The 72,089-nt window shown below is 50.3% G+C and overlaps 1 protein-coding gene across 1 annotated transcript; it reads left to right on the top strand.

Annotated features, from left to right (window-relative positions):
* The first annotated feature begins 13,455 nt into the window (after positions 1-13,455).
* Positions 13,456-54,041, top strand: LOC138489362 (zinc finger protein 850-like). The gene is made up of 2 exons (XM_069617080.1): positions 13,456-13,883; positions 51,370-54,041. The coding sequence occupies exons 1-2, from the start codon at positions 13,860-13,862 to the stop codon at positions 53,290-53,292; spliced, it is 1,947 nt and encodes a 648-aa protein (XP_069473181.1). The 5' UTR covers positions 13,456-13,859; the 3' UTR covers positions 53,293-54,041.
* Positions 54,042-72,089: the final 18,048 nt, after the last annotated feature.

The raw sequence follows: 72,089 nt of genomic DNA, 5'->3' as shown, positions 1-72,089 counted from the left end.
TTCATTTCTTATTTAAACCACTCTAGGATTTGTCCAACGATCTAATTGGTGAGTTCTCATGTATAACCTAACTCTGGAAATTTAACACGCAGCGTGTTCACCACACATTAAGAGCTACTTCATCACTATTTTATAGTCATTATAGTTTTTACATCCCGTTAACGGCCATCAGGATTCACCACGATACACACTCAGTCCTAACTGGCATGTTGGTATATGGGTCTCACCATTGCATGCCTTACTCAATAGTCCAAAACTTTCAGTAACCCAGATGACTACTTTATGTTCCCAATGGTTATGACCTCAGGGGGAAAAAAGGTTGACTAGCTTTAAGAGATATCATTGTAATCTCCATAGTTATTGTTTTGATGCTCTAATTATTTCTTGTCCCTCCATATCTGCTCCTGCCCTCCCTGACTGTCTCTGATTCGATATTACTATGGGTATGTACACCCTTTTGATGTTATATGTTTCATTTTGTTTTGTTGTAATGATTTGGGGAATCTTTTGATTTTACATTTGGAACAAATGTTTTGTGTGGTTTTATTTTTATTTTTATTTTGTATTTCTTCCACTCTTTGTGGGTTTGCACAAGTCTTAATATTTCATTTACACATATTATTTTCAATGATCAATATGTTGTGATCTAAAATACTTATGACAGCCTTGAGGACGACCGAATGGTCGAAACACGTGTCGGGTGTGAGAGGAATAAATCACCATTCACAATTTGGATGGCTGTTTGTTTATTGAATAATTTTGGACTCTGTATTGATTCTAAAGAAAGGAATATTAGAACACTGAGTCATCTGCGCTGTTCAACCACACAACCCACCTTATTTTGCTAGTTATTGTTTGAGGAGCCTGGGGGATCCTCGTGTGTGTGGTTTCTGCCGCAAGTGACCAACATTGACTATAGCTAGTAGAGCGCACCACAATTTGTTACTCCCCAAACTTTTGGTTATTTCTATAGAAGTAACTACCTTGGTATATATTCCATTTGGGAATACTTGAAAATTAAGTTTAATTTGGTTGCCACTTCTAGGTGGGAGAGGTTTTGCCGCTTATTTGGCGATAATTTCATTGAAACTGTTGGGTTGTGCTTCCTTAGTAAACTTGAGAAATGCCCGTTTAGTTGTATTGGGACTAGGCATGGCCCTTGATCTTAATTATTTGTGGCATTCTTTTATGAATGGAAATAATGAAGTGCATATCTATTTCTTGACAACATTCTGGAATATAATTAACAACATTTTAATGGGCTTTTCTTAAGTTCTTCCCTTTCTTGTTCCAAATTGTGCATGTGAGTCTAGATTTCAAATGTTGTATTTATTTGTGCATATGCGATTTTGATTATGTATGGTGATCTTTTACCTCATGATTTTAATATTTTATGGTTTGATGTATTTTATTGATCTTAAATGAAATATGTTTGTATTAAAGGTTGGCCTATGTTAACTGTATACTACTACTAATACAAAATAAATGCCTCCACCAATTGCTGCCTCATGATCAGTCTTTCCCGCACAGCCCTTTGGGCATGTTCCGTGGGTGGTTCCCCTACTTCATCCTACTTTTCACTGTCAGGTGTAATGTTTACACTGTGGGGCGTGGTACATTTGCGTTTTGCACTGATTATGGAGCATGCAACATGCAATGACGATGCTGGCAATCTTTTGTGGTGCAGTCATCAGCGCTCCACAAGTTCTCTGGAGGCAACAAAACCTTGCTTTGAAGAGTACAAAGGCCAGCTCGGTGATGCTGCGTGCTTGAATGTGGGTTGCATTGTACCACCTCACATATGGCCTTAGGGGGTTTTTGTATGATGTCAAGAGCCTTGGCAGGAGGGAATATCTGGCATCTCCTGTATGGTTTTTGGTAAGTTGGGATTGATTTTTTAATCCTATTCTATAGCCAAGACACATGCATGGTCTTGTGTGGGAGGATTGCATGGTTGCTGGAGCTCTGGGTGGTCTTGTGTCTCCAGCACAGTGTGTAGCACATGTGCTCCCTCTTCACCAGGGGCTCCCTGTCCTTAACCACCCCCCACCACAATCCACTCTCTGTGTTTAGGCCACTCTTCACCAGCCACTCCCTGTGCTTGGCATCCCTCTCCTGGGACTCTTTGTTCTTAACCCCACCCCTCACCTGTCACTTCCTGTCCTTGCCCCCCTCACCAGGCACTCCCTCTCCTTACTCCCTGACCAGTCATTCTTTTATTTCATCTTGCCTATAAGTCACGTCCTTTGTCCCCTGTGTGTGGCAATGTACACTGGCAAGGGACTGTTGTGCAGTACCATGGAATGATTTGTGGAATCCGGGAACCTTTCAGAGCAGTGTGTGATGGTCATGTCTACGTCAAATGTCAAATGCCATCTGGACATTCATTGGATGCTATGGTTTCTGATTTGTGTAAAACTGCTCTGTCACCTATGGGGCCAAAAAGCAGATGTTTGCAATCCATGTACCCTATAATATTAAGGAACTGTGTGAGGTCATAGAAGTGTTCTTTGATTGCATGTATTTATTCTGGGGTTTTGGGTAGTGCTGCTGCATGGTATAGTAGGGCACTCAAAACCTGAGTGATGATTTTCAAGAAGGTTGGCTGTGCAATGCCATGCAACATGCCAAATGTGTTATGAAATACGCCCGTTGCTAGAAAATAGAAGACAGCCACTAGCTTCAATAGAAGGAGTATGGCTGTGCATGCATTTATTTGGCTTTTAAGGTCCCGTCAGTGAGCTGCAGTACATAAATGATGGTTGGCCTGTGCCAACGATATGGTCACAGGATGTGTGAGTCAGCTGGGACATATGTGGACAATCTGACGGGCATGGTTGGCACCCCCACACACCACACACAAACACACCACACACACACCTCCCACACACACCTGCCACACACATCCCACACTCTTAACACACCCTCCTTCCTTGAATGGGCCTCTGTCACCTGATTGCTTCATTCCTCTTACTCTCAATAGGTACAGCTCCTCAAGGTACAGCGGCAGTGCTCCAGCTTCATGCATGGTGGTGTGTGTATGTTGTGCAAGGGAGGCATGGTATCACAAGTATGACACTGACACAAAAGGTACAACCACAAAGGTACGTTGCTCTGTTGCACACCCTGTCACCCTCACTCTTGTATGCGTACCGCCTCCCAGTGTACCATTTAATGCAGAGCTCTCTCCGCAGCTCATTCCGCCATTGCGATATTTAGTTTCCCTCGCTACCCTCAGTAGTGCGAGAAATTTTTGGAATTCTCTCCCCGTTCACTTGCGAATGGACCAGACGTTCCAAATCTTTAGGAAAAACACCAAAAAGTGGTTAATCTCGATTGACATCTGACCTCTACTTGTTTTTTTACTTCCTGCTTCGCCTGACGGGCACTGATCTTGCCCTGCACTGTCTCCTTTGTCGGCCTACTATGTAAATCAACTACTGTACTATACCTGGATTTTATTTACCTCTATCCAGAACTGTAACACATGTATTGCTATGCAATACTGTTTTTGGATTGTATTTTTGTTATGTGGAACTGTAACACATGTATTTCTGTACAATGCGCCCAGATACTTACGGCTTGGGTGCGCAATACAAATAAATAAATAAACAAACAAAAAAATGTGTTAATCCTTTATTGAAGTTTCAATAGGGTTGGAGAAACTCTTACTATGCCCTATAGCTAAGATGGGAGTAGTCTCGACCATCAAATAATAAATAAAAGAGTCCTAGTAGAGTCCGTCAAATCAAAATGGCCTTTACTAACAAAACCCAATGCCTGCCCTATATCTTGTACAAAAAGTGTGAAAAGGAGAATATGTATGCAAAGGAAAGTCAGTGTTCAAATATAAAGAATAAATGTGGCTGAGTCAGCTCTCCTCCCCACGTTGGACAGCACGGAGTACGGTGGTCCCTGTAGACAAGATGACACTCTGGCTCAGGCTCTTAACACAAAGGCAGTTTAAGACATGGATCGAGGCCCACCTGGCCTTCCAGGTTAAAGTCTTAGTTTCCAAATTCCAAAACACAGTTCACCAAAAGTTCACCAAAGACTCACGTCGGTCCTCCTCTGTCGGGCTCAGACCTCTTAAAGAAAATGTTCACATCAGTCTCCCTCATTTGGGCTCGAACCTCTCAAAGCAGCACAACAAAAAGTTAATGTAGGTCTCCCTCAGTTGTGCTCGGTCCTCTCAAAGCAAAACAAAACACTTCCTTTAGGGGTTCCCTTCCCCTCACTTATTACAGCTTCGGTCTGCCTCAGTCAGGCTTGGACCATTTCCTGATGTCGAAGACTTTCGAATGTGCGTGGCTTTTTCTACAGACCTCCGCAGGACCACTTCGACTTTCCAGGTTTCAATTCACACTCCTATGTTATTTGCCCCAGTGAATCCTGGTCTGGGAAGTTCACTGTATTTTGCACCAAAGTTCAATGTTCACCTTTTTACTCTCCCCTTTTCTCTGGGCAAATTTCAATCAGCTCGCTTTTGCAGTTAATTCACTTTATCGCTACAAACCTTTCACCTTTCACAGAGTTTTTCAAGTGTGCAACTTCCTTTCACCGGACCATTTAGTCACTTAGCATTGCTGACTTTACAGTTATCGTTACTTCTAGGTTCATTCACAGTTCTCATCCACATGCATGCAGCCTTCAATTGTGCGATATTCTGTTGCCACTTCAATCTTTCTTTAGCAAACCCACATCTCTCATGTCGCTTGCTAACACTCCATCTGTTTGCGTTTGTTTCTTTGCTTTATTGTCTTTCAGCTTACGAGCCAAGGTTAGTACCACAGGCTTGGCTCTCGCCTCCCCAACTCTGTCGTTCACCTGGGAGGGTTGCTGGCATCATTGAAACACAATGCAGCCTTCTTGTTTGGGATTCAGCCTTCTGCATGTGTTTTTCGCTGCCTTTTGGAGGCAACAACCTCCTGCAGGGAACTCCTGGGGTTCTCCACCCATGGCTCTTGTCCCTCGGTACGTTGCTCTGATCCAGTAGGTTCGCCTTCGCCCCGGAAGTTCTGCTTTTAATCGTGTTCCACCTTGCTCAGAGTGTGTATCTATGTTCTAGCTTTTATCCATGTGAGGAGAGCTAACTGGTATTACCTCCACGTCCACTCTTCCTCGTCCCAGTACTTACTTCATGAGGCACCCGCCTCCGACACAGGACCTTCTTCTATTTCTTTAAATCCCTATAACTCCTCCCCCACATCCATGTCACTCAGTTTAAATTTTTCCTGCCTCCGGCAGGTTGAACTTTTTCTTCCCGGTGCGGGGCACCAGGGAGCACCGATTGCTGGCCCCCTGGGGGGGGCTGTGTGGCGGGGCCCTCGGCTCCCTCAGGTGCGGCACTGCTCCTGGGCCCCCTGCGGGGCTTGGGGTCACAGTTGAGCTGGATTGCCTCGCTCGGTTCTTTGCTGGGCTCCGGACCGCAGCGTGAGCATTGTGTCCCGGGTCCTGCACGGCCCGGGGGAAGGTAAGGAGAGGGGAGGACTGGGCTTGATGTTTTTCCCCTCTCCTCTAGTTTTGGCCATCTTGATTCGACTTGGCAGTATGGGCTAGCCTTCCCTTTTGTTGTGAGGCCTCTCTGCTTCTTGTCGTGGGGTGACAGTGGCAGAGAGTCTTTGGGAGTGCGGGGGCTCTGTTCTGTCGCAGGCATGTCACATACCACCCGCTCCTCAGACACACACAGCACAGGATGCACCAGATGTTAGCTGCATTATCTGGGGGAAGGTAAGGAGAGGGGAGGACTGTGCTTGATGTTTTCCCCTCTCTTGCTGGTATGGCCATTTTGACTCCTTCAACATGCCGTTTTCCTCGTGCTTTGTGTGCACATCTTTATTGGAAATGATGGCAAGCACTTGGCAGTATGGGCTAAGCCTTCCCTTTTGTTGTGAGGCCTCTCTGCTTCTTGTCGTGGGGTGACTGTGACAGAGTATTTGAAAGTGCGGGGGCTCTGTTCTGTCGCAGGCATGCCACATACCACCCGCTCCTCAGAGACACACGGCCCAGGATGCACCGGATGTCAGCTGCATTCTCTGGGGGAAGGTAAGGAGAGGGGAGGACTGTGCTTGATGTTTTCCCCTCTCTTGCTGGTATGGCCATCTTGACTCCTTTGAAAGGCCGTTACCTCGTGCTCTGTGTACACATCTTTATTGGAAATGATGGCAAGCACTTGGCAGTATGGGCTAGCCTTCCTTTTTTGTTGTGAGGACTCTCTGCTTCTTGTCGTGGGGTGACTGTGACAGAGTATTTGAAAGTGCGGGGCTCTGTTCTGTCACAGACATGTCACATACCACCAGCTCCTCAGACACACACAGCCCAGTATGCACCGGATGTTGGCTGCATTCCTTGCGTGCTGCCTGTGAATACGGCGCAGATTTTGGACACATCTGCAAGCGGCCGGAAGGGTACCGGCCTGGCATAGTCTACACTTCGGGTTCGAGTCTCAGCGGTGCTGACTCGGTCCTTCATCCTTCCTAGACCGATGCATTGGAACGATTTAGAGCATGGGGCTACCAGCTACTGGATACAGGGCTCAAGCCACCTCTCAGTCATGTGGTGTGTTAGTGGTGTGTTTGGGTCTGTGCTAGCTATGGACGCAGACTCCTTGTCCTGTCCTCTTCCTCTAAACTGCGCAAGGGAAAGTCAAAGGAGTTGATTTGCTTTTCCCTTGTCCGGCATGGGATTATGGAAAATGATCATGGAAGTAACGGCCATGCAGGGGGTTCCCAGTGTCTCTTCTTTTAGGCCCTAGGTCCTCCGGTGCTGACGTGTTGCTTTCACGCCTCCTCTCAGACTTGTGGGAAGTGATAGGGCACATGGTGGCACATGTCTGTGCTTAGAGGGGTTCTCAGAGCCCCTGGTGCCGGTGGAGGGGGATGTCACTTCAGTGGGTTTTCCAGTATAGGCATACCTCAGGTAGGGGGTTGCCTTTGATGTCGGCTATCCGGGATGGATTGCTTTGCCCCGCTTTGTGACAATACTCTGCCCTTTTGACGCCAGCCTGGTGGCTCCTCTGTCGGCTGAGGGGGCCATAGTCTGCTGGACTTCTGGGCTGTCCAGTATCTTCCTTTTGATAGGTCAAATCTTTTTGTGGGCTGACAAGCATGCTGTTATATTGTGGCGCAGGCCTGTTTCAACGTCCTGTGATTTCCCTCTGGTGCAAGTGCAGTGACTGGCGGTTTTCCCTGGCTCCTCGTCTCTATCTTCTCGGAGGTGTATGGGACCGGTGGGGTTCGGCTTCCTGGGTAATGGGCTCCTTCTGGAGGGGGTATCAGTTGCCGTTCCTGTCTCCTCCTGTCCAGGTTTGCATGGTTAGGACTTTGGTACCCAGCTCACGGTCCAAGTAGTTGGCCATGGGATCCGTTCTCTCCGAACGGTTGTTGTGGGTTACCGTCTTGCCCGTTCCTCTCCCTGTTCAGGGTCAAGTTTTCTACTTGCGGGTGTTCCTGGTCCCTATGCCTTCTAGGATGTGTCACCTGCTTATGGGTCTCAAGACCCTGCACTGCTTGTCCGGACGTCTGGGGAGAGCGTACTCTGGATGTTGTGCAGGGGGGGCGCTTGCTGGCTGTTCTGGGCTGGGTTCTCAGAAGGCAGTATGTCTCGACTCACCTGTTGCTGAAGTTACGGGGCACGTGGCGTCTTGCATGTTTTCCAGTTCCTTGAGCCCGTCTTCGGTTACGTCTCCTGGTGTCTTATACTCTCTCCCACTGGCTCCCGACATCTCGGCTTTCGTAGTTTTGTTTTCAGTGTCCCCAGCGCTGCGAGTGTCCCTAATATGGTGGCGGGGGGTTTCAGGTCTACAGGCTGAGGTGTGCATGGTCCTTCCTCCTGTGACCTCTCCTACTACCAACACCAGCAGAAAGGGTATACATTGGGGGTCCTCTCAGCTCAAGGGTTGTGAGATCTGGGGAGAGCCGGTGATCATCCAATTGGCAAGAGTTGTGCCATTGTCCAAGCTCTGGTGTACTTCGAGGAGTTGCTGGACAGTCGGCGGTTTTTGGTCCGATCGGACAATACGACGGCCTTGGCATATGTGAACTGCAAAAGGGGTTCCGGCTGTTCCTTGAATGCTCTGGCAGCGCTGATAGGCACCTGGGAGGAATCTCATCTGGTGTATCTGCTGGCCTCACGTATCAGAAGGGTGGACAATGTTCAAGCGGATCTTCTCAGACGCCGGTTTTCACTCCTCTGCAGAACTGGTCCTGTTGGCCCAGGTCTTTGCGGTGACCTGTGTCAGATTAGGGTCCTTGGTTCTAGACCTGTTTGCATCCCCGGCCTCAGCAGAAGTTCCCCTCTTCTGCTCTCGGTTTCAGGTTGAGGGGATTGGGGGATGGACGCCCTCTCTGTACAGTGGCCTTGGGGTTTTCCTTTATGCCTTTCCACCTATTCCCCTTCTGCCCCGGGTGGTTTGGCGCATCTGAGTGTCCAGGGTGACTGTGTTGTTGTTGTTAGCTCTGTTCTGGTGCCGCCGGAGTTGGCTCCCCTCTCTGTTGGAGCTTCGTTCCTAGGAACCTTGGCTGGTTCCGAGGTGGCCGTGTCCCCTTCAAGGGGATCTGCGGTTAGAATTCCACCGGATGCAATGGGCAGTTTGGCTATTGCTCAGTCTAGGTTGATATCTCAGGGGTTCTCAGATCCTGTAGTTGAGTCCAAATGGATGCTCTTACACCCTCCACTCTGAAGGTGTTAGGCAGACATTGGGGCCATTTCCGAGACTGGTATGGGCAGTCTGGGATCCCTCCCCTGCGTTCTGGCCTCTGCTATCCTTCGGTTCCTCCAGGAGGGGTTTTGACAGGGGCCTGGCAGTTTTTCCAGGCTTCGCTCTCAGCGGGCCTCCATGAAATTCCTTTTGGGGGACTCTGACGGTCACTTGGATGGGGAGGTGTTGGTGGGGAAGTTGATCCAGGGTTTTTCTTCTTCCCTTCCTTGTGCTGATAAAGGGCTTTCCTTTTGGGATCTCCCTCTTGTATTACGGTTCCTTCATGGGCCTCCTTTTGAGCCCATTTCCGAGATTGATATCAAACATCTTACACTGAAATCTGCTTTTCTTATTGCCCTCACTTCTGCCCGTAGGCTTGGGGAGATTGGGGCTCTCTTATGTCACGCTCCTTTCCTGAGGGTGCTGCCAGACTCGGTGGTGCCGGGGTGTGGTCCGAAGTTTCTCCCTTCAGTTGTCTCTCGGGTTTCACACCTCTCAGGGTCTGGTTCTCCCTGACTTCTTTCATGATCCAAGAACGCCTGAGGAGGTGGCTCGGCTTAACATTGATGTCCGGCGGGACGCGTTGGAGTATTTGGCTTGGTTTGCCTTTTCCACCAATCTGATAGTCTTCTGATTGCTTGTGGTCTGGCTGGGGCTGGGCATAACGCATCTGTGGTTTCCATTTTCCGGTGGTTCCGGGGTTGTGATCTCTAGGGCCTATGTGGCTTCTGGCCTGCCTGTGCCTGCGCACAATCAGGGGCGGTCTACCAGGGGTTTCGCGGCTTCCTGGCCCGATGTAAGGAGGGTTTTTCTCTGCAAGAGATTTGTATGGCTGCCGCCTTGGCTGGTCTAGGCATTTTCATCAACCGCTATGGGTTGAGTTTCTCCCACTGGGGGTTTGGTTCCTTCGTGGTTGGAGTTTTTGTCTGTGGGGATGTGATTTAAGAGTTATTGTGGGTGTGTTTTGCTGCACTGTTTTTGGCTCTGTCTCATTGGGACCTTTTCCCCGTTGATGCTTTGGTATACCTCATGAAGTAAGTACTGGGACGAGGAAGAGTGGACATGGAGGTAATGCTCTGATTACTTACCGGTAATCTTCATTACTCCTAGTCCTACTCTTCCTCGTCACAGAACTGACGACCCTCCTCACCCTCCCTGCGGGGAAGGTCCCATGCTCCGGCTTGGTAATATGAAACTGAGTGACATGGATGTGGGTGAGGAGTTATAGGGATTTAAAGAAATAGAAGAAGGTCCTGTGTCGGAGGCGGGTGCCTCATGAAGTATGTACTGTGACGAGGAAGAGTAGGACTATGAGTAATGAAGATTACCGGTAAGTAATCAGAGCATCATATGGATGCACTTAAGAGTCAAGTGCCTGACCTTGCCTGACGTTGACATGTCCATAATTACTCTCAGTCGCCCTCTTCCTCGGCCCAGTGATTGTGTGTAAAGGGTGGGGGGCTTGGGACACCAGACAATCCTATGTAAAAGGAGGGATCATGGGTGTCGGAAAGGGAGCAATACTGCATCTCACCACTGGCTGCCTCATCCCCACTCCCCAAACACCCCTCACCCAGGTGATGCTCCCGCACTGATCCACCCCCAGGGTCTGGATTCAAAGACGATGGCTGGGCCCTGGCCACCTAAGAAATCACCGGGGACTAGCAGGCGAGACACCCTTTGGTTTCTCACAGTTGTTTGAGGTTTTGGTGGGTCGTTTGCGTCCTTTTGTGATTAATGACATGCACCTGTGTTTCGACTCAGCAGACATTCCCTCCTTTTTACAGGATGGACGGTTTTGAGGTGTTTCATGTGTTATTTTTTTCAGTATTTGAAGTTGGAATCATCCATTATTTAACACATCCAGCGTACGGCATGTGTGGGTCTCTGCTCTGGGAATTTCTGCATGCATTGTGTCACAGTTATTGTGTACGTCTGCACACTTCACAATGCCATTTCACTACATTTTTTGGGTATACTTTTTAGGGGCTTATGGGGTTAGGGTATATTTTTATTTAAGAATTTCTATTTTAGGGTAATGATACTTGAGGAAGGGGTGGGAGCATCCAAGGGTGGTATGTGGGACGATGAATTGTACTGAAAAGTAAAAATAAAACATTGGATATTAAAAAATGTATCTTTTACCACTACCTCCAAAGTTGTAATCATGCCCTTTGTGTTTTGATGACCAAAGCCATTTCCAATAGAAATCTGAAATTCCACATATGCAATTATTCCATGGCTACCTCCAATCTCGGAATGAGGCCCTAGGTTTTAGTTTAAAATGCAATGGGGGTCATTACGAGTTTGGAGGTAGCCATGGTGCTATTAATGGGGATTTACCGGGTCATTCCAACCTTGGAGGACCCGGTAAATCCCCATTCTGAAAACCTTTCCCCATTCCCATTGGATCCCCAATAGGGCTCAATGGAAATGGGGAAGGAGCTAATAACGGCCTGTAAATAGCGGACCCGTTAGCTAAGGGGGGCCGGTAAAACCAGCCAGCCCTAGTGGGACCCGCTAAGGGACCTCGGAATGCAGCGGAAGGGGGTTAACGGCACCGGCATCCTTACGGGTGCCGTTAACCCCCTACCGCCGTACTCGTAATGACCCCCAATGTCAACGAAAATTATGAGAAGAAACTCGCATGTTACAAAAACCCAGAGTACAAAGACAAGAGGAATAGGCCCAAAATTAGAAACCGAACTTTGGCTTGTGTAAAAAAAAATGTCATGTAAATATAAAATGTCAATATGGTTTGTTAAAGACTTTTGTAAATTATATAAACATGTTCTAAATAAAAAGTGCTTGCACAGTTAATTCATTTGAGGTAGTGTGAGTACTTGTTATCATTATGTATACGTGGTAGACAGCTCAACATAGCATAAATAAGTTGGGAAGGCACAGAATAAAGTGGACTGACACGAAGCAAGAAGGAACTACAATGTTGATCTTATCAGAAAGGGTTTGTTGTTACTTATTGAGTAAAGAAGCGTCTTGACATTTCCATGGAGACACATCAATAGATTGTGCAAAGAGGACGTGGACATGAGACATTCAGTGGCATTGTGCCAAAGGGCGTAAGCATCTAGTGATGACAACTTGAGGGGCAGGAGGATCTGATGTACTGCAGCAAGGGCATTTGAATTTAGGGAGCTGGATCAACAGTTAAAATTAGCACAAGATGGCGGTTTCCAGCCAATGAGTTTCTCATGTGTAAATGTGAGAAAATCGAAGGTAAGATGCATTGGAAAAGAAATTCAGATCAATCAATTTATGCTCTAAAATTACACGCCTGATACATTGGAGAAATAACATTTCTGAGAGATCTTCCCCTTTAATGTAAAACCAATCACATAAATAAAAAACACAAAAAGCTTCCAGCTGTCCTGAAGGTAAATCCTCCACTTTTCCTCCAAAGTCAGGATTTGATCAGTGCAGACAATTGAGAGTAAAGAGGCTGTCATTCTGCTACCACCATTTTCCCGCCGCTGTTCCCTTACGGCTGAACTTGGAATTTATTTGTTTTGTTTATCACAGTCCTCGTGCAACCATCAAACAGACATGATAAAGGCAAGTGTGTTAAATGAATTACACACTTGCACTTAGCGAAGTTGATTTCCATCATGTAACCGCATATACTATTATGATTGTTATTTTATAACATGCTTAATACCGGGGACCAGTTGCCTCACAAGCGTGGGTTTCATACCTTTGTTGCTATGCGTTGTCTTGCTTCCAAGTCAAACACGTTGCCCATGAGCTATCCTCCCGGCCCGTGCATATTGCTGGTAGTGGTGTCATGCAGATTACCCAAATGTAGATATTTTCAAAGGGTGGTCCGCAGGGTATATAATATGATCAGCGCAGAAGTGACCCTCAAACGCACTGTGAAAAGTTGGGATCCATGCACCTGTATTGACTCGTGCCCCAGCGTGTTCAAAATTGTCCATTCCATTCGGGGGGGGGTATCAGTCCAGTCCTGGTTTTAACTTTGCTTTCTAAGAATTGTAGTACTGGGAATATAATGAGAACATCATGAAGTGCATGTCCCACAATTCAAAGTCAAAACTAGAACTGGACTGAAGTCTTCCGAATGGAATGGATAATGGTGGCATGTAGGACATTAAACAAATCATTAAGGGAGAGAAAGCAGAAACTACTCCAGGGGGGGAACTGACAGGTGATTGACCTGTGAAAGCACCTGTCATCTTCCCCGGTTCCATGCCTAAGGAAGGACCAGTACCATTTATTCTTGTAAGTCTGAGAATGACAATTTTGTGTTTTCTGCTTTAAATTGTTGACAAACAAATCATTTAATTAAAAAAAAAACACTGGCCTGTATGACTTTCTTAGCACGGAGCTACTTTCCAGTTCTGGGAAAGGGGCTTGAACAGATCTCCGGCGGGTGAGAATCCATAGGGTTTCAGGGAGCCCTCTTTGCGCATGTCCTGAGCCCCCTCACCACTCCCCTACGAGACCACAGGGGGCGGGCTTTCCTCTAAAGTACACTAATCAGACTTTGGGAAGCTATGGCAGCACCACCACCTCTCTGCGCATGTCCTGAACCCCCCCCCCCTCACTGCTCCCCAGAGAGGCCACAGGGGGCGGGCTTTCCTCTCCATTACATCCCTCAGACTCTGGGAAGCTGTGGCAGCACCTCTCTGCGCATGTGCTGAGGACTAGTGTCTCACCTCTCTGCGCATGTGGCGAGGACTACACTGGTGCTGCCCAGTGATTGTGTCTCGTTTCCCAGTCGCCCGGGCCAGTTGCTTGTGAGTTCCGCGCAGGCGCAGTGCAGCTTCAAAACCACCGGGCGGAGGGTTTGCTGTCTCCGGGCTGCTTTTCTATCTCTTGACGATGCTGCTCTGTTCCCTGTAAGGGATCAATAGAGAGAAATCCATACAGGATCACTAAGACATCAATCCATCCACGATCACTGGTGATAAATCCATCCAGATCACTGATCCGAAATCTTCTCAGGATCGCTGAGAAATCTACCCAGGATCACTGGGGAGAAATCGACTCCCGATCGATCGCTGAGAAATCCACTCAGGATTGCTGAGAAATCCAGCCGGGATGCCTGAGAAATCCAGGCAGGATCACTGAGAGATCCACACCGGATCGCTGGGGAGTGCCCACCCAGAGCCAGGGAGGAGAAATGCCCGGGCAGGCTTTAGATGAGGTGAGTTGCCTCCTGTGTAGTTTTCTTGTGGGGGAAGACTCATTGCTGCCGGTGTAACGTCACTTTTTCCCCATCTGTCAGAAAATCCTATCTTTTTGACTGAGCATGCATGCGTGCGCACGCTCAGTCAGTACTTAACAGATAGGATTTATTGACAGTAGGAATGTGGTGTGCCTGTGTTTGTGGGATCCCAGGGGTGCAGTTTCTGTAACTCGATGTGAGCCAGGCTCACTGAAATAACAGAACATGGCGAAGCCGTGTTAAGAGCTACTCGGAAACGGACGCAAGCAGCACAAACCTAGCGGACTCAAACACGTTAACACAGCGGACACTGGGCCTCATTACACGGACGGCGGTAACCATGGCGCTATTAGCGCCATGGTTGCCGCCGGTATTTTACCGAGTCCGCCATGGTGAATGGCGGAATTACCGCCCTATTCCAAGGTGTGTGGGGGCGGTAATTTCACATTCACCATGGCACTTCCCCATTCCCATTTTTGCCCCATAGGGCTCAATGGGAATGGGGAAGGTGGTAATTACGGTACCGCAAATTGCGGTACCGTAATTACCTCCAAGGTCCCTTTGCGGGTCCCGTCCTTAACGACTGGTAAAACCTGCCGTTAAGGTAGGGTCCCACAAAGGGACCTCGTAGTAAGGCGGTAAGGGTTTACCGGCACTGGTACCCTTACCGGTACTGGTAAACCCTTACCGCCATCTGTGTAATGAGGCCCACTGTGTTTCATAAACTCCCAGAATTCTAATAAGCACTAAATGTGCAAACATATGAAAGTAGCCATAACAAATATATATGTATGTGAACTGAGTGCATCATTATCACGTTAATAATGCACTTATTTCACATACATGTACATATTCATGATAAATCCGGCTGACTGCGCATGCATGCGCATGCTCGATCGTGAATTATAGTTAAGCAGTGGGGGCAGGGATGCCAAAATAGCAGAGGCATCTTTGTACAGAGGAAAGCAGTGGGGGCAAGGGAGGGGGCGCTCAGCCATCGGTCCACATTGGCCTCTCAGCCCTTGGGGATGTTTCTCCATGCGTCCCTTGGCTCTTTCACACATGCGAGCGTGCTCCCTGCCCATGTTCTGTGACTTTGTGTGTTCCTGGACATACCACGTACATGCCCATTCCTTCTCAGTACGAAAAATGAGATTTCCATAGTTTAACGACTTGGGCTGGCATGTATTGCCTTTGTGTTTCTGTGCGTCGTATGGACATGCCACATGCAAAAGCCCCATACCTCACCTCTCAAGTAATATTGGTAGCCAATAAGTCCCGTTTTAGGAAACCCATGGTCCGCATCAGTAGCACCCCTTTTCGTGAGCCGAGCCTGTAATTAAGAGACTGGGCAGGAGTTGTTCTACAACAAAGGCTGAATGAAGAGGAGTGAGCTGCACGCATAAAAGGTTGTAAACGGAGCGTCCATCTGCTCTTGGCAACTTTCCCCATTATTGTTGTTGGTCCTTGCCCCACATGAAGTAAGTGGGTGCCTTTGACAGGCTCCTGTGTGTGCTAGATCAGATCAATCCTCCTGAGAGGACACCCGCCACAGGATTTCTCTCGTAGCTGCATTAAGGGTGTTTTTACACGGTGCATTCTGGGAGTTGTGGTTGAGGTGCTGCGTACCTCACCAGCAATGTGGCAGCATGATTACCGTTATGCACTTTTATATTGCCTTGAAGTCACCCTAATGCATTGGCACTCCCCTCGGCATTTAAAGGCCCGCCTGGTGACTCCCGCTGCGCACCAAGCTGGATGGCCCTAATTCCTTCATTGTTCCGTTCCCCACCCACCTCGTGCCAACACTCCCGCTACCCGGCGCCCCTCCACCTTTAAAGTGGATCTTGGTCCTCCGCTTGCACTCGACATATGCCAATTCACCCCATATTATTATGGACCCCCCCTTACTGGAATGCGGCTTATAGTACCCCAACTCACCAACAATTACCCTGCTGTTTGTGGGTGGGGGGGTTCGTATAAATCGGTCTTCCACTGCCGCCCTTGGAGTAAAGCTGCTCACACCTCGGTGCTAAGAACAAAAGGTGCCCAGTGCGATTGGTTACCTTGCAAAAACGAGCAACTATGGTAGGCGGCTACTACTAATATTACATCCGATGGGATGGACGGGTTATTACAGCAGGATAATCCACAAATCATACGTGCTTAGTGGGAGTTAGGGGGGAGCTTTGGGGGTGGGGTTACAGGGTACACGAGGCTGTCTGGAGGTGGGCGTGCAGTGCCGACAACACAGGGAAGCCACATGGCATGCAGACACGTGCAGGGCAATGTTAAGGCGAGCAAATTTCAGGTCTCAGTGCTGCATGGATTGCATGGGGATTTTGTCAGAGGGGATGAGCGACATGTGGAGCGATGAGCTGGGTCTCCGCTTCTTTGGTTAGAAATGCTATGCAGGAGATTGTAAATATGGACAAGCAAGGTTACAGGCTTTAGTATTTCCTGTGGGACACAGTTTCCAAAACTGTTTTCTTTATGACCCAGGGTTTAGCTAAATGGCTGGTGCAATTGGAGGGCGCAATATGTGCTGGTAACGTTTGAAGGTGGGGGGAATGCGGTTTACTTTTTGCTCCTGTGGTCCGATTGAATGCTCTTGTTTGTTTCGCCTGGCAGATGGCCCACTATGGGCGAGTCATGACTAATAAAATGATGCGGATAAGACAAGAAGGTGCAGAGGATCACACAAGTTACGGACTGACACATCACTAATAAAGAACTAATGAACCAGTGCCCCGCAGTACATGAGTAGTGAAAGGGATGTCATACTTGACGGTCGATATCACAGGATCGGCGGGCGAGGTGCCGCCATATGTTGGGTGCATCCAGGTATCAGTTGTGGTATAAGGAATATGTGCGCTCTTGCGGGGCAATCTGCCATGATATGTTACAATATATGTGGTGTAAACCATTTCTCAGCAAAATTGTAATCGGCCAAAACCCATGGCAATGGAGAGTGGCAAAGGCGGAATTATCCGCAGCTGTCGGTTCCGGCCTTCTTCACACACTGGGCCAGGCCCTACATATAGAGTATCAATAGTATTACAGGCTGGCCATGATGCTTAAAATGCAGTCAATTAACCATATAACGCTGAAATGCTAAATGGGGAACTTTAAGTAGGGTAAGAGGAGTGTGTGGTGGGAGCATGGGGGGCACAGATGGCGCAAGAGCATATGGGTGCGCGGGTCCTAGCATGTCCTGTGCCAGGACCTCGAGATGAGAGAGCCACGATATGGCTTCAATCACGTGGCAAGAAAGCCTCATTTAGCATTAGTGAATTTCACTGGGTATTTTCATGATGGCTGATATAGGTTAACTGATAATAGGAACTGCAGCATTAACAAATATATGTGAAATATACACCACTCATGTAACGCCGGGGTGGCGAGGTGATGTCTCAGAAAAACTGGGGGGGGCAAGCAATGTTAGGCCATGTTTCACGAGTGGTGGGGGGGTCCCGACGCGTAGGGGTGTAAGGTATTCCGGCATTCATGCATTCATGCACCCACCCCTCCCTTCCGCCGTGGCAACACCTGGCACCAGACTGGGGCCATAATGTCGGAGTGCCTTCCCCCACCATGGCCCACCTCGCGGCCTCTGTACATTATTGCTCCAAGCCGGAACCCCCCCTTCCTTTTTGCAGCGATATAGAGCCATGGACCCTGCGGGGGACACCCCTGCAACCCTGGCATTATTTTAAATGTATGGGGGACACCCCCGCAACCCTGCTCCCACAAATTATCCCCCCCAAAAATATTGCCTATGGTAAGACAAACAACCATATGTACGGCAATATTTTTGGTGGGGATAATATGTAGGGATACAGAAAAAATGGCAGGTCAGGCTGTCAGTCAGGATTTTCCTAGCCCTGGGTGGTTTGCCCAATGCATACTGTCGGTAGGATATTCTGACGGGTTGGAAAAAATGACAGGTCAGGCTGTCAGATTTTCCTACCCATCACTTTTTCCTACCCCTGGGTGGGTTGCCCAATGCCTGCTCTCGGTAGGATTTTCTGACGGGTAGGAAAAAATGACAGTTCAGGCTGTAAGATTTTCCTACCCCATCACTTTTTCCTACCCCTGGGTGGGTTGCCCAATGCCTGCTCTCGGTAGCATTTTCTGCCGGGTAGCAAAAAATGACAGGTCAGGCTGTCAGATTTTCCTACCCCGTCACTTTTTCCTACCCCTGGGTGGCTTGCCCAATGCCTGTTGTCGGTAGGATTTTCTGACGGGTAGGAAAAAATGACAGGTCAGGCTGTCAGATTTTCCTACCCCTGGGTGGGTTGCCCAATGCCTGCTGTCGGTAGGATTTTCTGACGGGTAGGAAAAAATGACAGGTCATGCTGTCAGATTTGCCTACCCTGTCACTTTTTCCTACCCTTGGGTGGGTTGCCCAATGCCTTCTCTCGGTAGGATTTTTTGACGGGTAGGAAAAAATGTAGGTCAAGCTGTCAGATGTTCCTACCCCGTCACATTTTCCTACCCCTGGGTGGGTTGCCCAATGCTTGCTCTCTGTAGGATTTTCTGACGGGTAGGAAAAAATAACAGGTCAGGCGGTCAGATTTTCCTACCCTGTCACTTTTTCCAATTATCGGTAGGATTTTCTGACGGGTAGCAAAAAATGACATTACAATTCCTGTCAGATTTTCCTACCGATAGGATTTTCTGACAGATAGCAAAAAGTGACATTACACCGGACCTTGTCACCCTGGGCCTTTTAACTGACAAAACTTTGAATTCTGGGAACTGTAATTTCATTTGTCCCTTTAAATGTGTGCCTTTAGTGGGACTCATTCCCAGCCTGCTGTGTGCAGTTAGATTAATAAGCAGGACTGGCGGAAGGGGACCTTTATGATGCGGGGCTAGTTGCCAGCTGTGCAGCACTTATGGGTGTCCTTTGTATTTATTCAAGGGACGGCTTTGTGCTTCTACCAGAAACAAAGCAATAAGACCAGTGAGTGCCATAGTAACTTACCAGAGTGCTTTACCGTGATAGATTGTGAATAGTGAGCAGGTAATGACTTAGGTGGAGGTGGGGGTCAGGTATAAGTGGAAAGCTGGACAGGCGGCATTACAGATTGATAGCACACCATACACCTTATTTAGACTTATCTGCAGAGGGCAAAGTTGGAGATTAGTGCAGAAGGATAATGACAACTCTCCCGCAGCTGCAGAGGTATCTCTCAGTGCGTCAGATAAGATTCTATGACATGACAGGAGGCTTCATATTATGCATTACAATCTTTACTTCTAAACCACAGCAGCAAAGAAAAAAACGTTTACATACAAAAAAGTTTAAATAACAGAACTAAATAAAGTTCACTGTCAATGTATGGGGGACTCCCCAATCCACTACTATGACACTTGAGGGATAAAGGAAAACACGGAGGCGGGAGAAAACCAGATATGGAATATCTAATATAAGGAAAGCAGGCTCCCTGCCTCTTGAGGTCTGGTGGGATGAGTCAGGCAACTTGCTAGACGTATGGGGGATACATCACTTATGTACACTTTTAACATCAAATATACTTGTGTGCATGGAGAATGCAACCAAGCCACACTAACATTCATAAAAAAACTGTAACACTTTTAATACATATTTATAAAAAACAATTTGGGATAAAACTTCATATAAAACATTAAAAATCTCCTAAAGTGACAAGTGCAGAACAACCTTATAGTGGTAGAAAGCCTCCAGGGGGTCTACCTATACAAGGTGTAAAGTGCAAGAAAAATACAATAAGCAAGGCAAATAAAACCGTACCTATTTCACAACACACTTGAGGTAAACATAATTAATTACAACCAGCAGTGTTAATTTAAACAAAGTCTTAGTATCAATATTTACAAAAACCATAAAGAAGGAAGAACAAATGGAAACCTGATTGTAGAGTACCAAACAATTCTGATTACTCTATGGTTGGTATATTTGTTTTGTGCAACTATTCATAACAACCTTTACGAGTATTCATCTCGTTAACACCATTTATTATTAACGTTGATATGAACCCTACATGTTTCGTTCCTATGGATAATCAATTTGTTGCAGGAACTCCCCAATCCAACATGGAGGACAGGTCATGCCCTGTAGATGACCAATGAGCAAGGGCCCTCCTCTATATATGTCCTTTACTCTCATCCCAACTCCTCTTTCTTTGCTGCTAATACCACAGCTAAGTCACTCCTTCTAGTTGTGCTTAGCATGCTAGTCAGTAGTTGGCACATTGTGTATATTATATTATATAATGTTATATTGTGTAGAGTGTTGATTTTACAGTAAATGACTACTGTTTTCACTTTCATAAATGTTTTTTTTCCTTGGTACGTGTTGCCGCCGCTTTATTACTAACGGGGTCTTTTCCTTTTGTTTGTTACCTGACGTGCGCAGGTCTGTCAGAAGCTCTGACTTCAGGCCCAACGCATGTGGGTTTGGTGCGCTTACGCAGCACTGGTGTCTTCAATACATGCGCGGGTCTGACTCGCTTCAGACCTGACGCGTGTGCAAATGTTGGATGGCGCTGGGCGGCCCGCCCACTCCGTGCCCTCCGTGCGTGTGGGCCTGTGTGCAGATAATTTTAGGCAGAGACTCCCAATTTTTTCACAGAAAAATATAGCTATTTCTCACGAGCCCGCCTGAAATAAAATGTAGCCCAATGCATTCCTTTGGGAAAATGCACATCCCCCGATTTCTCTGGGGAAATTTCCCTCCCAGGAGTCGGAATGTTGGCATGTATTATTTAGGGACCGGTGTACCTCCCACGCCTGCCCCAAGTGCAAGCTTTTCAGAAGCTTTTGTTTCAGAGGTGGTTAGGGGGGTGTTTCCCATCAGTATGGTGGGAGGATAGCTCAGCGGCTGCCTTGGAAGCAAGACGACGCTGAACACACAGGTCGATCCCTGGGTCCTCGCTTAGAAACCTCTGGGTATTAAGCACATTATAAATTACTTTGGGCCTCATTACGACCCAGGCGGTAAGTTACCGCCTGGGTCGTACCTTTACCGCCCCATTGGTTGGTGGATTTACCGCCCCATTCCAAGGTGAGTGGGGCAGTAAATCCCCATTTCCCATTTACCCTTCCCCATTCCCATTTTTGCCCCTTAGGGCATAATGGGAGTGGGGAAGGAGATAATTACGCCACCGTAAATTACGGCGCCGTAATTATCTCCAAGGTCCCTTAGCGCCATGGATTTTAACGCCTGCAAAAAGCAGGCGTTAAACTCACCATGTCGCTAAGGGACCTTGTAATCAGGCGTTAAGGGTCGGCGCCGTTTACGGCGCCGTAAACCCCTTAACTTCTGGGTTGGAATGAGGCCCTTTGACTTATATTTTAGAGGTTTTGGCACTGCTAGTTTGACCTGTAATAGGCGTACCGTGGCCTGCTCAGCTTCAGGCTTTGCCTAAATTATGGTGCGAGGTTACCCCCTCGTGTGCTGCTCAGTGCCACGCCCTGCTAGGGTGAGCAGCTTGGATGTGCGCTTGCGCAGTATGCTTTCTTCTGTTACGGCGAGAATACGAGCCGTGTGTTAAAGGTGTTCACCCCTTACCTGCGGGGTTTGCGGTGCAAATAATGGACATTTCATTTTATTTCCTTCTAATAAAAGAACATTGTTATAGGTCCATATGGGAGCCCTGCCTATCCAGCCATTTGTACTGCAGATAGTCCTTTTGGACATTGCTTGGTCAAAACCTTATTCGTCGCAAACTCCCTGTAGGTTAGGATTCAATTTTGTACAGGGCAACTCAGTCCTTCCTCTTCCCTTAGTACCCTGCCCCTCCCAGGGTAAAGGGTAAGGAAAGTGAGTTGGACAAGTTCCAACAATTCTGCCCTGTTCCTCCCTTGATCTGATAGCTGCTTCATTAGTCTCTATTTCTTCTTCTGATAGCTCAGAAGACTGGGATTTGCCTACAAGGAGGCACAGGAGAAACTTAGGTCTCTCATTTTTCCTCCACACTCAATGGTTCTCGTTTCTAGGGGGAGTTATACATTGTTCATCCTTCTTGCTTAATAAGGAGGCCCTCTTTCCAGGGAACAACCACTTTTGATCCCAAACAGAGGGAAACACCCCAAAAAAGAGGGTGGATAAGTTCTGGAGGAGTGGTCGAGGCAGGTTATTGGAGGTGTGGGGTCCGGTCACCCAGACTTTTGGAACTGGCTGATTGGGAATGTGTGATGCTGGAAATGCATCGGAGGGACAGGGCCTCAGTATCCTTTTCCTTTACTGCCTTTTAATCGTGGGCTTTGTCGTATTTTCCGCGCAGGAGTTCATGTGGGACTCCTGGCGGTGCAGCTCTCTCTCTTTTGGTTTGGTGAACGGACCCGTGGGATACCCTTATGGCACCCATGGGTGGGGGTACAACCCTGTGCCCCTAGTGTATGTGTTTGGGCACCTGTGGGTGGCCCACAGAGCAGGGTATGGGCTGGTGGCAGCTCCATGCTGAATGTGACAGGTGCTCTGAGTATCCTCCATTTTGGGATACCCAAGCCCTGGGATCAGTTGATTCCTGATGGAAAACAAGATGGCCCCTTTGGCCTCTTGCTTTCTATTGCCTGTAACCTTGTCTTCCCAAAGTCCTGGGAAGCCCTGACTCTGTCCCTTCCCCCTGACTGGCTTTTGGGTGGAAGTTCCATATATGCTGTTGTTGTGAAGTCCAGTCCAGACTGACTGGAGCCTTCCAAGTGACGGTATGTTGTGGGTACACCTTGTGGGTGGGACCTGGGTGAATGGAGTGTGTGACCAAATATGCACTTCTTGTTGTGGCTGTCTGGTTTCTGGAATGAGAGACAAAGACTGAGCCCTGCCCGAAACGGGCCTGAATGCAGTGTGTAGTGTTGAATGGCTGGGTACTTTTCCCAATCCACATTCCTTGTTGTGAGTGTCTGAGAGGGAGGAGGATGGTCCGAATGAACTGTGTGCCTGATTGGCTGACTGACTGCATGAATGCCCTTCTGTAAGATTGGCTGCTGAGTGTGAGCCAGCAGTGTGGATGAGAGACAGGATAGTATATCTGGGGGCCTCTCACCACTGGAAATTGTTCAGAAGCATTCAGAAGCTGTGTCTACACTTGAAGAGTAACTGGAACTGCTGATCCTCAACGCCCAGCTGGAAGAAGAAGACTTGCTGTTGCATTTGCTTCGACCTGATCTGAAAGCTGTCGAATTTGTCGAAGACTGATCTGAGAGAGGACCTGGTAAGGTGCCCTCTTCCCGTGCTCCAAGGGACCATCGAGCGCCGCTGCCGTTAGCCGAAGCTCCCTGGAAGTCAGACCCTCGAAAGGCTGCCGACCAGAGACGGGACCGCCGAGGAGATCGAAGTGAAGCACCCGGACTTTGCCGCTGTCGAAGTACATTGCTGTCAATCAGGGTTTGCAGGTTTGTGTAACCGCTGGAGGCCTGTCGAAGTTGTGTTGCCCCAGAAGAGGGGACCGCTTGACGCCGTGCCGCCGACGACCGGGGCCGCCCGCTCCTTTGCCTAAGAACATTTGAATCAAAGGACTGCCTTGTCCGCACCGACGACCGCTTTATCCTGCCGGAGAAAGTCGAGGCCGCCACCGCGCCGAGGGGAATCCGCCGGTGGGTTTCCCGCCACCTGAAGACCACAAAGACTTCAACGACTCGACGCCCTTGCTGGGCCACAGTTCTTCAGAAACTCTATGCGGTCCTGAACAATCAATTGCCGAGGTGCCCCGCATACCTCATCCTCGCAGGACGTCGCCGACGAGCACCGCCTGGATCGACGCCGTGGTCTCGGCACCCTCTAACTTCTCATGGATGCCGTCAACGCCAAGTTCACCCTCTTCGACGCCTCTCGACGATCCATGGCTCCTGCTTTAAAGGGAGTCACGCAAGAAGGATCCATCGACGCTTCATCGAAGAACTCTACTCCACCAGGTACATTGGGGGGTAAAAACATTAGAGGAGAAAATAAGACTATTGAGCAATATATGGACTGGGCTTGTGCTATATCTTTATTTTACAGTTTGCCCAGGTGGGGGGATCTCCACACAGAACTGTGTCTATTGGTAGGGGCCAGAATTCTGCCTATTGTGTCAACCATCTTGCTTTCCTTCCTATCTCTATTGCTGGTTTCCTTGTTATTGATCTGTGTGACATTCTGACAGTATAGCTGATGCACTTTAATGAGATCTGATAATATTGGTGGCACCACTTTAGAATTGTATAGATTTACCATTGTTGGCTTCTGAGTACAAAGTGAGTTATTGTGATAGTGTACATACCTTTGAATATTATATAAAGACTGTGTTTTCAGTAATACAGTGTGTGGACATTCCTTTGTGGGGGCTTGGGGAATACACTGTACTTAGGAACCAGCCTGCATCACCTCCTGAGAAGCTAGGCCTTGATTGCTCGACCATAGCTACCGCATAGAGAATCTTGGCTGGGGTCCTCTGTGCCTCTCCTCTACCATATAGACAGTAGAAGTACAGACACCCCCCACCAGTATCTTTACACTGGTGGCAGCAGTGGGATGCTTATGGTTTTAAGAATCAGTGTATAACCGTGCCACGTACAAAATATCCACACTTTATTAAATTAAGGTTTGGTTGTGTACAAAATAACTGCATTACAAGCAATGGAGTCTATTGCAAATGGTAAATCGACAAGGATGAGCTTAGAGGCTCTCGAGTGCTTGTGAAGCCAGGGAGTTAGACTTTGTGGATAGGTCTAGGGCTGAGCTGATAGCTGCCCTGGTGGACTACCAGACTGATGGTGAAACTCTTGATGAGGGGGGGAATGCAACCAATGAGGACTCTGCCCCTGGGGGTACTACTGAATCTGTTTCTGGGAATGCCACCATTTCTGCTGCCTCTGTTCTGAACCCCAGGACTGTTCTTCAGGGGGAAGCCCTGAAGATTGAACTTTTAAAACTGGAGCTACCACGGGAACAGTTGGCCTTTCAATACAAAAAGTTGGCAACAGAAGCTGAGTTGAAGAAAGAGGAGTTGGCACAGCAAGTGATACTCAAAGATAGGGACACTGAGCACCAAAGAATTCAGCTACAGAAAGCTAGAGTGGAGACTTCAGCTAAACCAGTTGAGGATGGCAGGTCCCCAGCCACCAAGTTTATGAAAGATTTGGTTGGTGTGTTTGTGGAGGGTTCTGATATCCTCCAATGGATTGAAGCGTTTGAAATGGCTTGTGCAATTCATGATGTTGACAAAAGAGATTGGGCTAAGTGTCTGTTAAGCAGAGTGCCTCAGAGTGGGTATGACTGTATTCTGAAGCTGAGTGTGGAACACAGGGGTCCGTCCGTATGAGTGTATGAAGTCTGCTTTAATTGCCAAGTTTGGCAAGACACCTACCCAATACCTTAAAAGATTCAGGGAATTTAGGAAAAGAGAGAATGGGTCTTCGGTTGACTGGGTGAGTGCTGCGCACATGAACATGATGGGGTGGATTGATGGATACAAGGTGAAAACTTTTGTTGAATTGTCCCACCTATTGTTTTTTGAGCATTTTTCTGAAGCCTGTTCACCAGAGCTGCGTCAGTATGTTGCTGACCAGAACATTTTGGATCCCTTTAAGCTGGCTAGGCTGGCTGACAAGTGGGTCTCCCACCCGGTGTCCCCTAAGGACTCCAGTGGGAAGGATAAGGACAAAGAAAACGGGGCCTCTCAGAAAGCTGAGGAGTCCCAAAAGCAGTCACAGTCGGGTAAACCTAAACCCTCCTCTCCTAAAACCCAAAAATCTAGTGGGGATAAGTCATCTGTGGGTGGGAAAAAGAGTAGTGGTCCACCTGCTCCAAAGCAGGCTCCCAGTGGTTCCAGTACCGTACCCCACACTCCCGACACGTTTTGGGATTGTGGGGCTCTGGATCACAAGAGGGGTGACTCCAAGTGTAAAGGTAAGGCACTTGGAGTACAGGCTGTCAGCCTGACCTACCCTTTCCCCGTGTCTGAGGTGGAGGCCACTGTCCTCCCCTCCTCTACCAGGATCACATTTGGTGCTCCTGTAGAGATTTCCTTAGTGTCCCTTGGGGCCTGGGACCAGTACATGGAAGTACTGGCGACTATCCCACAGAACACCCGTAGATTATTGAGAAGTGTCCTCCTGAATGGCCAGCCTTCTACTGGTTTGAGAGACACTGGGGCAAGCATGACAGTTGTGGACAGGACCCTGCTCAAGCCAGAGGACTATGTAGGTGCTCCTCTGAGAACCACCAGGTTAGCTTGTGGGCCTCCCAAATTATTGCCTGTAGCCTTAGTCACACTCATAATTGGAGACAAGACAGCAAAGCTTACTGTCCTCGTTCAGGACAATGTCCCTGCTAACATTCTGTTAGGTAATGATCTAGTAGAGTTGGGATTGATCTCGGATGGTCTTCCCTTGACTGCTGCTGCGGTCACTAGGTCACAGGTGACCCCGGGTCAGGCTTTGAGTCAGGTACCCGAGCCAAAGGCGCAGCCTAAGGCAAGACGAAGGAAGAACAAGAAGGCCACCTCTGTGGAGGGAGCTCCTTCTCTTCCTACAGCACCCATTGGGATCCATGCTCTGGACGGGCTATATTTTTACAGAATGGCAGAAGTCCTTTTTCATGTGACTTCATCCCAAATTGCCACTAGGTAAGGTTACTATTGTTTAGAGCTTTGCCCCTCAGGGGAATAGAGTCCACTCTTCTGGCTGTTTCTCCCAGAGCTCTACCTGTCTCTGGCAAGGTGCACCAAGAGGTGCGCATAATTACTCCTCTCCTCGAGGAGCACAAACACAGTTTTACCTTAAAAGGAGTTTTGTCGGCTCCATTGGAGGGGTCGTGCCTGCAGCGGTCCTGCTGGACCTAGGGTACCTCAGTAATGTATCATGTGCTAGAGGTGTTTTCTCTTTGTCCATTTTCCTTGCCTCTGCCCCTAGTGTCCAATATGGGTAAGCAGGTTTTGATGAGTGCTGGAGGTCAGTGACCTCATCTTTGAAGGGACGGTGGTACCAGCGTCCTTCTCACATTCTCATTTTCTGGGCACGATAGTTTTGGTTCACCCAATCATTAACTTATAGTTCTAGCATCTTTGGGTAGTCTATCATCACTTAAAAATGGAAGAGTTTGTTCTACTCATTGACTCCTTTTCTCCCGGCTGATTGGTTGGTCTAGTTGGCCCTCAAGGATGAGTACCGGGAGGGTCCCTGGGATATTTCCTCCTCCTCAGGAGTTTTTTCTTCAGTTCCTCTGCAGGGCTCGTACTTGCCAATGTCCTTTCCTTTTTTAATCAACCACTGCTTCGTCACCAGGGTAATGACGATGTTTCTCCTTAGGTCCAAGGGTTTTGGATAATTCTTCTGGGAATATATTGTTGTTTAGTTTGCATTTTTTAGTTCCTTTAAAATTGGATGGAGTAGCGGTGTCCCTTCTACAGTCATGGGTTTGTTTTATTATAAGTACGAAGTGTTTAAGCAGTTTGTTTAAGTTATCTTTCCCCTCCCCCATTACAGAGCGTTATAATGCCCCAAAACCAAATGTCTTCGCAAGAGACTGTCTTCCCCACAGTTCGGTTTCTGTTCCCCGAGGTCAGATTGGAGCCCTTTTTAGGGGCTTAGGCTCAGGGATGCCTAGATTGGCAGGGTACTTTTTCAGTCCCCTGTACAGACGTCTTTCAGGACTTAGATGCCTGGGCTGGGTGCCAAGATAGGACACATTTCCACGGGCAAGAGTTGTAAATTGAGTTTAACACCTGCACTTCAGTAGTCTGAAACTATTAGCGTGCTCTCTTGCAGTCATGAGCTTTCTCTAGGATCAATGACCGTTTTTGTGTATTTTTGGATGGGAAATGATTTGGCTGTGCGATAGATACATCAATCATCTGGGGGGACCAGCTCCAAGGTCCTAGCAGATTTAACAAGCCAAATAGTTTCTTTCTGTTTGGTTTGGGACGTTGTGTTGAAAGCGGAGTATTATCAGGAGTAAATAACTATGTATCTTTGGGTTCTGATTTAGTGATTATTTTGCCTCGTGACTTATATGCTAAGTTTTCCCTGACTCTACAGTTAGAGTATGGATCCCAGTGCACCGCCTTCCTTGGTCGGTTTTTCCCCTTTTCGTATGTGTTTCTCCTTCGCCATGATAACAAGAGTACTGATTTTGGTGCGCAGGCAGTCGACAATGCTAGTGTTGGCCTTTTCGAGTGTGTTTTCCCAGCCCTACTGGTACTGACAGTGGATATTACTAGTTTCGTCCCAAACCACCCGTGGCCTCTCTCCGTCCCGACAAGTTTTTCTCTTTCAAGCTAACCCTTCAGGGTCTCTTCTCCCTTGTTAATTAGAACTTTTCATCTCTTCCTGGTGCGTCTGTTTTTTTTTCTCATAGAACTTTATCTGTGTCATCAAGGACTTCGGGGCTACCTCTGGTAAATTAGGCTACCCTTCAGCTCGGAACTGCTGGGTTAGTTGGTGTGGCTAAATTTTCGGTTCATTTTCTCCCTTACAGTAGAGATAGGTATCTTCTGGTGGAGTTGTTAGGAAAGGGCAACATTACATGCCGATGAATTAACTTAACTGCCACTAGCTCAACGAGACATGTTGTCGTTAAGCGTGAAGTTAGTGGATAGGCAGTCCTTGGTGCGCAGGGCCTTTCAAGTCCATTGGCATTAGGGTCCCACCTAAGCTAGGTGTTTTTTCTTCTAAGGGGACATTTATGTCGTGGTAGATTAGTCTGTTTGTTGTCCTTCCTAGTGAAGGTTTGTCTGTGCTATAACTGTTTTCCGAGTATCCATGTGGGTTTTGCTCTTGTAAGATGTTTTTTTCTGGTATCGGAGCATTAGATATGGACAATTAAAAGGTTCTCTCCTCAGGGGGTCACTTTCTTTATTGGCAGGAGGTGTAACTGTTTGGTTCCCTCCATCTCGTATCCAGGTTTTCCAGAGATTTTAATGTGTGGGTTATTGAGTGTTTTAAAGGTTTGAGTTGAAGTACAGAGTCTCTTAACCTCTTAATACCTCTCAGCTGCTTTCTATGGGAAACTTATTTCAGGATCCCTTGCCTCCCTTGCACCAGATAAGATGAAGTGAATTATGCGAAAAAAGGGAGTTAATTACTCCTTTGGTTCTTCAGTAAAAGGGTGCTATGGTGTTTAGCACGTTCTGCTGGAGGCGGGGGGGCGGTTATCAAAGCAGCTGATTGGTCAAGGGAATCGTCATTAGAGCATTTTATTTATCACAAGTGTATGAATCATGTTGGGATTAATGTGATGTGCATAATATGAAGCCTCCTGTCATGTCATAGAATGGTTAATCCCCCTCACTAACGTGAGAGGGGGTTTAGATTCGATTAAAGACAGGAGGCGAGTATTATCATACCCACCCACCCGTTCTTCTGTTTCTTATTCCACCCACCCACCCTGTTCTGTTTCATATTGTTTCAGCTTTCGGGTGAAGAGGTCCTATCCAGAAGAGTTTTGTCGTAGTTTCAGGTGGCGGAGAGGTTGAGATCCCTCCAGTTTCGCTGGATCCTTTTCTCTGCGCTACGCAGTTGGATCGTTGCAGTGGGCATCTGGTGCAAGACAGCTGCAGAAAGAGGAGTTGGGATTAGAGTAAAGGACATGTATAGAGGAGGGTCCCTGCTCATTGGTCATCTACAGGGCATGACTTGTCCTCCATGTTGGATTGGGGAGTCCCCCATACATTGACTGTGAACTTTATTTAGTTCTGTTATTTAAACTCTTTTGTGTGTCAATGGTTTTTCTTTGCTGCTGTGGTTCAGAAGTAAAGATTGTAATGCATAATACTCGCCTCTTGTCTTTAATAGAATCTAAACCCCCTGTCACGTTAGTGAGGGGGATTAACCATTGTGAAGTGGGAGTTTTTAACTCCCTATTTTTCAAAGTTAATAATCAAATGATTTGTCAGGGAGTAAAACATAAGACCTGTTCCCAATGTGCTTATTTTATAAACAAGTAGAAATATGTTCAACTGAAAACCAAAAATTATTTTGTGAGAAAAATGTCACAAAATTATTCATGCACATTAAATAGATACATTTGACCTCTTCCGTAATGATGGTAGTGTCCTCCTATGGTACTGCATGCACTACTGGCCCAAGCACATCCATTGAGCCTTTTGGATGAAAGCAGGAGCACACTTTATTATTGGGAGTATTTGTACTCCCTATTTTTATTTTTGGGGAGTATTTCCCTATTTCTAGGGAGTAAAAGTGTCCTATACACCTCTTATCTGTAGGACTGTTAACCCTGCTACTTGCTCCCTCAGCCATGCTATGAAGCAGCACTGAAGAGGTGGGTGTCCCTAGGCACTGCCTCTCCTCAGTACTCTGCAGTCTGTAAACTACCAACTGTTATTAGGAACTGTCACCCCTCTGACTATTGTCACTGGTAACCTACTAACTGTCCACTGTCATGCCTCAGTACTGTGCAGTTGCTAAAGTACCCACTGTCCCCAGATCTACCAGCTCCCAATACTCTGCGCTCTGTACAGTACTTACTGTCCCCAGGTACTGTAACCTCTCAGTACTGTAGAGTTGCTAAAGTACCCACTATCCACAGACACTGTGACCCCACAGTACTCACCAGTTTCTAGAACGGAACCATCTCCCCTTCGTGCTCTGCAGAGTGTTATTTGTCCCCCAAGAACTATCAACTGCCCCCACCCCCTGGGCTCTCCAGTGCCCACTGACCCCTAGGAACCGGCACTCCTCTGTGCTCTGCCGTGAGTAATTTACCCACTGTCCCGTGGGAACCATCACCTCTCTGTGCTTTGTAATGTACCCACTGCCCCTGGGAACATCACCCCTCTACACTCTGTACAGTACTCACTGTCCCTAGGCACTGTAACCCGTCAGTACTGTGCAGTTGCTAAAGGTCCCACTATACTCAGACATTGTCACCCCACAGTACCTCCCCAGTTTCTAGAATGCCCCACTTTCCCCAGAAACCATCACCCCTGCATGCTCTGGAGTGTGTAATTTACTAATTGTCCCCCAGGAACCATCCCCAGCCCTGGTGCTCTGCAGTGTGTAATTTACCCACTGTCCCCCAGGAATCGCCACCGCTCTGTGGTCTGTAATCTACCCACTGCCCCTCAGGAACCATCAACTCTCTTTGCTCTCTGGTGTGTAATTTACCCACTGTCTCCTGGTCACTGTCACTCCCTTTGTGCTCTGCAGTCTGTAATTTACCCACTGTCCCCCGGGAACCTTCACCCCTCCATGCTCTGTCTTGTGTCATTTTTCCACTGTCCCCCCGGAACAGTCACCCGTCTGTGCTCTGCAGTGTGTAATTTACTCACTGTCGCCTGGGAACTGTCACCCCTCTGCTGTGTAATTTACCCACTGTCCCCTGGGAATCATCACCCCTCTCTGCTCTGCGGTCTGCAATGTACTCGCTGTCCCCCAGGAAGCATCACCCCTTGTGCTGTGTAATTTACTCACTGTCCCATGCCAACCATCACTCCTTTTGAGCTCTGCGGTGCGAAATTTGCCCACTGTCCCTAGGGAGTGGTTATCTAATTATTGCTGATCTATAAAACGTGGACTCCAATACTTTCACTTTGCAGGGGAAAGGACATCTGATCAATGGCAGCTGAGGAGAGAGTCCTATCAGGGGAGAGCGATCAGGTCATCCTTCAGATTTGGCAACAGAACTCGAAGTAAGCGATACAAGGCAAAAACAAATAAGTGCAAACAAGCATCTAGCGTGGCCCCCAGCAGCTGTCCAAGTACACTAAATAATATTATGGGATCGTTCCCTCTAGTGTAGCACCTGGTGTTGCCCACAGCTACCCAATTACACTAAATAATGTAGATTCCTGGTGTCCACTCTCTCAGACATTCTTACAAGCAGGACTGAGGATTCCTGGTGTCCACTCTCTCGGCCATTCCTACAGGCAGTCCTGAGGATTCCTGTTGTCCACTACCTCAGCCATTCTTAAAGGCAGGACTGAGGACCCCTGGTGTCCACTGACACAGCTATTCTTAAAGGCAGGCCAGAGGAGTCCTGTTGTCCACTCTCTCACCATTCCTACAGGCAGTACTGAGGACTCCTGGTGTCCACTCTCTCACCATTCCTACAGGCAGTACTGAGGACTCCCGGTGTCCACTGCCACAGCTATTCTCAGATGCAGGTCTGGGGACACCTGGTGTCCACTCTCTGTCATTCTTAGAGGCAGGACTGAGGATTCCTGTTGTCCACTCTCTCAGCCATTCCTACAGGCGGTCCTGAGGATTCCTGTTGTCCACTACCTCAGCCATTCTTAAAGGCAGGACTGAGGACCCCTGGTGTCCACTGACACAGCTATTCTTAAAGGCAGGCCAGAGGAGTCCTGTTGTCCACTCTCTCACCATTCCTACAGGCAGTACTGAGGACTCCTGGTGTCCACTCTCTCACCATTCCTACAGGCAGTACTGAGGACTCCTGGTGTCCACTGCCACAGCTATTCTCAGATGCAGGTCTGGGGACACCTGGTGTCCACTCTCTGTCATTCTTAGAGGCAGGACTGAGGATTCCTGTTGTCCACTCTCTCAGCCATTCCTACAGGCGGTCCTGAGGATTCCTGTTGTCCACTACCTCAGCCATTCTTAAAGGCAGGACTGAGGACCCCTGGTGTCCACTGACACAGCTATTCTTAAAGGCAGGCCAGAGGAGTCCTGTTGTCCACTCTCTCACCATTCCTACAGGCAGTACTGAGGACTCCTGGTGTCCACTCTCTCACCATTCCTACAGGCAGTACTGAGGACTCCTGGTGTCCACTGCCACAGCTATTCTCAGATGCAGGTCTGGGGACACCTGGTGTCCACTCTCTGTCATTCTTAGAGGCAGGACTGAGGATTCCTGTTGTCCACTCTCTCAGCCATTCCTACAGGCGGTCCTGAGGATTCCTGTTGTCCACTACCTCAGCCATTCTTAAAGGCAGGACTGAGGACCCCTGGTGTCCACTGACACAGCTATTCTTAAAGGCAGGCCAGAGGAGTCCTGTTGTCCACTCTCTCACCATTCCTACAGGCAGTACTGAGGACTCCTGGTGTCCACTCTCTCACCATTCCTACAGGCAGTACTGAGGACTCCTGGTGTCCACTCTCTCACCATTCCTACAGGCAGTACTGAGGACTCCTGGTGTCCACTCTCTCACCATTCCTACAGGCAGTACTGAGGACTCCTGGTGTCCACTCTCTCACCATTCCTACAGGCAGTACTGAGGACTCCTGGTGTCCACTCTCTCACCATTCCTACAGGTAGTACTGAGGACTCCTGGTGTCCACTTGCTCAGCCATTCTCAGATGCAGGTCTGGGGACACCTGGTGTCCACTCTCTCACCATTCCTACAGGCAGTACTGAGGACTCCTGGTGTCCACTCTCTCACCATTCCTACAGGCAGTACTGAGGACTCCTGGTGTCCACTCTCTCACCATTCCTACAGGCAGTACTGAGGACTCCTGGTGTCCACTGCCACAGCTATTCTCAGATGCAGGTCTGGGGACACCTGGTGTCCACTCTCTGTCATTCTTAGAGGCAGGACTGAGGATTCCTGTTGTCCACTACCTCAGCCATTCTTAAAGGCAGGACTGAGGACCCCTGGTGTCCACTGACACAGCTATATTTAAAGGCAGGCCAGAGGAGTCCTGTTGTCCACTCTCTCACCATTCCTACAGGCAGTACTGAGGACTCCTGGTGTCCACTCTCTCACCATTCCTACAGGCAGTACTGAGGACTCCTGGTGTCCACTGCCACAGCTATTCTCAGATGCAGGTCTGGGGACACCTGGTGTCCACTCTCTGTCATTCTTAGAGGCAGGACTGAGGATTCCTGTTGTCCACTCTCTCAGCCATTCCTACAGGCGGTCCTGAGGATTCCTGTTGTCCACTACCTCAGCCATTCTTAAAGGCAGGACTGAGGACCCCTGGTGTCCACTGACACAGCTATTCTTAAAGGCAGGCCAGAGGACTCCTGGTGTCCACTCTCTCACCATTCCTACAGGCAGTACTGAGGACTCCTGGTGTCCACTCTCTCACCATTCCTACAGGCAGTACTGAGGACTCCTGGTGTCCACTGCCACAGCTATTCTCAGATGCAGGTCTGGGGACACCTGGTGTCCACTCTCTGTCATTCTTAGAGGCAGGACTGAGGATTCCTGTTGTCCACTACCTCAGCCATTCTTAAAGGCAGGACTGAGGACCCCTGGTGTCCACTGACACAGCTATTCTTAAAGGCAGGCCAGAGGAGTCCTGTTGTCCACTCTCTCACCATTCCTACAGGCAGTACTGAGGACTCCTGGTGTCCACTCTCTCACCATTCCTACAGGCAGTACTGAGGACTCCTGGTGTCCACTGCCACAGCTATTCTCAGATGCAGGTCTGGGGACACCTGGTGTCCACTCTCTGTCATTCTTAGAGGCAGGACTGAGGATTCCTGTTGTCCACTCTCTCAGCCATTCCTACAGGCGGTCCTGAGGATTCCTGTTGTCCACTACCTCAGCCATTCTTAAAGGCAGGACTGAGGACCCCTGGTGTCCACTGACACAGCTATTCTTAAAGGCAGGCCAGAGGAGTCCTGTTGTCCACTCTCTCACCATTCCTACAGGCAGTACTGAGGACTCCTGGTGTCCACTCTCTCACCATTCCTACAGGCAGTACTGAGGACTCCTGGTGTCCACTGCCACAGCTATTCTCAGATGCAGGTCTGGGGACACCTGGTGTCCACTCTCTGTCATTCTTAGAGGCAGGACTGAGGATTCCTGTTGTCCACTACCTCAGCCATTCTTAAAGGCAGGACTGAGGACCCCTGGTGTCCACTGACACAGCTATTCTTAAAGGCAGGCCAGAGGAGTCCTGTTGTCCACTCTCTCACCATTCCTACAGGCAGTACTGAGGACTCCTGGTGTCCACTCTCTCACCATTCCTACAGGCAGTACTGAGGACTCCTGGTGTCCACTGCCACAGCTATTCTCAGATGCAGGTCTGGGGACACCTGGTGTCCACTCTCTGTCATTCTTAGAGGCAGGACTGAGGATTCCTGTTGTCCACTCTCTCAGCCATTCCTACAGGCGGTCCTGAGGATTCCTGTTGTCCACTACCTCAGCCATTCTTAAAGGCAGGACTGAGGACCCCTGGTGTCCACTGACACAGCTATTCTTAAAGGCAGGCCAGAGGACTCCTGGTGTCCACTCTCTCACCATTCCTACAGGCAGTACTGAGGACTCCTGGTGTCCACTCTCTCACCATTCCTACAGGCAGTACTGAGGACTCCTGGTGTCCACTGCCACAGCTATTCTCAGATGCAGGTCTGGGGACACCTGGTGTCCACTCTCTGTCATTCTTAGAGGCAGGACTGAGGATTCCTGTTGTCCACTACCTCAGCCATTCTTAAAGGCAGGACTGAGGACCCCTGGTGTCCACTGACACAGCTATTCTTAAAGGCAGGCCAGAGGAGTCCTGTTGTCCACTCTCTCACCATTCCTACAGGCAGTACTGAGGACTCCTGGTGTCCACTCTCTCACCATTCCTACAGGCAGTACTGAGGACTCCTGGTGTCCACTGCCACAGCTATTCTCAGATGCAGGTCTGGGGACACCTGGTGTCCACTCTCTGTCATTCTTAGAGGCAGGACTGAGGATTCCTGTTGTCCACTCTCTCAGCCATTCCTACAGGCGGTCCTGAGGATTCCTGTTGTCCACTACCTCAGCCATTCTTAAAGGCAGGACTGAGGACCCCTGGTGTCCACTGACACAGCTATTCTTAAAGGCAGGCCAGAGGAGTCCTGTTGTCCACTCTCTCACCATTCCTACAGGCAGTACTGAGGACTCCTGGTGTCCACTCTCTCACCATTCCTACAGGCAGTACTGAGGACTCCTGGTGTCCACTGCCACAGCTATTCTCAGATGCAGGTCTGGGGACACCTGGTGTCCACTCTCTGTCATTCTTAGAGGCAGGACTGAGGATTCCTGTTGTCCACTCTCTCAGCCATTCCTACAGGCGGTCCTGAGGATTCCTGTTGTCCACTACCTCAGCCATTCTTAAAGGCAGGACTGAGGACCCCTGGTGTCCACTGACACAGCTATTCTTAAAGGCAGGCCAGAGGACTCCTGGTGTCCACTCTCTCACCATTCCTACAGGCAGTACTGAGGACTCCTGGTGTCCACTCTCTCACCATTCCTACAGGCAGTACTGAGGACTCCTGGTGTCCACTGCCACAGCTATTCTCAGATGCAGGTCTGGGGACACCTGGTGTCCACTCTCTGTCATTCTTAGAGGCAGGACTGAGGATTCCTGTTGTCCACTACCTCAGCCATTCTTAAAGGCAGGACTGAGGACCCCTGGTGTCCACTGACACAGCTATTCTTAAAGGCAGGCCAGAGGAGTCCTGTTGTCCACTCTCTCACCATTCCTACAGGCAGTACTGAGGACTCCTGGTGTCCACTCTCTCACCATTCCTACAGGCAGTACTGAGGACTCCTGGTGTCCACTGCCACAGCTATTCTCAGATGCAGGTCTGGGGACACCTGGTGTCCACTCTCTGTCATTCTTAGAGGCAGGACTGAGGATTCCTGTTGTCCACTCTCTCAGCCATTCCTACAGGCGGTCCTGAGGATTCCTGTTGTCCACTACCTCAGCCATTCTTAAAGGCAGGACTGAGGACCCCTGGTGTCCACTGACACAGCTATTCTTAAAGGCAGGCCAGAGGACTCCTGGTGTCCACTCTCTCACCATTCCTACAGGCAGTACTGAGGACTCCTGGTGTCCACTCTCTCACCATTCCTACAGGCAGTACTGAGGACTCCTGGTGTCCACTCTCTCACCATTCCTACAGGTAGTACTGAGGACTCCTGGTGTCCACTTGCTCAGCCATTCTCAGATGCAGGTCTGGGGACACCTGGTGTCCACTCTCTCACCATTCCTACAGGCAGTACTGAGGACTCCTGGTGTCCACTCTCTCACCATTCCTACAGGCAGTACTGAGGACTCCTGGTGTCCACTCTCTCACCATTCCTACAGGCAGTACTGAGGACTCCTGGTGTCCACTCTCTCACCATTCCTACAGGCAGTACTGAGGACTCCTGGTGTCCACTCTCTCACCATTCCTACAGGCAGTACTGAGGACTCCTGGTGTCCACTCTCTCACCATTCCTACAGGCAGTACTGAGGACTCCTGGTGTCCACTGCCACAGCTATTCTCAGATGCAGGTCTGGGGACACCTGGTGTCCACTCTCTGTCATTCTTAGAGGCAGGACTGAGGATTCCTGTTGTCCACTCTCTCAGCCATTCCTACAGGCGGTCCTGAGGATTCCTGTTGTCCACTACCTCAGCCATTCTTAAAGGCAGGACTGAGGACCCCTGGTGTCCACTGACACAGCTATTCTTAAAGGCAGGCCAGAGGATTCCTGGTGTCCACTCTCTCACCATTCCTACAGGCAGGACTGAGGACCCCTGGTGTCCACTGACACAGCTATTCTTAAAGGCAGGCCAGAGGAGTCCTGTTGTCCACTCTCTCACCATTCCTACAGGCAGGCCAGAGGACTCCTGGTGTCCACTCTCTCACCATTCCTACAGGCAGTACTGAGGACTCCTGGTGTCCACTGCCACAGCTATTCTCAGATGCAGGTCTGGGGACACCTGGTGTCCACTCTCTGTCATTCTTAGAGGCAGGACTGAGGATTCCTGTTGTCCACTCTCTCAGCCATTCCTACAGGCGGTCCTGAGGATTCCTGTTGTCCACTACCTCAGCCATTCTTAAAGGCAGGACTGAGGACCCCTGGTGTCCACTGACACAGCTATTCTTAAAGGCAGGCCAGAGGAGTCCTGTTGTCCACTCTCTCACCATTCCTACAGGCAGTACTGAGGACTCCTGGTGTCCACTCTCTCACCATTCCTACAGGCAGTACTGAGGACTCCTGGTGTCCACTGCCACAGCTATTCTCAGATGCAGGTCTGGGGACACCTGGTGTCCACTCTCTGTCATTCTTAGAGGCAGGACTGAGGATTCCTGTTGTCCACTCTCTCAGCCATTCCTACAGGCGGTCCTGAGGATTCCTGTTGTCCACTACCTCAGCCATTCTTAAAGGCAGGACTGAGGACCCCTGGTGTCCACTGACACAGCTATTCTTAAAGGCAGGCCAGAGGATTCCTGGTGTCCACTCTCTCACCATTCCTACAGGCAGTACTGAGGACTCCTGGTGTCCACTCTCTCACCATTCCTACAGGCAGTACTGAGGACTCCTGGTGTCCACTGCCACAGCTATTCTCAGATGCAGGTCTGGGGACACCTGGTGTCCACTCTCTGTCATTCTTAGAGGCAGGACTGAGGATTCCTGTTGTCCACTCTCTCAGCCATTCCTACAGGCGGTCCTGAGGATTCCTGTTGTCCACTACCTCAGCCATTCTTAAAGGCAGGACTGAGGACCCCTGGTGTCCACTGACACAGCTATTCTTAAAGGCAGGCCAGAGGAGTCCTGTTGTCCACTCTCTCACCATTCCTACAGGCAGTACTGAGGACTCCTGGTGTCCACTCTCTCACCATTCCTACAGGCAGTACTGAGGACTCCTGGTGTCCACTGCCACAGCTATTCTCAGATGCAGGTCTGGGGACACCTGGTGTCCACTCTCTGTCATTCTTAGAGGCAGGACTGAGGATTCCTGTTGTCCACTCTCTCAGCCATTCCTACAGGCGGTCCTGAGGATTCCTGTTGTCCACTACCTCAGCCATTCTTAAAGGCAGGACTGAGGACCCCTGGTGTCCACTGACACAGCTATTCTTAAAGGCAGGCCAGAGGAGTCCTGTTGTCCACTCTCTCACCATTCCTACAGGCAGTACTGAGGACTCCTGGTGTCCACTCTCTCACCATTCCTACAGGCAGTACTGAGGACTCCTGGTGTCCACTGCCACAGCTATTCTCAGATGCAGGTCTGGGGACACCTGGTGTCCACTCTCTGTCATTCTTAGAGGCAGGACTGAGGATTCCTGTTGTCCACTCTCTCAGCCATTCCTACAGGCGGTCCTGAGGATTCCTGTTGTCCACTACCTCAGCCATTCTTAAAGGCAGGACTGAGGACCCCTGGTGTCCACTGACACAGCTATTCTTAAAGGCAGGCCAGAGGAGTCCTGTTGTCCACTCTCTCACCATTCCTACAGGCAGTACTGAGGACTCCTGGTGTCCACTCTCTCACCATTCCTACAGGCAGTACTGAGGACTCCTGGTGTCCACTGCCACAGCTATTCTCAGATGCAGGTCTGGGGACACCTGGTGTCCACTCTCTGTCATTCTTAGAGGCAGGACTGAGGATTCCTGTTGTCCACTCTCTCAGCCATTCCTACAGGCGGTCCTGAGGATTCCTGTTGTCCACTACCTCAGCCATTCTTAAAGGCAGGACTGAGGACCCCTGGTGTCCACTGACACAGCTATTCTTAAAGGCAGGCCAGAGGAGTCCTGTTGTCCACTCTCTCACCATTCCTACAGGCAGTACTGAGGACTCCTGGTGTCCACTCTCTCACCATTCCTACAGGCAGTACTGAGGACTCCTGGTGTCCACTGCCACAGCTATTCTCAGATGCAGGTCTGGGGACACCTGGTGTCCACTCTCTGTCATTCTTAGAGGCAGGACTGAGGATTCCTGTTGTCCACTCTCTCAGCCATTCCTACAGGCGGTCCTGAGGATTCCTGTTGTCCACTACCTCAGCCATTCTTAAAGGCAGGACTGAGGACCCCTGGTGTCCACTGACACAGCTATTCTTAAAGGCAGGCCAGAGGAGTCCTGTTGTCCACTCTCTCACCATTCCTACAGGCAGTACTGAGGACTCCTGGTGTCCACTCTCTCACCATTCCTACAGGCAGTACTGAGGACTCCTGGTGTCCACTGCCACAGCTATTCTCAGATGCAGGTCTGGGGACACCTGGTGTCCACTCTCTGTCATTCTTAGAGGCAGGACTGAGGATTCCTGTTGTCCACTCTCTCAGCCATTCCTACAGGCGGTCCTGAGGATTCCTGTTGTCCACTACCTCAGCCATTCTTAAAGGCAGGACTGAGGACCCCTGTGTCCACTGACACAGCTATTCTTAAAGGCAGGCCAGAGGAGTCCTGTTGTCCACTCTCTCACCATTCCTACAGGCAGTACTGAGGACTCCTGGTGTCCACTCTCTCACCATTCCTACAGGCAGTACTGAGGACTCCTGGTGTCCACTGCCACAGCTATTCTCAGATGCAGGTTTGGGGACACCTGGTGTCCACTCTCTGTCATTCTTAGAGGCAGGACTGAGGATTCCTGTTGTCCCCTCTCTCAGCCATTCTTACAGACAGGACTGGCGACTCCTGGTGTCCACTTTCTCAGGCATTCTTTTTTTTTTTATAACATATTTTATTGGTTTTTACAACACAAAACTACTGCCCCGAAGCGGCCCTGAACATAACATTACAACAACATTAACGTTTGATGGTAAACATGCTCACATAGATTGCATACACTGCATGACATTTCACATGGTGTGATCTCCGCTACCTTGTCCATATCTGTATCTCCTGTTAGCTAGGCTGCATGGTTCGAGGGTTCTTACACTGTCCTCCCAGTGTTGCCAAATCTTGTCTGCTTTTTCAGGACATCCCCTGGCTCTATAGACTCGTCTTTCAATGGCTATGCAAATTTGAACATCTGTGATCCACTGGTTTACCTGAGGTGGATGTGCTGCACCCCAGAGCTGGGCTATACTTCTCTTGATTATTGCAGTCGTGGTCATAAAGCATAGTTTTTCATACCTGGGCAGGTCTATTTCACTGTCCGCTCCAACAGCATCAGTTTTGGGTCTCTGGGGATTGTTTGTCGCAGGACCCTCGTAAGGACATCGCAGCACTGTTGCCAGTAGTGACTGATCTGTGGGCATTTCCACAGTATGTGAAAGAAAGATCTTTCTTCTTCATGGAAGCGTAAACAGTTAGGCTCCGTTATTTTACCCCAGCTGTATATGTCATGAATGGCACTCTGTCAAGAGTGGCACAGGGTACCCAGGTAGGGTTTGGGTGGCTGTGCTGAAGTAACGTAGCAGATAAGCACACACAGCAGGAAGTTCAACAAGAAAGAAGAGTAGGAAACAGTAGCTGTGAGCCAAAAGGGGCAAAAGATACAAAGGTACAAACAAACTGGATTCCCTCTTGGGGTGTATGCTGAAATGGAAAAGAGTGTTCCACGAACCTCAGGAAACTCCAGCCTTCTGCACAGATTGCTATAACAGAGGCCCACGCTGTATGCTCATGGCTGGGAACAACAGCAGTGGGTGTCTGTAACACTGAAAACGCGACAAAGGAAGGGGCATAGGTTGCCTGCTGGAAACCAACAGGCAAGCTCTGTACAAAGGGATTACATCAGACACATGAGAAGACAAGAACAGAAATATCCAGCGAAAAGGAAGTCAATGAGCAATCTAGCAGAAGGAAATGAAGGAAAGGCAGTTAGACTGAAATAGATAACCTAAGGTGGAGTACAGAGGACTCAAGGAAGAGAACAAGGAGCAGCAGTCAGGAAAACAGAAGGGCTGCCAAGTAGAAAGCAGGTCTGCAGTCAAGAGTGGCACTAGGTGCAGGCAAACTGTATTGGACTGCGCAGGACTGTAGTAGGCTGCAAGGCAGGGTGTCTAGAAGAACAGGACAGAGAGAGATTAGTAGTAAGCGACAGACATAGAGCCCAAAAGAATAGGGCTGCGAGGTAAGGAGCCCAGAGGAGCAGGGCTGTAGGTAGCGGAGGGAGACAGGCTGCAAGGAAGGAGCCCAGAGGACACGAGCTGAAGGCAGCAGAGGGAGCAGGCTGCAAGGAAGGAGCCCAGAGTACAAGGGCTGTAGGCAGCGAAGAGGTGCAGGCTGCAAGGTAGGGAGCCCAGGGAACAAGGCCTTGGAGACAGCAGAGGGTTGCAAGCTGCACGGTAGGGAGCCCAGAGGACAAAGGCTGCAGGGCAGGGAGCCCAGAGGACAAGGACGGTAGGCAGCCGGAGTGAGGCAGGCTGCAGGGCAGGGAGCCCAGAGGACAAGGACTGTAGGCAGCCGGAGTGAGGCAGGCTGCAGGGCAGGGAGCCCAGAGGACAAGGATTGTAGGCAGCCGCAGTGAGGCAGGCTGCAGGGCAGGGAGCCCAGAGGACAAGGACTGTAGGCAGCCGGAGTGAGGCAGGCTGCGAGGCGGGCTGCAGAGGACTAGGACTGTAGGCAGCCGGAGTGAGGCAGGCTGCAGGGCAGGGAGCCCAGAGGACAAGGACTGTAGGCAGCCGGAGTGAGGCAGGCTGCAGGGCAAGGAGCCCAGAGGAGCAGGGCAGCAAGGAGTGAGCCCAGAGGAGCAGGGCCGCTGACTGTAGAGGGCTGCAGAGGACTGTAATAGGCTTCAAGGCAGGAAGCCCAGAGGACAAGGGCTGTAGGTAGAAGGCAGCAGAGCGTGATTGGCTGCAAGGCAGGCAGCCCGGAAAGGGCACTGGAACAAAACAGGAAAATGCAGGAACAGCATACAAAGTAAAGGGTCAAGGCAAACAGGAGCGGGGAGAACTCAAGATGCAAGACACTGTGCTCCTGCAGGCAGCTGCTTATATACAGCCCTACCCTGTTGTGAGGCAGGCTAATTGACAGCACCTGGGGCAGCACACCTGAAGACAATCTGCCTCCTCCCTCTCTGGTCCTGAGCAGGTGGAAGCAGCACTGGCCGCTAGGGCTTCTAGGGATTGTGGTCCCAATAACGATGAATGAGAATAGCCAGGAATTGAGGACTGTAGCCAGGTGCATTATGGTAAATGTAGTTAATTGAATAAAATAAGAAAGAACCAAAGTTGAGCAAATGGAAATAAAATACCAAGGCGTGAAAAGGAGTTGTTCAAGGAGTATTAGGAGGATAAACGAGTACCAAGTAGTCCATGATGGTTGCCAATGCGTGTGCCAGCGGCGCGGGCATGACAGTATAGGGCTACTCTCGGGTAATAGATCCTGTGGAGTATTTTAAGCTCTACTAGTCTTAGCCTAGACGAGATGGCAGATTCACGGGGGTACATGAGGATTTGGACCCAGTCTTCTGGCATAATTTCCCCCACGTCCTCTTCCCACTTTTTCAGCCGTGTTAATTCTGGTGTTGCAAAGGAGGTTATAACGTTGTACATCACTGTGGTGACCTTCGCCTGGATGTGATCGTCAATTATGTTCCGTTCCATTGGGGTACTGTCCGGCATGTCGGAGAGGGCAGGGAGGTGTTGTTGTAGAGCGTGTCGTAGCTGCGTGTAGTGGTAACGATCCGACTCTGGGAGGTTAAAGGACAAAGCCAGATCCTCCTAGGGTTTAATGTTGTCGTCCTCCACGATGTCTCCCACTTTTCCTATATCACACCTCGCCCATATTGGCCATTCTGGCAGTTTGGATATCTCAGGGAGGTTCCTGTTGTTCCATAGAGGTTGTAATGGTGTGATCTTGTCGTCCCACCCCATAAAAGCGTGTGCCTCTTTCCAGATGCGAGGTGTCTGAGTAGCCATGTCGTCGGGGCCTCTTCTAGGTATCGCAGCATATAACCTCAGGGGGGGTGATGCTCTCACATGTGGCAGCGTGGGTGCTGCGTGTAGTGCATCGTTTATCACCGACATTTGGCCAGCCCAGTAGTAGGATTGCAGGTGGTAGGCCAATGCCTCCTTCACATATCGATCTCTGCAGTGTCCGGAGGGCTATCCTTGGTTGTCCTCCACCCCATAGGAGTGTCCTGAATATACCGTCTATTTTCTGGAACGATTTCCCCGGTATGTGGAGTGGGGCGTTTTGGAGTATGTATAGGTATCGGGGGAGTGTTAGCATTTTGAACAGTGCTGCGCGACCCAGCAGGGTCAGCGGTAGAGCTTTCCAGTGTTGCACATCTCCCCCAAATCGGTCTGTAATGGGCTGTAAGTTATTGGAAGTATAGTCTTTAAGGTTTTTTGTGATCTTGATGCCCAGGTACTGAAAGTGGTCAGGGGGCGTTTTGTATGGGCAGGGCTCTGGAGGCTCCATGCCTTGTTGGTTTAATGCGAATATCGTAGATTTGGACCAGTTCACTCTCAGGCCACTGAAGGCCCCATATTTCCGGAGTAGTTGTGTCACCACCGCACATGCTGACCTGGGGTCGCTCATATATATATCAACAGGTCGTCCGCATATAGTGACACCCTATCCCCCTAGTCTAGTCCGCCCGGGATCCCTCTCCATGTGGGTGCGTCTCTCAGGAGCTGGGGAAGTGGTTCCGTCGCTAATGCAAAAATGAGGGCCGACAGGGGACAGCCTTGTCGCGTCCCTTTCCCCAAGGGGAAGGTTTGAGATGTCCTACCGTTCACTCTGACCTTGGCCATCGGTGCGTTGTATAGTAGCTGGACCCAGGATAGGAACTGCTCCTAGAACCCCATCTTGCGCATGATCTCCCAGAGTGCCTCCCAGCGGATAGAGTCAAATGCCTTTTCAAAGTCAATTGCAAGAATTCCTAGGGGAATGTTCAGGGTCTGGGCGCGTTCGATGGCCAAATGTATTCTTCGTATATTCATTCTCGTAGACCTGCTGGCCATAAAGCCACAGTGGTCTGGGTGAATCAAAGATGTTATGACCCGTTGCAGGCGTGTGGCTAGTAGTTTGGCCAATATCATCGCCTCAGTGTTAATAAGGGAGATTGGTCTGTACGACCTGCAGTCATCTGGAGGCTTATTTGCTTTGGGTATTACAATTATTGTGGCCTTTCTGAGGTCCGCCGATAGGCTACCTGTGGTTCGGGCTTGCTGGTACATTTTGAGTAGATGGGGCGCCAGTTCGTTACCTCCTTTCTTCTTCCATGCCTCAATGGGAAAGCCATTCGGCCCAGGTGTTTTCCCGGATTGGAGTTGCATCATGGCAGATATGATTTCGTCTTCGGTGATTTCTTTTCTAGGGCCGCAATTTGTTCGGCCTTTAGGGAGGTGAGAGAAATCTGTTCCAACATAGAGGTTTCAGGGGCAGATGTCGATGCTCTATATAATTCCTCATAGTACCTTGCGAACTCCTCGGCTATCTCCGCATCTGTCAGGCATGGCTCTGCTTGTTGGGATGTGATCATTCTCACATGGCTTTGTCCCTCGTCCATTCGTTCGAGCAAGCAAGCATCTTCCCTGCTTTGTCACCCGTTTCGTAGATTCTAGCTTTCATGGCATTATGTGCTTGTTTTGCATTGTCCAGTGCAGTGTTTTGAAGTTTTTTTTTGTGCCTGGATTAGTGCTCTGTTCGTGTCAGCGCTATCTTGGCTTAGATACACTGTCTCAGCTTGCTGCACATTTGCTTCCGCCTCCTTTATTGATTCTAAATGCTTCTTCCTTTGTGCTGCAGTCCAGGAGATAATTTCTCCTCGTAGCACTGGTTTATAGGCTTCACACAGTGTGATGGGGCAGTCTACCGATCCCTCGTTCAGCTCAAAGTATGTCGTGCTAGCCTTTTGTAGGCATTCTACTAATTCAGGAGAGCTTAAGTGATAGCTGTTCAATCTCCACGTGGGTGGAGGCTTCGGTTTACATGTCTTTATTGATATAAGCAGAGGGGAGTGATCCGAGATGCCTCTTGGGAGGTATTCTGCTTGCGTTGCTGTATGTATCATTGCTGCGGGTATAAAGAAATAGTCTAAGCGTGATAGTGATGCATGCATCCCTGAATGATGGGATTATTGTCTCTCCCCGGGGTGCAGGTCGCGCCACACTTCCTTGATGCCAAACGCCTCCGCAAATGAGGCTAGATTGGTCCGGTGGGTGGGGTCTCTGCTGCGTAGATGTGTGCGATCCTCTATGTTGCTTATGACGTTGTTGAAGTAGCTCCCAAGAATCAGGATATCAGAGGCATCGTCAGACATCAGAGGAGTTATGTCCTCAAGTAGAGTTGGCTGCAGTGCAGGCGGGGCGTAGATCGCTAGCAGGGACAGTGATTTATTCCAGAGCGTGCCTGTGGCATATGCAAATCTGCCCCCAGTATCCTGCGTTAATTTTGTGAGAGTGAGTGGCAGTCTTTTATGCACAAGTATCAGTACTCCTTTGGCTCCCATCGTGAAACATGCCTGCGCTGCTGTGCGATAGTTTGAGCGATTGAACAGTGCATTGGATGGATGTACCTGCCAAGTGGGTTTCCGTTAGGAAGACTAAGTCTGGACCATGTCTGTTCAGCAGTTGTCGCACCAGTCGCCTTTTCAGGCTGTTGCCCAAACCGTTCACATTCCAGGTAAGGAGTTTCAAGGTCCAGGTTTTGTCAACTTGCGGCGGTACTTCAGTGCTCCTGAACCTGGGTGTCATCGTGTTTTCCTGAGATAGTGGTGTTGCCTATATTCATCTCGGGGCGGAGAAACGTCACCAGTATGTGATTGTTTTCTAGTGTCTTTATGCTTTGATATTTTGTTGAGCTTTACCATCTTCTTAGTTTACTTCCAACTCCCCCCTCCCCACACTTCATCCCCAACTGAAGTATCTGTTGCCCTTTCATAACTTGATGTATTAATCCAAACTAAACTGATTAAATATCCTGTGGTTTCTACGGTAGTCAGTCAAAATCTCGAAAACAAAATATCGAATACAAAAAGACCGAAAAAAAAAATATCGAATTTTTTATTTATTTATTTATATATGTTTTTGGGGTCGGGTAAGTAAAAAAAAGGGGTAAAATTAAAAAAAAATGAAAAAAAGGGGGGTTGGGGGGGAACCCCCCCCATTTAAAAAAAAAACACATTGAAAAAAAAATTCGATATTTTATTTTTCGGCCTTTTGTATTCGAGATTTTGGTTTTCGAGATTTTTGAATTCGATATTATCACTATGAACCGGTTTCTACTTTCTGGGGGTGGGGGGTGGCTTCGGTGTGGCCGCCAGCCGTTGTATACTTATTGCCTTTTATTTACTGTTTGGAGCATGAGCCTCTTTTCTTTACAGTGTGTAGCGGTTGTGTCGGTACTGGTTGACGACAGATGGTTGTTGCTTGTTTCATTATGGCGGTATTTCTTCCTGCTGTTGTTGGGGTCTGTTCTCTGGTAGTCTCTCATGATGTGGTCCATTCCCTTCACCTCATGTTTTCTTCTTAACGCTCCAGTCGCCCGCTATGTGTCTCTCTGCCCAGCTCCACGCTTCTTTCGGGTCTGTGAAATGTACTGTGGTTCCATTGTGGAATATTTTAAGTTGGGCAGGAAATATTAAACCATATTTTGTCCCTAGAGCCTGCAGCCGTTTTTTGAGTGGTTCAAATGATTGGCACGCTTTTTGCACTTCCCTGGTGAAGTCCAGGAAGAAAGCGATTTTCGATCCATTGTAGGTGACGGCTCCCTTCGATCTCGCCCTCTGCAGCACAGCGTCCCTGTCTCTATAGTTTAGGAACCTTGCGATGACAGCACGTGGCGGTGCCCCTGGTACAATTCTTCCAGTTGGGATACGATGGCTGTGCGGCTCCCGGAGTGGGATCTTACATCAGTATTGTTTCCGTCCATGGAGGCACCCGTTATCCGTGTGGCGGTGTATGTGACTGTTTTCATGCAGATAGGGATAGGCGGAGAGTCTATGTGTTCTTGCCCTTGTGGGGCGTTAGTATCAGGGTTGGATCGGCACAGTTCAGTTTATATTAAGGCAGGGGCAGCTGATCTATGTGGATTAGTTATCGGGCCGCTGTCTCGTGTCTCCCTCCTCTCTCCCCGCTTACTGTTGGTAACGACGGCGTCGAACCCTCTCTCCAGCACCTGGCATTCGGGAGAATAGGCAGGCGCTCTACGCAGAGCAGAGCAGAGCGCCCGCACCTGTTCCACTGTTGGGGGATGGGGAGGGCGGACCCACTCCGCCTGATCGTACTCACTCCTCTTCACTGCCAGGCTGGGGCCCGTGCAATTCCCACTGCCCCGAAGGTAGTCTCCTCTCCGTGTAGGCTGGACTCCACCGTTAGTTACTGCGCTTTGCCGTTCATTCAGCGTGTTCGGTGGCCATCTTGGAACTATATTTCGCGGCCTCTCATCTCCAGCTTACGGTCTACGTAACTTTGTGGAAACACACCGAATCTGGTCCGTTGCGGTGCGGCTCACTGCAGCGGATTATGGTGCTTCACTGAGGCGTGTTCAAATGTCTCTAGAGAGGTTAGCAAAGCAGGATGGATTCAGGATTAGGCTGGCGGCCTAGGAGCGACGCGGACTCACGTCTCCATCGGTCGCCCGCTGCAACCGCTCTTTCTCTCAGGCATTCTTAAAGGGAGGACTGAGGATTCCTGTTGTCCATTCTCTGAGCCATTCTTACAGGCAGGACTGAGGATTCTTGTTGTCCATTCTCTCAGCCATTCTTACAGGCAGGACTGAAGATTCATGTTGTCCACTCTCTCAGCCATTCTTGCAGGCGGGAATGGGGACTCCTGGTGTCCACTTTCTCCGGCATCCTACAGGCAGGACTGAATATTCCTGGTGTCCACTTCCTCAGTCATGTTTAGAGGCAGGACTTAATACCCCTGGGGCCTCATTATAAGGCTGGCGCTCCGTAATGAAAGGGGCCGGCACGGGAGCACCGATTACGAGCTTCCCATCGCGGGACCCGGATCGCACGCCTGGTTATTCCAGGCGTGCTTTCCGGGTCCCGCGAGAGGAAGAGGGAGGCAATAACTGGCCAGATGTAATCTGCCCGTTATTACCTTCCTCCCCATTCCCATTGAGCCCTATGGGGGCTCAAATGGGAATGGGAATGGGGATGGGTTCCTGCAAGGAGGATTTACTGGGTTACTCCGACATAGGAGGACCCGGCAAGTCCCCATTGCAGGAACCCGGTAATGGAGCCCGGAACGGAGGCAGCCATGGAGCTAATGGCTCCGTGGCTACCTCCATTCTCGTAATGAGGCCCCTATTGTCCATTCCCACAGCAGACCTTAAAGGCAGGACTGAGGATTCCTAGTGTCCACTCGCTTAGGCATTCTCAAATGCAGGACTGAATATTCCTGCTGTCCACTCTCTCAGCCATTCTCAGAGGCGGGACTGAGGAGATGGGGATGCTGCTGTGCTAACTATTGCACAGGACATGTTTCCACAATGCTGTCTGTAGCCCTGTAGTATGTCCCCATGAAGCCCCCAGGCACTCACCTCTGCGTGTATCAAAGGAAGTGGTCCCAATAGAACAATAATCACTGATAAAGTCCTTTCCATGATGATAGGACGGGGGAATTTAATTTAATGGACACCCAGAGATTTAAAAGGGAAGAGGGAATGATAAGGCTCATAAACCACATTGGTCAGGAGCACTGAAGGAATAGAAAGGGGACTGCCTGGTGTGGGAGGAGCAACTGAGCATGAAAAGAGCAGAAAGGGGACTAGCAGAAGAAGTGGGAGGGGAGGCTGAGCATGGTAGGACTTGAAAGGAGATTGCGAGGAGGAGTGGTCGGGGCTTTTGAAGTAAATTGCAGCAACACATAAGATCGTAGAGAATAATAAGATAATAAGAAGCTATGCCATTAACCTTAGTTACATTTTTAGGAGAAATGTAAACATGTCAGTGAAATTACCCTTCACAAGCTTTTGCAGTGTCCACCATTTTCCACCAACCTTTTAATTGATTTTCAATTAATGTATTTTCTTTTATGTTAGTGACTGTACTTTCAGCTGTGCCCGAGGAAGCCACCATTTGAGTGGAAACATTGCTCTAATCTTTGGCAGTTGCAGTGAGGGTCTCATGGGATTAAAATGCTGGGTCAACTTGAACCATTACTGAAATGCATTGGACCCAATTCATACTTTTAAGGATCACAGCAGAAAACAAGACAATTGTAAAGCAACAATAATTCTGGTGCTGTGTAAATTCTGGGTTAAAATCTCAGCTGATTTAGGCTTTGATACAGAAACAGATGAGAATCACTTGGGATTTCCATGAGAATGTGGAGGATTTGAAATAAAGCACTTTTCTCAGACTTTCCTGTGCCGCCTGTGAGAGGGAGAGGCTTGGTTGTTTTCCTTGCATCCTGAGATTTGTAATTTTAATTTCTCCATATTTAAATTCCAGAGTACATATACCAGAATCTAAGGAAAATACAGGACTAGGCGACCTACTTAGGAATGTTATAGGAACGCTTTAGAGCTGTGAGTGGAGTTCTTCTTAAATCATTCATGTCCCATTCCATTGAGGAGATGCCGGACTAGTCATACTTTTAGGTCTTTCTAGAGCGAGCTTTATGCACACTGCCAGATCTCTTGAGGAGTGATATCAGAGAGGGGCAGTGGTGCTAGTCAACTGGTCTGTGATGCAGAACCGGTCAAGCCCCTTCAGTGATAAAAACCCAAACATTGTATAAAATAATGAATTAGCCTCTGCATGTTGCTGGCACTTCCCATCCGATGCACACCGCACGCGCCTCACTGCACTTGTCACATTCCACATTTCCTTTCATCCCCAAGTCACTGGTGACCTATATTTGACACCTGAATAAACAACTGAACCAGCAGTTGTGAAATATTTACTTATGTTTTATGAATTGAACTTGTGTTTGCATGATAGCGTACTGTTTGACATGAGTGATAGCAGAGGGGAGAGCACGCATCCAGTATACCATCGTGCCACAACATAATCACTAATAGTTTTGTTGTGTATGGCTTCCATTAACAACTATTTCCTTTTCTAAATGCAATATCCACCAGCTGTGGCCTCATGGCAGAGGATTATGGAATTCATAATCTGCTGCAGTAACGTCAAGGCAGGGGATACAACATTTACGCGACCTTCAAGGGATGTCTTAAGGCTCGAGGAAAGCAGGGAAAGCCCAGCACCCCACACATCACAGACTGCTTGTGAGAGCTGTGGCTTCTGCAAGGCCAAAGGCCACGCTGCCTTTGACAGCACAGCAGGCTCAGATCTTCCCATCTATCTGACTCACGACTCCTGCACTGCCAGGGAGCCGCACCAGTTGGGAGGTAGTATTGATGGTGAGAGAAGGGGTACACCTTTTCTTCATGGCATTGGCTTGCTTTATTCTGTATACTGTATGTAGTTATTTCATGCCTTTCCACTCCACTATGTGGTCCAGGGGGACACTGCAGGGGTGGGCAAGAAATGCATGAGGGGTACAGCCACCATAGCTGTCTATACTTGGGCACCTTTCTACTGCAGGGTACATTCCACGTTGGGGTTCAGTAACAGCTTTAGTTTCACTCTCACTATAAGATTTCACTCAGAACCCCCAGGTGGAGTACATCCCTGCAAGCTCCCATCTGTAATTCTACATTCTTCCCATGAATGTACTAGCCATGCATGTTGCTGGCGAGCAATGCTGACTAGACTTGTGTTCTATATTGTACATGTAAATCAGGGCAGTATTCTCCCAGCAAGTATACTTTGTCATATTCTCTCTCCTGATTGGTGAGGGATCTGGAGGGGCTATATATATATATATATATATATATATATATATATATATATATATAGCCTTCACTCAGGATCACCCAGTGAGTTTGTCAGTGGGGAGTAAAGTGAGAATGAATGGCTCAGCCCAGAGTCTGTACGATGATCTAAATAATATGTGGAACCTCTGCTTCTTTCAACAGAGAGTGAGCAGCCATGAGGTACATCTTCTGGAGAAGATCCACAAGAGTACGGAAAGTGATGAGCACTTTAATCTGACATCACCCCTGGAAATACATCAGAGATCCCACAGAGGAGAAAGTCTGTTAGAGTGTTTGGAGTGTGGGAAAAGCTTCGATCAGCGCTCATATCTGCACCAGCATCAGAAAACCCACACCAGGGAGAAGCCCTATGAATGCACAGAGTGCACGAAAACCTTCAAGGACACTTCAAATCTGATTGTGCATCTTAGGATCCATACTGGTGAAAAACCCTATGGGTGCACAGAATGTGGTAAGCACTTCAATTGCTCATCACATCTGAAGACTCACCATAGATCCCACACCGGAGAGAAACCATACCAGTGTACAGAGTGTGCGAAAAGCTTCACTAGGAGCTCAGCACTGCGCCTCCATCAACAGAGACATACTGGGGAGCGACCATACCAGTGTACGGTGTGTGAGAAAAGGTACAGTTGCAACTCATATCTGCAGCAACATCAGAAGAGCCATACTGGGGGGCGACCATACCAATGTACTGAGTGTGAGAAAAGGTTCAATGTGAGGGCAAATCTGTACATGCATCAAAAGATCCATACTGGGGAGCGACCATACCAGTGTACAGAGTGTGGGAGAAGCTTCACTCAGAGGGCAAATCTGTACAAACATCAGAAGAGTCATACTGGGAAGCAATCAAGCCAGTGTATGGAATGTGATAAAAACTTCACTAGTAGCAGGCATTTGAATGAGCATCAGAGAATCCATACAGGGGAACAGCCCTTTGAATGCACTGTGTGCAAGAAACGCTTCAGGGGCGCCTCATCCCTGAGCAGACATCTAACGATACATACTGGGGAAAAGCCCTATGGGTGCATGGAATGTGGTAAGCGCTTCAATCGCGCATCAAACCTGAAGACTCACCAGAGATCCCAAACTGAAGAGAAACCATACCAGTGTACAGAATGTGAGAAAAGCTTCAGTCGGCGCTCATGCCTAAACGCGCATCAGAAGAGCCATACTGGAGACCAACCATACCAGTGTACAGAGTGTGAGAAAAGCTTCAGTCGGCACTCACGCCTAAATGAGCATCAGAGGATCCATAGTGGAGTGCGACCATACCAGTGTACAGAGTGCGGTAAAAGCTTCACTCAGCGCTCAAATCTGTGCCAGCATCAGAAGAGACATACTGGAGACCGACAATACCAGTGTACAGAGTGTGAGAAAAGCTTCACTGTGAGGTCAGCACTGCGCCTCCATCAACAAAGCCATACTGGGGAGCGACCATACCAGTGTACGGAGTGTGAGAAAAGGTTCAGTCGCAGCTCATATCTTTACCAGCATCAGAAGAGCCATACTGGGGAGCGACCATACCAATGTACAGAGTGTGGGAGAAGCTTCACTCTGAGGGCAAATCTGTACAGACATCAGAAGAGCCATACTGGGGAGCGACCACACCAGTGTACAGTGTGTGGGAGAAGCTTCTCTCAGAGGTCACATCTGCAGAAGCATCAGATGATCCATACTGGAGAGCGACCATACCAGTGTACAGAGTGTGAGAAAAGCTTCACTCAGAGCTCAGATCTGCATAAGCATCAGAGGATCCATACTGGGGAGCGACCATACCAGTGTACAGACTGTGGGAGATGCTTCAGTCAGATGTCACATCTACAGACGCATCAGAAGAGCCATACTGGAGAGCGACCCTACCAGTGTATGGAGTGTGAGAAAAGCTTCAGTCAGAGCTCAGATCTGCAGCAGCATCATAATATCCATACTGGGGAGCGACCCTACCAGTGTATGGAGTGTGAGAAAAGGTTCACTTTGAGGGGAAGTCTGTACAGACATCAGAAAAGCCATATGAGGGAGAAGCCCTGCGGGCGCACAGCATGTGGTAACACCTTTACTTGAGCATCAAGCCTGAGGTCTCATCTGAGATGCCACACTGGAGAGGAACTACACCAGTGTAGAGAGTGTGAGAAAAGCTTCAGTCACAGCTCAAACATGTACCAGCATCAGAAGAGCTGTGCAGATACATGCAGTGTCTTAGGCTCTCAATGCAGTATCAATTTTGAGGCAACATCACGGATCTCAAACAGGGTGTGCGCCCAAGGTGGTTGCAACAGTACTGAGTTTTCGTAAATGAACAATGTACCCGCTCTGGTGTCAGTGCTCAGTGAACAGTGTTTAATGTCTGCGAGTCTCCAGCAGTTGTATAATTATTTGCACAGCCATTGTCTGCCCGTGGCCATGCTAATCCCTTTTGCCATTCCCACCCGCTGCCCTCACCCCAACCACCCTAAACGCATCCTCCTGGGATCTCATTAAGTCAGCTATATTAAACAGTGACAAACATTGGCTTGCCAGTGTACTTTCTAAGCAGTCTGCTGAGAGTGAATGGCTTAGTTTCAGTTGTAAATGCTCTGCAGGTGTAATTACTTTTATATAACCAAGTGTGCCTTCAGCCATGTAATTCATATCTGTTCCTTGCATTGAAGTCATGTTAACAACAAGCATTGACAAACCCAAACCCTTTGGCTTTTGTGTAGGCATGGAATAGGCATTTGCCAGGCACAGCTATCATATGCCCTGGTAATCTACCATTTTTCGAGCTGGTCCTATCGTATGGCCAGGTTGCAGTGCCTGGGACATGCATATCCAATTACTACACAAAAGTAAAAAATGTTGGCTTTGCCAATGCATATCTTAGCACTGTGTTGCTAAACATATTTATGGTATGTATTATTGTGGCATGAAAGGTAAATGTAAAAGTCTAGCAGAATGGCGCACAATTGTTACAAGCAGTCAGATCCAAAACATTCACAGTGGTAGACAGAAATAATTAATAGTTATATCTCATGAAATTAAACTATGCAGGTGGGAAATTATCGCCACACGCCAGATTATAAAGACAGTCCACCCATGAACTCTGCCACTGTCCTTGCCACATCGCTCACAAATGGCATTGAGAAAGTCACATGCACCTCCCGCACACATACACACATACCACACACCCTCCACACATACACTCCCGCCACATACACACTCACCACACATATACACACACATATATTTGCCACCTCCCCAACACACACCCGCCACATGCACACACTCCACACACATACCTGACACACACACACACTCTCCCCACACATACAGACCCCCTCACCACTCCCATGCATCTTCCCAGTGTGTGTGTGGGGAGGGTGTGTAGTGGGGGTCTATATGTCACACACATACCCGCCACACACGCACACACACACACACACATATACACCTCGCACATACAACCCTCACTCATGTGCCTGGCCGGGATGGATTGACTATGCATTTACAGTCACATTTTTGGATCAGGATGTAATTATTTTGGGCACCGTTAATTATGTTTTTCCATATTTTTTCAAAGAGTGAAATGTTAGGAAAAACGCTTGTCCAGACACAACTGCATTTGATATCTGATAATCTAGTGGGGGAGGTCCTAAAGTAACCCCTAATGACATTGGGCCTCATTATGAGTCCGCCGGTAGCCGTGCGTAATTTTTTTTTCTTCGGCGTCCTGCAATGGGGACTTACCAGTGCATTACAGCCCCGGCAGTCCCGGTAATTGCACATTGCCGGACAGCAAAAAATATTTCTTGCCATTCGCATTCGAGTCCCATTGGACTCAATGGGAATGGGGAGGACGGATGCACCGGCACCATTCATGAATGGTGTCGGTGCATCTGTCAAGGTCTGCGAGCGGGTGCCGTTCCACCCCCAGGTCAGACATGGCAGGCGGAAAGGCACCTGCTCGCAGGCCTTGTAGTTTGCCGGTCCGGTAACAACGGCGCCGGTAGTTTACCGGCACCATTGTTACCGGACTGGCAAACCTGTAATGAGGCCCATTGAGGGCTTTAAAATGTTGTTGCTGCATGGCTTTTACTCATGCCATGCTTGGGAAGTTCATCCAGTTCTTTGGGCTTCATTGCAACTCTGGCGGTAGCCGTGCCGTTAAAAACGGCACGGCTGCCGCCGGAGTTGCTTTTTTTCCGGCACCCGTGAATGTGCAAGAACCGGGTCATGCCGAGTTAGGCGGACCCTGTACTTGCCCATTTCCGGGTGCCGGAATCAAGGGCCTCCCAATCCCCATTCTGCCCCATAGGGCAGAGTTGTGCCAGTGCATTCGACGTGCTCTGCTCGTGGGTGCTGTTACACCCTCCAGGAAAAACCTGGCAGGTAAAACGGCACCCGCGAGCACAGCCCGTAGTATGGCGGCCTGGGAACTACGGTACCGGCATGCTTACTGGTACCGTAGTTCCCGGACCGCCATGCTTGTAATGAGGCCCTTTGTTTCCCCTTTGAATTCTGGGATTTGTAGTTTTCCTGTGGACCACAAAAACTGTAATTCCCAGAATTCAAATTGAAAAAGACAGTATTGCATGATTTTCCCAGCAGGGCACGGGGCTACCAGGATTTGTAGTTTCACTTTTTCAGTTGTCTGTGACAAATGTCATGGTTTGTCCTCAGATTGGCAGGATTTAATCCTCAAACTGGTATTCGATGATCGATTTTTTTAAATCTGTCTTGAATGTGGCCTGTTTCCAAATGATGCGGACTGGGCATACAGAGATATATTAGTTCTCGGGGTGGCAGCCTTTTCTTTTGTTGGGAGATTGAAAAAATTCGAACTTTGTGCACCATACCACTGACTGGGGGGTGGACACGTCATCATCATCATTTCTGTCACTTTCACAAATTGCTACAAATATTACAATATTTATGGTAAATAGGATAAGTGTTACATTTAGGTTATTTTGTGTAGAGGCGATACATTTGTAGATTTGCATGCGCACAGAAACATAACAATGAAACATTGTCACACAGAAGGCCCCTCCACACTCAGGTAAAGCAGGCAATCGGTATGTGCACGTGGAGTTTAGCTGTATGAATGGCGGTCATGAGAGGAGATCATAATATGTATAAAATGCACACAAAATGGTACACGTGCATGGGAAGTGTTTTTTTTTAATGTAGTAAAATATATGAAATATATGAGGTGGGATTGGTCTGTGTATCATGGATCTCTGCATTGTATATCAATCAGAAGGGTGTTTTTGCCATCATGGCAAAGGTTTGTAAAGGCCCGTCAGCCGTCGGGGAACGGGTTTCGTAAGCTGGTCAACAGGGTGGTTGCGGTCAATTTGATCTCTGGTGAACTGGAGAGCTCATTGTTGGTAGAGAGAGGCATCTAGTGAATTCATGGAGTTGTTTGAAGCAAATGGTGCGGAGACCAGTAGTAATACATTTTAGGAGAACAATTGTGTTGTCAGAGAGTGGACGGAACTCGTGTGAATAGGAAAAGATCAGCCACATAGAAATCATAAAAATCAGACACCGCACAGGTCTGGGCAATGTGATTAGCAAACATGAATAGGTCAAAAGGGAATCTACGTGTCTTTCTCTCGTCTTCATGTGCTTAGGTATTTTATGGGTAGGTCTGTATGCGTCATTAATAGGAATTCTGTTATTTTGTAACTAAGAGGCAAGGCTGCCACCAAATATGGAGAGGCTTTTGGGAAGGGGTGTGTTGAAAATGTGAAGTTGTGTTGTAATGTCTGTGTTGCGTGGGTTTTAGATTTCTCTGTACAGGGCAACCAATTATGTTTGGGGGGATGACTTTGAAACGCTCTCTGGGGGAGTGTATTAACTGTTGTAAACTGTATATAATATGTATTCTTTGTGTGGTTCAGAGAGACCAGGGTTAGTTTGACTCTTAGGTGTCATTTAAGCCACTCTCCCATCCGTTGTACAATAAACTTGCTTTATGGACAAAAGGCGCACTTACCAATTTTAGAGGTGGGCCTAATTTGGGTAAAGGGGCGGAGTTAAAGGTCAATGCCTACACTTGCCAGAGGAGCATACCCATCCCTGTGTCCAGTTTGAAAGTGAGTGGCCCAACCCGGTTGCATTCTTTGATGGAAGCACTCAAACAACATAGTATTTGTGACAAATCTGTGAATGCCAGGGCGTTGCGTCCACAGTACAATAGTCCCCCCAGGGGGAGTGCACAGGGGGAGGTTCACATGGGAGAAGAAGCCCTTTATGGGATTATGGTTGGCCATCCCCTTTATTACCGCCTCCCTTTTTCCCAAGGCAAACTCTCCTTCCCTCTTTCCAACCAGTGCCAATATATTTTATTGTAAAGTCAGCCAACCTAATATGTTAGACCTGACTAAGGCACCAGAGAAGACAAATTACTTTCCATATCATTCCAATCCAAGTACTGTGAAGAAGAAGATGACTAGGAGAATGAAGATCACTCCAGAGAACCAGACTGAACGGTCTAGTCTCTCACGGCACTTGATTGGTCAAAGGCAATACAAAACAGAGGGAAACCAACATTGATAGAGCCATCCTCCTCCGAGGAAACCCGGAACAGCGACCCAGTAGACAGAGAGACGCACCACGAGATGTTGTGCATGGGGGAAAATGGGAGGACAAAGGTAGTCCAGGATCAAGGAACTATGCGGACCACTGCCTAAGGCACCCTCCAGGTGTCCCAAAGTCCGGGGTGCTGCTGGAGACAGAAACTACAGCCCAAGAATCAAGCAGTAACCAGCGGAGCCGCTACTGACCGAGAGAGCACCTGAACGCTACCATAACCTCACAGCGCAGTAGCGCCACTCAAAAGGCGTGAACCACACAAACTCGTGAGCGGGCAGACCGAGAGGTGCTAGAGGTTTGGAGGAATCCTGGAACAACTACGAGATAAGAGGGTCTGATATCCTGAGAGTAACAGTGAGAGAAAGAAAACATTATTGTATGCTTGGCAGGAGAGTAAACCAAGCAGGCAAGAGACATTATTGTGAGTCTGGGACCTGCACCTATATGGGTGCCAGAGAATAATAGGGTCTGGGACCCTGAGGGAAACTGAGACAGTCGAGCAAGAAATATATGCTTGGCAGGAGAGTAAACCAAGCTACTGTGATACCGCGTTGCGAGCCTGCGACCTGCACCCATATGAGAGCCAGGGGGCCTGGGACCCTGAAAGCAAATGAGGCGGACAAGACAGAAACATATGCTTGGTAGGAGAGTACACCAAGCTGGTATAATATATCAATGCGAATCTGGGACTTGCACCCAATTGAAAGTCTAAGGTGTCGATTCATGGAATTAATGTGCGCCGAAAATTCCCGCGCACAGGTGCCAAAACGTGCGATTCGCAGTAAAAGTGCGAAAATCGCAGTGCAAGTGCGAAAATCGCAGGGAAACCAGCGCACATCGATTCATGGAAGTCCGTGCGTAAGAAAAACATTGGATGTGCGCTGAAAATGTGCGCCGCGCACGCCGGCGCACAGGTCATCCAACAGCGTGCGCCACGGCCACTGCGAAATCACACATAGCGCGGCGCACATCACAAAAGTAGGCAAAACGCGGGGCGTAACACTCGGAATGGGGAACAACGCGTGAAAATATGGGCGTCACGGGGGAAGTACAGGGGGCAAGTGCGCGGAACGCCCACACGCTCGCCTACAACCCGTATTCATGGAATCGAATAGGGCAAACCAGCGCACGGTCAAAGACGCGGACAGGGCCAAACAAGTACGCCACAAGAAAGCAGGCGTTAGCGTCCCTGCGCCTGAAAAAAATGTGCGCCAAAATGTGCGATAACAAAAAGCGCCCATATATAGCCATGATGAATGGTCCATACAGTGGCCCTCTAGGACAAATGAGGTGCAAAGGGGTACCGACAAACACGGACACCCGCTGTGTGAAAAATAGCGTGTGCGTGTGTACCTGGGTGCGCGGGAAGTCCCACACGCGATTGGCCTGGGTACGTGTACTTCGGTGTGCGCGGGAAGTTCCACACGCGATTGGCCTGGGTACGTGTACTACGGGGTGCGCGGGAAGTTCCACACGCGATTAGCCTGGGTACGTGTGTTTCGGGGTGTGCGGGAAGTTCCACACGCAATTAGCCTGGGTACGTGTGTTTCGGGGTGCGTGGGAAATTCCACACACGATTAGCCTGGGTACGTGTACTTCGGGGTGCGCGGGAAGTCCCACACGCGATTAGCCTGGGTACGTGTACTTCGGGGTGCGCGGGAAGTTCCACACGCGATTAGCCTGGGTACGTGTACTACGGGGTGCGCGGGAAGTTCCACACGCGATTAGCCTGGGTACGTGTGTTTCGGGGTGCGCGGGAAGTTCCACACGCGATTGGCCTGGGTACGTGTACTTCGGGATGCGCGGGAAGTCCCACACACGATTTCAGCAGGGTACGTGTATATCGAGGTGCGCGGGAAGATTCACACGCGATTTCAGCAGGGTACGTGTATTTAGGTGGTGCCGGGGAATGCTACACGTGATTTGGCCGTGTGGGTCCTCCCAGGTGTTCCCTCTACACCCTCCACGGCCCCTGCAGGCAGCTCACACCACAGGGGACTACCCTGCACCCCTGCTCATGTCCCACAGGCAACCCATCCACCATGGCCATGCCCCCCAGCCAACCCACATGTCACCTTGCACTACTGATCATCAACACATGTCTCCCTGCACCCCCACCCCCCAGGTGCACCCTCCACCAGGCCCCCACCCATGTCTACCACCACCCCACACCCCAGCAATGCAGGGGCAGCCTCCACCAGGCCCCCACTCATGTTCCCCTGCACCCCCACCCCCCAGCAGTGCAGGGGCAGCCTCCACCAGGCCCCCACTCATGTCTACCACCACCCCCACCCCCCAGCAGTGCAGGGGCAGCCTCCACCAGGCCCCCACTCATGTCTCCCTGCACCCCCAGCCACCAGGGGCAGCCTCCACCAGGCCCCCACTCATGTCTCCCACCACCCCCACCCCCCAGCCACCAGGGGCAGCCTCCACCAGGCCCCCACCCATGTCTACCACCACCCCCACCCCCACCCCCCAGCAGTGCAGGGGCAGCCTCCACCAGGCCCCCACTCATGTCTCCCTGCACCCCCACCCCCCAGCCACCAGGGGCAGCCTCAACCAGGCCCCCACCCATGTCTCCCTGCACCCCCAGCCACCAGGGGCAGCCTCCACCAGGCCCCCACTCATGTCTCCCACCACCCCCACCCCCCAGCCACCAGGGGCAGCCTCCACCAGACCCCCACTCATATCTCCCTGCACCCCCAGCCACCAGGGGCAGCCTCCACCAGGCCCCTACTCATGTCTCCCTGCACCCCCACCCCCCAGCCACCAGGGGCAGCCTCCACCAGGCCCCCACCCATGTCTACCACCACCCTCACCCTCCAGCAGTGCAGGGGCAGCCTCCACCAGGCCCCCACCCATGTCCAACTCATGTCTCCCTGCACCCCCACCCCCCAGCAGTGCAGGGGCTGCCTCCACCAGGCCCCCACCCATGTCTACCACCACCCCCACCCCCCAGCCACCAGGGGCAGCCTCCACCAGGCCCCCACTCATGTCCAACTCATGTCTCCCTGCACCCCCACCCCCAGCCACCAGGGGCAGCCTCCACCAGGCCCCCGCCCATGTCTACCACCACCCCCACCCCCACCCCCCAGCCACCAGGGGCAGCCTCCACCAGGCCCCCACTCATGTCCAACTCATGTCTCCCTGCACCCCCACCCCTCAGCAGTGCAGGGGCAGCCTCCACCAGGCCCCCCCCATGTCTACCACCTCCCCCACCCCCCAGCAGTGCAGGGGCTGCCTCCACCAGGCCCCCACCCATGTCTACCACCACCCCCACCCCCACCCACCAGGGGCAGCCTCCACCAGGCCCCCACCCATGTCTACCACCACCCCCCAGCCACCAGGGGCAGCCTCGACCAGGCCCCCACCAATGTCTACCACCACCCCAGCCACCAGGGGCAGCCTCCACCAGGCCCCCACTCATGTCCCCCTGCACCCCCACCCCCCAGCCACCAGGGGCAGCCTCCACCAGGCCCCCACTCATGTCCCCCTGCACCCTCACACCCCAGCCACCAGGGGCAGCATCCACCAGGCCCCCACTCATGTCCCCCTGCACCCCCACCCCCCAGGAGTGCAGGGGCAGCCTCCACCAGGCCCCCACCCATGTCTACCACCACCCCCACCCCCCAGCCACCAGGGGCAGCCTCCACCAGGCCCCCACTCATGTCCCCCTGCACCCCCACCCCCCAGCCACCAGGGGCAGCCTCCACCAGGCCCACACTCATGTCCAACTCATGTCTCCCTGCACCCCCACCGCCCAGCCACCAGGGGCAGCCTCCACCAGGCCCCCACCCATGTCTACCACCACCCCTCCAGCCACCAGGGGCAGCCTCCACCAGGCCCCCACTCATGTCCCCCTGCACCCTCACCCCCCAGCCACCAGGGGCAGCCTCCACCAGGCCCCCACTCATGTCCCCCTGCACCCCCACCCCCCAGCAGTGCAGGGGCAGCCTCCACCAGGCCCCCACTCATGTCTCCCAACACCCCTACCCCCCAGCCACCAGGGGCAGCCTCCACCAGGCCCCCACTCATGTCCCCCTGCACCCCCAGCCACCAGGGGCAGCCTCCACCAGGCCCCCATTCATGTCCCCCTGCACCCCCACCCCCTAGCAGTGCAGGGGCAGCCTCCACCAGGCCCCCACCTATGTCTACCACCACCCCCACCCCCCAGCAGTGCAGGGGCAGCCTCCACCAGGCCCCCAACCATGTCTCCCTGCACCCCCACCCCCCAGCCACCAGGGGCAGCCTCCACCAGGCCCCCACCCATGTCTACCACCACCCCCACCCCCCAGCAGTGCAGGGGCAGCCTCCGCCAGGCCCCCACCCATGTCTACCACCACCCCCCAGCCACCAGGGGCAGCCTCCACCAGGCCCCCACTCATGTCCCCCAGCCAACATGTCACCACAATGTAGATCCCTGGCCCTTATGGTCAGCCTCCAAATGCCAAACACCCACCCGAGTATTGCATCCACCCACTTAGAAATGGCAAAAACATGATAGAAGCCCAATTGCAAGGTTGGAAATGAACACATGTCCCTCACATACACCCAATGGGTGTCAGTGAATGTCAAAACCCACATCATGATATGCATGAAACTAATGAGATGATACTACACATTGAACTTTGAAGAAAAAATATGTATTAAAAGGAACATAAATTGAATGAAAAATAAACAAACAATAATAGAAATAAAATAAAAAAACAGCTGGTCCGTGAAATAATGCTAAACCACAAATCATAATGCAAAGGAAAGGTGTCCAAAGTCACAGTCCACAAAAGTAAATCCAATGGAAAAATAAAATCGAAAACCATTGCTCCATGGGGAAATCATAATAAAAATTGAAAATCCAGAAATCAACTATGTACAGATAAACAATCCAGGGTCCATGATCCCAACCGAAGAAATGAAACCTATCTAATAACACTACCTAAAAAAAAAAATAACTATATACAAAAATGTGGCCCATTGTCTAAAAGGTCCAAAAAATGCTAAACCAAAGGAAACCTAACACTAACTATATAACTATTTACAAGGGCAGCGGGCTAGTCAGACGGCTCACTTCGGGATGTTCCGGGCCAGGGCATCATCCAACTCCTGCTCAATGGCCCCGAGGGTCCGCAGGGCCGTCCACATGTTCCCCCCCCCAAACTCCCTGCGGATTGCCTCGAGGCACTCTGCACGCCTCAGGGCCCTCCGCATGGAGTTCTACGCCCTGACCATCATGAGCCGTGCCTCTTCCGCCCGCTGCCGCTCCGCATCTATGGCGTGGCCCAACCGCTGCCACACGGAAGACACTTCCCATCCTGGGTCCTCCTGCCCTCCGGCCGATGCCTGCCTTTCCGATGTGGAAGGCCCCGAGCCATCATGGCTCCCACCACGTTGCTGCTGCTGCGGCTCTGCCCGTGCACTGCCTCCTGCTGCCTGCACATCCTCCGCTGGCTGGGATGCAGTCATTGATGTGGCGACCCCTGCTGGACGTCCGACTCCCGGCTGTGGCAGGGATGCCTCTTCCACCAGCCTGGCCGCACCGTCAGAGGCAGCTCCACAGGGCACCCAGGTGACTGATGGGTGGGAAGATGGCACGGAGGACGACTGGCGCATAGGGGGTTCAGTTGAGGAGGGGGTCGTAGCAAGCCCCATCAAACGGAGGAATCGGGCCTGGGTGACCTGTCCCAGTAGGCCGACGCGGTTAACGAGCCATTCGAGATGACGTGCAGTCTCCTCATGAAAAGACTGCAGGTCACCTCGCATGGCCTGTTGACGCAACGCCACACCAGTCAGGACAGGCTCAACCTGGACCCGGATAGCCACGTCCGCAGGCAGAGGAAGGCCAGTTGTCGTGAGCTCATCCCCTGCCTGAAAACGGGTCTGGACGTAGGCATCCCTGCTGGTGCAAGATGATGCAGTGACAGGATCAGAGACAGGATTGCACACAGGCACCTCCGCGGCGACCTGTGCTGCCTCCTGTCCCTGGTCCTGCACTGCACCACTAGCACCAGTGGAATCCCCACCTCCAGACCCTGTATCTGTTGCTTGCACGGCCTCTTCCTCCACCAAACCCCCCACCAACCTGGATGACACCGTGCCATCTTCCCCTGTTGGGAGCTGTGGGGTCCCAGCTGCCCCTTCTGCTGCTGAGGAGTCCAACTCCGACCTCCGCCTCTTGGACCTCCCCCTGGCAGCTGCGGCCTGGGACGCGGCACCGGACTCCTCACTCCCCGACGAGATCACAACCTGGGAGGGGAGCCGGGCCTTGCGTCTCCGGCTGGCGGTGCGATCCCTGCCGCTTTGCTCCACAGCACCTTCTCCGCCCTCTTCATCAGTTGACGCTGCAGACAGGGAGAAATAAAACACAGGCATCAGGGCACTGTACAATGGACACATACACACATGACAGTTGCACATGAGTGGCATTGGCAAACCTCAGACATGGCATCACAATCGGCAACACACATGTCATTTCAACTTGCACACATGAGCCATACCACAGCCACATCGCAACTGCCAGCACCATCCATACACATACAACAGCATGAGCAGGCAAAGGTGAGCCAGACATCACATGCAACACAGGGAGTGCACTACACATGCACGCCACCACCACACTTGCATGCATGTGTACACCTCAGCCAACTGTCGCAGTGTTCCGGTGGGCATCCATGTCACATCTGCCAATCAGGCTTCCACATCCCGCTGTCGCATGCATCCATGTTGCCTCACTGTTGCACCCTTGTCAAATACACACACATGCACATGTACACAGTGCTGATACATGCAGCTGAAAACAACATACATGTGTGACATCACGAACATGCCCACTTACATACACATTCATCCAAACGTGTGCCCACGCAACTGCATTTGGCATGCAAGCCAACACACACAAGCACCATCCATGTCTCACACATGACAGCCCTCGCATGTGTTAGCCTCACGGTCCTGTACACCCCCACCCATACTCGGCCCCATACAAACAGATGTGCAACCGGCACACTACTGGCACATCACCACACGCACAGCTTACAATCATGATGCATGTACACTTACCGCTCGACTCCAGACGGGTCTGCCTCTCAAGGACCTGGACGTGGAGCGCTGGGGATATGCATTCCAGGACCCTCATCTGATCTTCCGACAAGTGGCCCCGGCGCCCCTTAGCATCCGCTGCCTTCAAGAGGCGCCGGGCCTTGTTCAGGGTCCTGGACCTGAAGTCCTCCCAGCGCTTCTTGACATGTTGGAAGTCGCGGACTGCCACCCCCCCCACTTTTGATGGCAGTCACGATGTCGGTCCAGATCCGAGTCCGTCCTTCCTTGTCGGCGAGCACCCTTCCGTAGAGGGCATCATACTGCCCCAGGACTTGCTCCACCAGGACACCAACTTCCCTGGCACTGAAGCTGGTGCCCCTCTGCCTCTCTGGCCGGGGGTTATCAGTGGTGCCAGATGTTGCAGTGCCCGACATGACAACCCCAGAGGCAGGAGTGGGTGGGCAACTGGGTCCTGGGGCTGGGCTGTGGAGCGATGGAATCCCAGTCGGGAGTCTTCGGTTCCAGCAGGGGTGGTCACAGCAACAGCACCCCTGGCTGATGTGCAGGCAGCAAATGGCAGGGCATGTGGGCAGCAGGCAGGCAGCAGCAGATGGCAGGTGGGAGCGTGCTCGGGGCTCTGGGGGGCAGTAATTCGGCCTTGTGGGCAGGAGCGTGGTCTTCCGTGTGCTTACGCGTGGCCAGCTTGATACGGAGTGATTTGGCACGTGAAAATCCTGCACGTCTGCGTGTAAATCGAGGAAAAGCCCTTAGCGCGTATGCACGTCAGCACGCATATGCGATTTCATTGGACCAAAGGCCCTTAGCATGTCAGCGCGTCTGTGACGTGACGCGCGCGGGTGTTTCCCTCATTACACGTGATGACAGAGCACACGTGGTAAAACTGCATGTCCGAGTGTCATCGCGTGTAATCGGAGGGAAGTGAGCGTACACGCGATTGGCCTGGGTACGTGTACTTCGGGGTGCGCGGGAAGTTCCACACGCGATTAGCCTGGGTACGTGTGTTTCGGGGTGCGCGGGAAGTTTCACACGCGATTGGTGGAAATCCACGTGTGCTCTGTCATCACGTGTTATGAGGGAAACACCCACGCGCGTCACGTTACTGACGCGCTCACGCGCTAAGGGCCTTTGGTCCAATGAAATCGCATATGCGTGCATACGTGCATACGCGCTAAGGGCCTTTCCTCGATTTACACGCAGACGTTTATTTTCTTATCCCATGTACTGCACTGTCCTCCTCCCCTTCCCCTCCGTACTCTCCTCCCTCCCCTTCCCATTCACTTGCGCGATCTGAATGACACTCGGCCTAGTAGGATCGTTGTCTGTCTTCCCTCTGTTCCCCTCCCTTGCCTTGTCACGCCTTGAAACACTTGTGTATAGGCACGTTATTAATGCCATATCATATCATAACACACTCTGACGGTGTCCATGCAAGATGATACTCATCACCCCGGGGTGGCCGAGGCAGATTTGGTATCGGGACCTTCTCAGTCTGTCAAGCGCCTGGTAGTTCTGGATCTTCTCACCAGGGATGGAGGCACAATCGTGCATCACGACCCAGGATCGCTGAAGCTCAGGGCTTGGCTCCTGCAGCCTGTTGGGATGGAAATTAGTTTCTGATGTTTGTTAATCTGCTTAGAATCACATGCTGTGCATAGGTCCGACATCCAGTGGTCACTGCGGAGTATTGCATTTTGTTTTTCGTAGTCGAAAAGGGGACGTCGACCAGGCGTGTCTGAAACACTATCCCTATAGTGACGTGCGTTGTACCCACAATCCCTCACGCGTCGAGGTCCCTCAGATTGTTTTTTTCCGCCCAGCTTCTGGTCGCCTTCACGCGGAGCTCCTCGAGAGACATTGCAACCCTCGACCTTTGGTCGTTTCTTCTACGAAGATTAATACGAAGATTAATACAGTACTCCCTCGACGCAGTGTAGCTGTTCTCCGCCGAGCAAAATCGTCGACGGAGGGTCGAGCGGAGGAAATCTTCGGCGCTGCCGAACACATGGCCTGGCCTCGCTGGCCACATACAGTAGGGAGAGTGGGGTCGTGGGACATCTCTGGGTCTTTCTGAGAATGCCTTTCCCCTTCCTTTCCCTGGGGGTGTTTATCGCGATTTATTGCCTCTGCTATGGAGAGGACACCATTTAGGTTTTGCCCACTTTGTAAAGGCAAATTCACTTGGAAGGACAAGCACTCACGGTGTAACCGCTGCTTGCCCCTCGATCACAAAGAGGAAGGGTGCGCGGCTTGTCGGCTTCTGAAGCCTAAAACTCTAAAAGACCGTAGGGTTAAAAGGTGGGCGGCCTACGCGATGTCGAAGGCCGAAGGTTCACCCGCCGCTGCTACCACCGACAGTGACGAGGAACGCAATAACACGACCTCCGCCACGGAAGTCGAAACCCCCTCTAAGGAGCGCTTACGCGCTTCGTCGTCTGTCCCCGGCCCCGACGGGCTCGGCTCACGCCCTGCTTATGGGGATGAACACCCCGGCGACACTGACGCACACAAAGATTCACATAAAGGTAAGCACACAACCCATGGCTCTTCTTCGTCTAAGTCGAAGAGAGCTTCGGCGCCCAAGGAGACGCAGGTTCCACCGGCGGCCTCCTCGGACCGTTCGGGTTCGAAGCCCCTCTCGCAACCGCAGCCGCGACCTGCGACTGGGCTTTCGGCAAACAAAGGCGCCACCACCAAACCATCGGCCGGTGCGCATCAACAGAAGGCGCAGACCGCCGTACAGCGCTCGATACCCATAGCGTCGAAAACTCAAGATTCCGCCGACAAGAATGTCGCCGATAGCTTAGCCAGGATCGTTGTAGCCGACGCCCAAAAGCGTACGCCGAAGATTTCGTCGAGTGTTACGCATAGATCAAAGGATACGCCGAAAACACCCGAAGGAAAGCAGGGACTACCCCCTTCAGTCAGGGAGTCTCCCGACACACCTGAGGGTTTTGAGGAGGGCGACGGGACACTTTCCTCGACGCTTTGGGAGAGGTCGAGCCATTTCGAGGTAGACAACTCGAGTTTTCCCCCGCTAGACCGCTCTGGGGTACCCCATGAAACTATGGAAAGACTCCACCTCTGTATGGAGAGGATGGAAAAGTTTATGAGTACCCAAGCCCCTCTAACTCTCAGAAGAACTAGAGAAGGGCCTCAAGACGACCCCAGAGCCAAAAAACCGAGGCTGGTCGATCCCCTGCTGGACACAGCCTCAAACTTCCAAGATGTATATGACCTCACTGGGGAGGAACAATACTTCGAGGAAGAAGATGATTTCATGGACAACGAAGGACAGAACCAGGAGGAATGTCTAGAAGACAGAACAGACATTATAGAAGAAGGCTTCGGGATTAGCCCAGGAGAAGGACCTTCGCACCCCTGGCAATCACCATCAGTGTGTTCCGACACTGATGCCCTAAATCTAACTCCTCCGGATAATTCTCCAGTTAGGAACACGTCTCCAATTGACGATCAGCCTACTTTCAATGCACTGTTGCGCAGAGCAGCAGCGCATTTCGAACTGGACACGGGAGAACTCTCTCCAGAATTAGACTTTGTAGAAAGAGTCATTAAAGAAAAACCCCCGGTCAGCCAGACCATTCCACTCCTCGCCTCAGTTAAAAGGAGGATCACCCCGTCGCTGTCCACTCCCGCATTGATCAGAGGGGTCAACCCACGGATTGAGAAACTTTTCGCTCCTTCACCCTCAGACCCGCTCTACATTAGGGGACATTCCATACCGGACTCCCTAGTTGTATCTAATACTAGAAAGAGGGCAGGGGTACCACTTTCCACCAGTGAGGCACCCCCTGACAAGGAGGGCAAGAGGCTATATGCCCTTGCAAAAAGAGTTACTTCCTCGGCTGCCTTCTCAGCAAGAATTGCCAACAACAATTCCTTGCTTGCGAGCTACGCAGACGCGCAGTGGGCCAAACTGCGCAAAGACGCAGAGGAAGCACCGGAGCCTTTACGTACACGCCTACTGTCGACTATTGGCGAAGGAACACAAGTTAACCAGAGCATTGTAAAAAACTCTCTGGACGCGGCAGAAACAGCAGGACGTTCCCTGGTACAAGGAATACTCCTAAAGCGCCATGTATGGCTGCGCAACTCAGGCTTTAAACCGGAGACACAGGCGTCTTTAATAAATAAACCTGTCGAGGACGCCAACCTCTTCGGAAAAGCGGTAGATGAAGCCCTAGAGATGGCCAAAAAAGAGTTCGACACTATCAAGACTCTTGACCAGATCTCTAAGCCCACTACCAGACGCGGCTATGGCAACAAGCGCTTTTTTCGTGGCCAACGGCAACAACAACAAGGTCAGCATCAGCAATACCCTGCCACCAATTACCAAGCCAATAGTGGGCAGTACAGCCAAAGAGGCCAACGCCGGGGCAAAGGGAGAGGTCGGGGATCCACCCCCAGAGGCTCCCAAGCCCCCAACAACTCCAAGTGACGCGAAGATTTGCGTCCCCTCCCATGCAACACCGGTCGGGGGCCGGATAACATCCTTTCTTCCTGCATGGGAGGAGATAACGTCAGACCGTTGGGTACTTTCCACCGTAGCCCACGGATACTGTATCGAATTCAACAGTTCCCCATCCTACAGACCCCCGAGGGGACGGCGGTTGACGCCGGAACATCTTGCCATCCTTCTTCAAGAAGTACAACAACTGCTGGAAAAAGGAGCCATAGAGGTCGTGCCTCTATCTCAGGTAACGGAAGGTATTTATTCAGTGTACTTCCTTGTACCCAAAAAGGATCTAACCATGCGCCCTGTATTAGATCTGCGCCCAGCGAACAAGTTTATCAAACCCCAAAAGTTTCGTATGGTGACCTTACAGGAGGTGATCCCGCTGCTTTCGCAGGGAGATTACATGACAACATTGGACATGAAAGATGCATACTTTCATATTTCAATGTTGCCAGCGCACAGAAAATACCTAAGGTTCATGATAGAGGGCAAACACTACCAGTTCAAGGTGCTACCCTTCGGTATAGCTTCAGCACCAAGGGTATTCACAAAGGTACTGGCAGTGGCTGCGGCCCACCTGCGCAGGTTGTCCATCCCAGTTTACCCTTACCTCGACGACTGGCTCATAACAGGGGACTCCTACGAAACATGTTTCTCCAATACCCAAAAGACGGTAGACCTTTTGTTCCAACTGGGCTTCTCCATCAACGAAAAGAAGTCCAGTCTAGACCCCAGTCAAATCAAACAATTCCTAGGGGCTCTAATTCAAACAAGGGACGGCCTCGTCTTCCCCTCCAAAGAGAGGGTCCAAAACATGCTGTTTCAGATCCCCCAATATGTGACCGGCCGAGAGGTGACGGTACGCAAAGCAATGCGCTTGCTAGGAATGATGGCGTCGTGTATTTATTTGGTACCTCACGCGCGCCTGCGCATGCGCCCAATGCAAGAGTGGCTCAACAGCCAGTGGTGTCAGGCCAGCGGACAATGGGACGATCTAGTGGTGGTCTCGCAGGCCTTGGTTCTCTCGCTACAGTGGTGGACAAAGGGGAACATGGAAAAAGGAAAACCCTTTGCCACACCCGCGGCGGAAGCCACTCTAACCACAGACGCATCCCTCACAGGATGGGGTGCTCACCTATCCCATCAGACTGCTCACGGAGTGTGGACTCCGAACGTAGCATCCAAACACATCAATCTACTGGAGCTACTAGCGGTATTCAAGGCGCTAAAAGCCTTCCAAGAACACCTACAAGGCAAGACAGTAATGGTCCTTACGGACAGCACTACAGCCATGTACTACATCAACAAGCAGGGGGGCACCCACTCTCCAGGCTTGTCCAAACTGGCCCAGAATATATGGAAGTGGGCTCTCAAACAGGACATGTTCCTACTATCACTACATGTACCCGGGGAACTCAATCTGCTGGCAGACAGACTCAGCAGAGATTTCCCCCTGCCCGAAGAGTACGAATGGCGTCTGCACGAAAACATCGTCTTTGACGTCTTCACACAATGGGGATTCCCAGAAATAGACCTGTTCGCAACCCTGGAGAACTCTCAATGCCTAAGTTACGCCTCCAGGTACCCCCAGAACCAATCCAAGGGGAACGGTCTATCGATGCAATGGTCAGGGAAATTTGTTTACGCTTTTCCCCCGACTCCCCTTCTCAACAAGGTAGTGCACAAGATGCACCAGGAACAAGTGACCATGATACTGGTGGCCCCAATGTGGGCCCGACAGCCATGGTTCGCTCACTTGATGGAGATGTCTCTATCTCCCCCAGTAAAACTCCCCTGCCCGTACAACATGCTATCTCAGAACAAGGGCAGGACTCTGCACCCATGCCCCCAGAACATGAATTTAGCAGCTTGGCTCCTGAGGTCATAGAGTTCGGACATCTACAACTCCCGCAAAGATGCATGGACATCCTCAGGGAAGCCAGAAAACCGAACACTCGCCACTGCTATTCTAGCAAGTGGAAGAGATTTGTCATCTGGTGCAGGAGTAAAAGCATCAACCCTATTGACTGCTCTCCCACACATGTGGTACTATACCTGACCCATCTCTTGGATTCAGGCCTAGTGTTTAACTCCATTAAAGTCCACCTAGCGGCACTTTCTGCATACACCACCTCCCAACTCAAAGTGTCGTGGTGGAGGATCCCAGTTATAAAGGCATTCATGGAGGGAGTAAAAAGAATACACCCCCCGATAGCTGACCCTGCTCCCGGATGGGACCTTAATGTGGTACTTACCAGACTCATGGGCTCTCCATTCGAACCCATGCACAAAGCATCCCTTAAACATCTTACTCTTAAGACTGCTTTTTTAATAGCTATCACCTCCATCAGGAGAGTAAGTGAACTTCAGGCTCTTTCTATTCTAGACCCCTTTGTTACAGTTCACAAAGATAAAGTGGTTCTACGCACTCACCCTAGGTTTGCTCCGAAATTTATTTCTAAATTCCACGTAAACCAGTCTATAGAACTACCAACGTTCTTTCAAAATCCTTCCAATTTGGGAGAAAGGACTCTGCACACACTTGATGTACGCAGGGCGGTCATGTTCTACATGGAAAGAACCAGACCATTGAGGAAGACTAATCAGTTCTTCGTCTCGGTGGCAGCAGGAAGAGAAGGAGATGCGGTTTCAAAATCCACTATTTCTAGATGGATTGTTCAATGCATCACTCTCTGCTATACTCTTGCTAAGAGAGAACTACCCTTTAAGCCAAGAGCACACTCTACTCGAGGCACGG

The sequence above is a fragment of the Ambystoma mexicanum genome, chromosome 9 (assembly GCF_040938575.1).
Source record: "Ambystoma mexicanum isolate Mex_15411 chromosome 9, UKY_AmexF1_1, whole genome shotgun sequence".
Lineage (NCBI taxonomy): Eukaryota > Metazoa > Chordata > Amphibia > Caudata > Ambystomatidae > Ambystoma > Ambystoma mexicanum.
This window is presented reverse-complemented; position numbering and strand designations above follow the sequence as displayed.

Bases quoted from the DNA above. Each gene is read 5' to 3' on its own strand.
- LOC138489362 (XM_069617080.1), top strand. From the start codon at position 13,860: ATGCCCGGGCAGGCTTTAGATGAG. The intron at 13,884-51,369 runs GTGAGTTGCCTC...TTCTTTCAACAG, and splicing joins CCGGGCAGGCTTTAGATGAG to AGAGTGAGCAGCCATGAGGT.